The 60986-nt window shown below is 50.4% G+C and overlaps 1 protein-coding gene and 1 pseudogene across 1 annotated transcript; both read left to right on the top strand.

The window, feature by feature from the left end:
- The first annotated feature begins 261 nt into the window (after positions 1 to 261).
- LOC129694805 (tubulin alpha-8 chain-like) lies at positions 262 to 2491 on the top strand (annotated as a pseudogene).
- Positions 2492 to 3564: 1073 nt separating this feature from the next.
- On the top strand, positions 3565 to 17325 carry LOC129694804 (tubulin alpha-1 chain-like). The gene is made up of 2 exons (XM_055631562.1): positions 3565 to 3860; positions 13203 to 17325. The coding sequence occupies exons 1-2, from the start codon at positions 3654 to 3656 to the stop codon at positions 13923 to 13925; spliced, it is 930 nt and encodes a 309-aa protein (XP_055487537.1). The 5' UTR covers positions 3565 to 3653; the 3' UTR covers positions 13926 to 17325.
- Positions 17326 to 60986: the final 43661 nt, after the last annotated feature.

Here is a 60986-nt window from a genome sequence, read left to right as displayed (position 1 = left end):
ACTACGCCCGTAGCCACTGCTCCATCGGCAAGGAGATCGTGGACCTGGTCCTGGATCGCATCCGGAAGCTGGTAGGTTGCTCAGCGACTGCAAATTACCGACTGCCGCTCCGCGTGCATACAGTGCCAATGTATCCGGTTGCATCGGCCCATTCGCGAGTGCTGCGGCCACGGTGTTCCCAAATACTCATTGTCACCGCTCTATTTATCACTGAGATACTCACCGAACCATCTCGCTCTGCGCCGGCTGTAGAGAGCACCATGACCCTCTCGCGCCGCTCCTTCCCTTTAAACGTTGGCACAGAATTGAGCTTTTGTCCCTTCTCCACCCTCAGGCCGATTTCTGCACCGGACTGCAGGGATTCCTCATCTTCCACAGTTTCGGGGGCGGCACTGGCTCGGGCTTCACCTCCCTCCTCATGGAGAGACTCTCCGTCGACTACGGCAAGAAATCCAAGCTGGAGTTTTCCGTCTACCCGGCTCCGCAAATCTCCACCGCAGTGGTCGAGCCCTACAACGCGGTGCTGGTCACCCACTGCACCCTGGAGCACTCCGACTGCGCCTTCATGATGGACAACGAGGCCATTTACGACGTATGTCGGCGGAACCTGGACATCGAGCGCCCCACCTACACCAACCTCAACCGCCTGATGGCCCAGTTAGTGTCGTCTATCACTGCCTCGCTGCGCTTCGACGGCGCTCTTAACGTGGACCTGACTGAGTTCCAAACCAATCTGGTTCCCTACCCGCGCATCCACTTCCCGCTCATCACCTACGCTCCCATTATTTCTGCAGAGAAGGCTTACCATGAGGAACTGTCCGTCTCCCAATTGACCAACGCCTGCTTCGAGCCGGCCAACCAGTTGGTGAAGTGCGACCCTCGCCAGGGGAAGTACATGGCGTGCTGTATGCTGTAGCGCGGGGACGTGGTGCCCAAGGACGTCAACGCTTCCATCGCCACCATCAAGACAAAGCGCTCCATCCAGTTCGTGGACTGGTGCCCGACCGGGTTCAAGGTGAGTGTGACCAACGCTCGCGTTTCCTTGCGCACACATGCAGTCTAATTCATCTGCTGGAATAACAACATACATGCAATGACTTAGAATACATCCATGGCACTATTTGTACTCTGCAAATAAATCATATCAGCACCCGAAGGACACACACACCCCTTCTTCAAAGGTGTGAATATTTTGCAAAGGGTGCAGGAGGGTGTCATCCGGACAGTCCTTGGCCTTGGCCTTACAATTATGGGCGAGGTGAGATAGGCTGGGTTTTTTTTATTTGGTGCGTAGAAATCTGAGGGGCAGGACATATCCTGGTGTGCAAGATCACGAGTGACATGGATAATATGTGCTCTCATCTTAACATCTCAAAACTGGATGTCCTCTACGTGAGGCGAGAGATGAGATATTTAAGAAGGACATCCCGACCAATTAATCTATTCTGAGGGTAGTCTGCATCTGGAACGAGTTGCAGGTAAAGCTAAAAACCCTTACGTTTGCCACATTTAAAGCATAGATGGAAATTCCCAAAACATAGGCTGCACAGGAAGGATTTAAAAGGATAAAGGGAAGTCGTATGCAAATGAGACGAGCTCAATATGCCAACTGTGGGGCATGGACAAGGTGGTTGGAAGAGCACGCTTCCCAGCTGCACAGCATCATACCTTCATGGCTCTAACACACATGTATCGGAAATGGAATCGCTAAGCTATTAATCAATGATAATTTGTGCAATTTAAGGGCGCTGTACTAAACCGATAATGCAAGCATATTGTGCAAGTAGAATTAATTTAAAGATTTTCCTTTCCTGCCGCAGGTGGGTATCAACTACCAGCCCCCGACGGTGGTGCCGGGGGGCGACCTGGCCAAGGTGCAAGGTGCCCTCTGCATGCTGAGCAACACCACCGCCATCTCCATGGCCTGGAACGCCTCAACATCAAGTTCGACAAGATGTACGCCAAACGGGCCTTTGTCCACTGGTACGTGGGAGAGGGGCTGGAGGAAGGAGAGTTCCAGGACGCGCGGGAAGACATGGCGTCGCTGGAGAAGGACTACCACGAGGTGGCCGTGGATTCCGCCGACCTCGAGAGAAGGGGGGGAGAGGAAGAATAATATGTATTAATTTAGTAGTTGAAAGTTTAATTTAATACAGATTTAATAGATTATATTGATAGATATTATACATATGATGATAAAATTATTTTAAGGACCGATTGTTTTGTCGATTTATTTGAGAAGTCGGAGAATGGAAAATAACAACATTGTTAGGCAGAAAGTGGGGAGAGTAATTTGGGAGCAGCTGTTCGTATGTAAGTCCTCATCCCACCTGTAGCAGTCATTTATAGACGAGGTGATGGGAATTCAGTTCTGGCGTGCTCCACAGAACACGAAGGATGCGGTTGGCGGTTTTCCTGATGTTTGGATGGTAAATTCAGTCAATAAGAAAAGAGGAAACGACCTTGGCGGCGCAGCGGTACAGCTGGTGCTTTACAGCGGAGCTGGTGACCCAGAGACACGGGTTCGATTCTGACTACTGGTGCTTATCTGCACGGAGTTTGTATGTTTTCCCTGTCATCGCGTCGGATTTCCCTCAAAATGAAATACAAGTAACTTTTAGGATGTTGAGATGGGACAGAGTCCCGATGGAATATACAAAACGGAGCAAAGCACTTAGGTAAATCATCGGGAAGGTCAAATGTCTTTGGCCACTGGGAATATGAAACATCTCATGGGGTTTCAACTATATATGGATTTTACGAGGGGAGACGGGGAGAGGGAAGGACCATTAATAGGTAATGGAATTTAATACTGAGAAGTGTGAGGTGTTGCATTTTGGGACGTCGAACAAGGGAAAGAGCTACACAGTAAATGGCAATGCTCTGAGGAATATTGTGGGGCAGAGGGTTCTAGGCGTGCAGGTGCACGGTTCCTTAAAGGTCGAGTTTTAGTTAGATAAGGTAGTCAAACAGTCTAATGGCACATTGACCTTTATCCGTCACAGTGATGTATATGGAAGTTGGGAGGTCATGTTACAGTTGCATAAGGCGTTGGTTGGACCGCATTTAGAATATTGTGCCCTATGTTTGGGCACCATGTTATAGGAAATATATGTTCAAGCTTGAAAGGGTTTAGAAACGGTTTACGAGGATGTTGCCAGGACTAGAAGGTGTGAGCTATAAGAAAGGTTGCGTGGGTTGGGTCTCTATTCCTTGGGGCGCAGGAAGCTGAGAGGTGATCTTACAGAAGTGTACAAACTAATGAGAGGAATAGATCGGGTAGATGCACAATCTCTTGTCCAGAGCAGGCTAAATCGAGGACCAGACCACACAGGTTCAAGATGAACAGGGAAGTATTTAATAGGAATCCGAGGGGGCAACGCTTGCTGGGAGCTGTACTGCCTGGAGCACGGGATCCAGCCGAATGGACAGATGCCCAGCGACAAGACCATGGGGGGGGGGGGGGGGCGGGGGGGACGACTCCTTCAACACCTTCTTCAGCGACACGGGGTCGGGCAAGCACGTCCCCCGGGCCGTGTTCATTGATCTGTAGCCCACGGTAATCGGTAAGGTGAAACCAGGGAGAGTCCTAACATGTTGGGCCTTGTCTGAAACCTTCCCCGTGGCGTTTGCCGAGGGGCGTGTGATTCTTAATGAACCCGTTTCTTAATGAACTGGTTCATTCTCCGTTTTCTGTTTGCTCCCCTGTAGATGAAGTGCGGACCGGCACATACCGGCTGCTCTTCCACCCCGAACAGCTCATCACCGGCAAGGAGGACGCGGCCAACAACTACGCCCGGGGCCACTGCTCCATCGGCAAGGAGGTCGTCGAACTGGTCCTGGATCGCATCCGGAAGCTGGTAGGTTGTGGAACGGAATCCAACCGTGAACCAGCGCCCATTATTCAACGATCTGGTGATACTGGTTCGCCCGTGGCCCGCAGTTCATGAATGGTTCAGCGTTTATGATGTAGCTCAGCGATCGTCACCCGACTGGATCCCCGTTCACGTCTCCTCCCCGCGCCCACGGACTCATATAGCGATAGAGTTGTGCAGCGTGGAAACAGGCCATCGACCCACACCGGTGCATCTACTCTGGTCCCACCTGTCCGCGTTTGGTCCATATCCCTCCAAACCTATCATATCAATGTACATGCCAGTTTCACCAGACTGATTCCTGGGATGTCAGGACTTCCATATGAAGAAAGACTGGATAGACTCGGCTTGTACTCGCTAGAATTTAGAAGATTGAGGGGGGATCTCATAGAAAGCTATAAAATTCAAATCCTTTTGCTATGAATCGTTGGCTGATCTATCTTCCTCTCTTAAACCCATCTACCTGCTTTCTCCCCATAACCCTGACACATGACACATAGCAAAATGATTTGAGTATAGGAACAGGGAGGTTCTACTGCAGTTGTACAGGTATTGGTGAGACCTCACCTGTAGTATTGCGTACAGTTTTGGTCTCCTAATCTGAGGAAGGACATTCTTGCCATAGAGGGAGTACAGAGGAGGTTCACCAGACTGATTCCTGGGATGTCAGGACTTTCATATGAAGAAAGATTGGATAGACTCGGCTTGTACTCGCTGGAATTTAGAAGATTGAGGGGGGATCTCATAGAAACGTACAAGATTCTTAAGGGGGAGGACAGGCTAGATGCAGGAAAATTGTCCCGATGTTGTGGAGGTCCAGAACAAGGGGTCACAGTTTAAGGATAAAGGGGAAGTATTTTAGGACCGAGATGAGAAAATAATTTTTCACACAGAATTCTCTGCCACAGAAGGTGGTTGAGGCCAGTTAATTGGCTATATTTAAGAGATGTGGCCCTTGTGGCTAAAGGGATCAGGGGGTATGGAGAGAAGGCATGAACAGGATACTGAGTTGGATGATCAGCCATGATCATATTGAATGGCGGTGCAGGCTCGAAGGATCAAATGGCACCTATTTTCTATGTTTCTATGTAAACCTAGATCAGATTCTTGACACACGACCAACCAGCTACACAGCCGTGCTGACTACCCCTAATCCGGCTCTGTCCATCTACATGCATTCATAACCTGTCCCTCAGATCTTCCTACCACAATTGCTATACCTATTTCAGTCTATACCGGTATATATACCAAAATATTTTTTAAATAATGAGACTCGACTTCCGGTGGCGCTATGGAGACCTAAGTCCAGCGCCAACCAGCTCCGTACCGAGGAAAACAAAAAACGGGAGAAAAATCGGGACCTACCTGCAGCGATCGTAATCTGAAACGGCAGCCTGCGTGACGTCATCAGGCCTGCGACTTAAGGTATGTCGCTACAACACCCCCCCCCCCCCGTGGAGCAACAAAAAAATCGGGTAAAGGAAGACCCCAGATGGAAGAGGAAGGCCCTACAGAAGCCTCGGCCTCAGTTACAGCGATGGCCCAGGAAGATCCTCCAAAGAAGATTAAAGGGGGGAAAAAATGGGAAATGGAAGATCTTAAAATCTTTCTGGCTGCTGAAATGAAGACTTGTCTGGCTGCTGAAATGAAGACTTTTGGAGAGAAATTTCAAAAGGCACTAGACACCTTCAAGGTAGATTTTAGAGCAGAAATGCTCGTCACAGTTCAACAAATGCTTGAAAACTGGAAGAGGACGAGGGAGGAAGAGGTCAAAGACCAGATGGAAGTGATGGAAGCCAGACTCGTTTCGGTGGAAACAAAGGTTCAAACAGAGGTGGACCCCATTCGCCAAGAACTTGATCAACACAGAATAGCGATAACCGAGCTTGAGAAATGTGCGATGACAAGTGCAGAAACAGTAAATCAGCTCCTTACTGAAAACCAACGCCTCACAAACATGGTGAGCAAATTAAATGATAAATGTATCGATCTGGAGGGGCGTCAAAGATGAAAGAACCTAAGAATTGTAGGGGTGAAGGAAGGAAGCGAGAAGGAAATGGGCACTCGGGATTTTGTGGCAGACCTACTACATAAAGTCCTAAAATTGGATCACAAACCTCTACTCGGCCGAGCCCATAGAGCGCAGCGACGTCGTACACAAGATGATGTCCATCCAAGACAAATTATTGTAAAAGTCCTACAGGATCATGAATTTGATGAGATAATGAAGAAAAGTGTTCGGAGCGGTCAACTTTTTTTTGAAGGCGAGAGATTTAGCATCTACCGAGATTACTCGACAGAGGTCTTCAAGAAAAGAATGCTGTTCAACGAGACCAAAAGAATATTGAAGAGTGTACCGGATTTGAAATACAGCCTACTCTATCCCGCAAGGCTAAGAGTCACCTACAATGCCAATGTGTTCTTTTTTACAGAGCACGAAAAAGCACTCGAATACGCCAAGGTAGTCGGTAACGTGCCCACAGACTGAAGAACCTACATCACTCCTTAGGAGCCATGGACTAAGATGACCATCAGATCTAAAAGGACCTTTAAAATTCGTTCAAGAACTTTATAGACACTTGGAAATCGAAAATGATGGAGGACATTGGATAAAAACTGCGATTTTTCGAGGGTTTTTCCCTCCTTTTTTCTCTTTTTTGTTTTGGCTCTTTTTGGGTTACTAATCATTACTATTATATGTAAATTCATATTTAACTATACAGGTAACAACTAATACTTATTAAATATCCTTATTTCCACTAAAATTATTAACATTATCAATTCTTATAAAAGTTAATACGGTATAAGATGGATAACAATGATCAATAATTAATAGTCTTTGATAAATGAAGAAAGGAATTACATAATATAGTATATAGAAAGATATGTAAGAGGTAAATTAACCTATATCATAATTATGATTGACGGGTTTCCTTTTCTTTTTTCCGCTCTATCTTTCAATTTAAAATCATTTTGCTGGCTTGAACCTTTCTGCAGGGTTACGTGTTGATACTAGTATACATGTGGGTATGTATACATATATATATATATATATGCGTGTACGTAGGTAGGTGCATATATATTGTGTGGGTATAAGTATGACTAGGTAAATAAGTTTGATACTCCCAAAGAAGTTGATTGAATGTTAAATATAATTTCCCCCTTTTTTTTTTCTTTCCTCTTCCTCGGGCACGGAGCTGGGAATTTTTTCATTTTACAAAGGCTACGGAAGTCTTTAGAATTCTAGCCACGTTAGTGTGGCTATCACTAACTACACTAATTGTAGATGTAGTTCTTTTTTCTTCACCCTACACTAACCAACCCTATCACTTTTCTTTCTTTAAATATTTCTCTAACTCAAGGTTTGAATGGAAAAACAAGACCAAGGCAAGGAGATATGATCGGAAGAATGATGTATTCGAATTTAAATTCATCTATCTGAGGTTTGGGAGCAGGGTCAGGTTCTATGTGTTGTTCCTTCTGCCCGGTTATAGACCACCTCAAAAGCAATATGCAAGATGCTAACATGACAAGAAGGGGTCAGGGAATAACATTTTGTAGTTGGAATGTCAAGGGAATCAATGAACCAATTAAGAGAAGTAAAGTTTTGGCACACCTAAATCAAATCAAAACAGATATAATATTTCTTCAAGAGACACATCTTAAAAAGGAATCACAACATAGACTTAAAGCTAAGTGGATCGCTGAATCATATCATTCTTCTTTTTCCCACAAGTCAAGAGGAGTAGCAATAGTAATTCGTAAAGGAATTCCTTTTGCGACCTCCTCAATAATAGTGGATATGGATGGCAGATATATTATAGTGGTTGGAGAGTTAAACGGTGAAAAGGTGACCCTTCTAAATGTTTATGGGCCTAACTTCGATAACCCCACTTTTTTTAACAAAACATTTAATAAAATTCCTGAATTTGCACAATACAAATTAATAATTGGAGGAGACTTCAATTGTACATTAGACCCATACTTAGATAGATCATCAAGGCAAAAAAAAGCAACATCCAATTCAAGTGTTTTTTTAAATTCATTTATTAATACCACTAATATTAAGGATATCTGGAGAATAGAAAACCCAACCGGACGGGAATATTCATTTTATTCACCAGTACACAAAACATACTCAAGAATAGATTACTTTTTAGTTGACTCTACGTTTATTCCATTTACTTATAATTCAAAATATCATAACATTATAATCTCAGATCACGCACCGGTAACATTCATGATTAAATTAAATGGAATGTCCGAGAAACAAACATATTGGAGACTTAACCCACAAATCTTGAACGAAAGATCATGCCAGGAATATATTATTAAACAAATCCAAATATTTTTTGAGGTAAATGACAACCCTGACACACCTGCTTCTCTTATGTGGGAGACGTTCAAAGCGTATGTTCGAGGTACATTAATCTCTGCCCAAGCATTTTATAATAAAGAAAACAGGATTAAACAAAAAGCACTGGAAAGTGAAATTAAGCAACTAGATACAGAAAATGCGAGAACGCCATCTACGTTAAAACATAATAAAATTGCTGTACTGAAATATAAAATAAATAAAATGTACTCAGAACAAGTAATAAAACTTTATCAAAAAAACCAAACAATTACAGTTTGAATTTGGAGACAAACCACAAAAACTATTAGCACGCCAGCTGCGAAAAATGGAAGGGGAAAAAATAATTCATAAAATTAGAACAGAGACAGGAGAATTATTAAAAATGCCCAAGGATATAAATGATAGATTTCTACAATACTATCATAACCTTTATTCAACTAAAACTGTAGCACAATCAGAAGGAATAGCAGATTTTTTAATAAAATGTAATTTAAAAGGTTTAGATTCAAAGGATAGAGAATTATTAGAAAGGGAAATTACGATAAAGGATATTGAGGAGTCTATTGGCTCTCTAAAAAATGGTAAGGCAGTAGGGCCAGATGGTCTAGGTTCAGAATTTTACAAAAAATTTCATGATTTGCTGTGCCCACGCTTGCAAAGACTATATGATTATATCTACACCCAACAGAAACTCCCAGACACCTTAAATGAATCTATAATAACGCTTATTCCTAAAGCTGATAAAGATCCGGAAGATCCGGGAGCATACAGAGCAATTGCACTTCTGAATACAGACCAGAAAATACTAACTAAAATACTAGCACGTAGATTAAGTACAGTGATGAATAAATTAATACACCCTGACCAAACAGGCTTTATTCAGAAACGGTATTCATATTATAATCTAAGAAGATTATTTAATATTATATATACCAAGAGAATTATTAATGAAGATTTAGCAATAATCTCACTTGACGCTGAAAAAGCATTTGATCAGGTCGAATGGCCTTATTTATTTTCGGTGATGGAAAAGATGCAGCTAGGGGAGAAATTTTGCACATGGATAAAACTGCTATACACAAATCCTACGGCCAGAATACTTACCAACCAAAGACTGTCATCTAAATTCAGTCTATCTAGAGGGTGTAGACAAGGATGCCCGTTATCTCCATTACTATTTGCACTTGCAATTGAGCCACTTGCAGAAAGAATTAGGGGGCATCCGGAAATATATGGGTATAACAGTAAAGACACAGTGAATAAAATTTCTCTATATGCAGATGACGTATTAATTTACATCACAAAACCAGAAATTAGTATCCCAAACCTATTAAAACTAATAAACCAATTCGGTGCACTTTCAGGATACAGAATAAATTGGAATAAAAGTGAAATTATGCCAATAAGGGAACATAATAAACAGATAATACAACAATTCCCATTTAAAGTAGTAAATGAAAAATTTAAATATCTAGGTATCTATGTAACTAAGATATATACATCATTATTTAAAGCAAATTTCCCCCCATTATTGAATAAATTACATAAGAATATCCAATACTGGAAAACATTACCTATTTCAATGGTTGGTAAAATTAATGCCATAAAAATGATTTTTTTACCGCAAATATTATACCTTTTTCAGACGATTCCTATATACCTGGCAAAAAACTTCTTTAAAAAATTGGACTCTATTGTTAATGATTTTATCTGGGATTATAAGAATCATAGGATAAGCAAAAGACACTTGTGTAAATCAAAAAATAATGGAGGCTTGGTTTTACCTAACTTTTTGTTTTATTTCTGGGCAGTTAATATTAAAAATATGAACTTCTGGTTGGGAGAAACAGACCAGCAACCAGACTGGTTAAAAATGGAAAAGGAAGATTGTATGCCTTATGATATTGGTTCGATATTATTTGCTACGTCTAAATTAAACAAGAAAATTTATAGGGAAAACCCTATTATATTTAGTGCTATAAAAATTTGGAAACAATTAAAAAAGACATTAAAATTAGATAACTTATCTCTTTTTCTTCCAATTGTGAATAATTCATTGTTTAAGCCTTCATGTTTAGACGGGGGTTTTACACTATGGAAGAATTATGGAATTAAAAATATAGGACACCTTTACAAGGAAGGCTCGTTTTTGACATTTCAGGAATTGCAACAGATTTATGGACTTCGAGGAAATGATTATTTCAGATATCTTCAACTTAGAGATTATGTTAAATCGAATTCTAAAAATTTTCGAAATAGAAACCCAGAGATTCTTGATGAATGTTGGAATAAGCATCCTAATACAGAAAAATTAATATCTTATATATATAATATCTTATTAGATAGTGACATTCCTTTGACGGACTTATACAGACAAGCATGGGAAAAAGAATTAAATCAGGTAATAACGAAAGACACTTGGGAAGAAAGTCTACAACACATACATCAGTGTTCACTAAACGCGAGACATTCTCTAATACAATTTAAAGTAATACATAGGTTACATTACGCCAAAACAAAATTACATAAATTTTTTCAACATATCTCACCTATATGTGATAAATGTCAACATTTAGAAGCTACGTTATCGCACATGTTTACAAACTGTACAAAAATTAAAAAAATTTGGGTAAATATTTTTAGTATAATTTCCAAAGTAACCAACACACAACTGGAACCAAACTCAAAATTAATAATACTCGGAATATTAGAATTAAATCAAACACTTAGAATAACACAAAGAAACTTTATCGATTACAGTTTAATAACAGGAAAAAAATTAATCCTAAAATTTTGGAAAGGCCCTACGGCCCCCACAATCAAAATGTGGATTATAGAAATGACGGAGACCTTAAACATGGAAAGAATCAGATTTTCCCTGTTGGATAAACAGGAATTATTCGTTGGAACATGGTCTCCTTTTATTGATTACTTAAAGGGTCAGAATAATTCAGCACTGGAACCTGACTAGCACCCGGACTAAAGATTGGATGAAATGCTATACTTCGAAATGTACGAACATATCTCGAATGATGTTTTTAAACTCTAACAAATTTTTCCATTCTTCTTCAATTACCTCTTTCACTCCTCTTCCTTTTTTTTAATTTTAGTTTTCTTTTTCCTTCTTCCCTCTCTCTATTTCATCTATCCCTTTAGCTCTATCTAGTTATAAAAAAAAAACGAAGAAAAATGCAAAAAGTATTGGAGACAATGTAATAATAACTGACAATATTATCAATTTAAAAATGATGTAACAGTAATGATGTAATAGATCATGTACCTATCTCCAATAATAAAAAAATAAAAAAATAAAATAAAAAAATAAAAAAATAAAAAAAATAATGAGACTCTAACATTACAAATTATATTTGGGACTATAAATCACATAGAATCACAAAAAAACACTTATGTAAACCAAAAGAGGTCGGGGGACTTTCACGTCCGAATTTTATGTATTATTACTGGGCAGTGCATATTAAGAATATGATTGATTGGTTGGATAGTTCTACCCAACAAGCAGAATGCATAAAAATGGAGAAGGAGGATTGCCATCCTTGTAATATAGGAACGATCCTATTTTCCCCCAAAAAACTGAATAACACAATATATAAGAAGAACCCAATTATATATGGTACAATAAGAATTTGGAAACAAATAAAATTATCTTTAAAATTAAGAAATCTCTCACTGTTAATGCCAATAGCGAACAACCCTTTATTTAAACCATCTCTTATTGATAAGACATATGGGAAAGTCTCAGAATTAGAAGGATCGGGAATATGTACGAAATGGGAAACCTACTATCATACCAACAGCTACAATTAAAATTTAAATTGAAAAACAACCAATATTTTAAATATCTTCAGATTTGCGACTTTGTGAAAAAATATATACAAGGATATCAAAAAGTAACTCCTGACTTATTGGAAGAAGCAATGAATATTGAAGCTGACTCACAAAAATTAATATCCTATTTATATAATAGTATTCTAAATATAGACCTACCATCGACAGAGGTACTTAGAGAAGAGTGGGAACGGGAATTAATGATAAAAATTACGAAGGTTAAATGGGAAAAATACCTGATATATATTCACAAATGTTCAATTAATGTAAGACATAATCTAATTCAATTTAAAATTGTACATAGATTAATTTATTCAAAAACAAGATTGAACAAATGTTATCCAAATATATCCGCCACATGTGATAAATGTCTAGCCCAAAAGGCAACTATAACACACTCCTTAGTTTCCTGCATAAAACTTTATAGATTTTGGAATGATATTTTTGAAATATTTACAAAATTATTCAAGACAAGAATGGAACCTAATACTGAAATGATTATACTTGGTATAATGGAAGATGGGAATAAATTGAACACATCTCAAAATCTATTCCTTAACTATGGTTTAATAATAGCAAAAAAATGAATACTTAAATTTTGGAAGGGTACAACAATACCAATGCTTAAAATGTGGATTGCAAGTATGTTGGACACCGCTCATCTTGAGGAAATGCGATTCCTCCTAATGGATAAATCAGACCAATTCATAACGAGTTGGTCTCCATTCGTCGTTTTTTTGGAATCATATGGTGCAACACAATTGTAAAAAATAACCGTTTCAGGACTGGACGAGGGTTGGTCAAGATTATAAATAATGATCTCCTTTTCTTTTTTATTTTATTTTCTTTTCACTATTTTCTCCCTCAACTTTCTTCATTTACCCGTTTTCTTTCTTCACACACTATATATTTCACATCTTTCACAAATAAATAAATAAATAAATAAATAGATGAATAAAATAAAAAAATTTAAAAAAGATACTCGCTCGCATCTTTCCGACCACAAATGTTTAACTAAAACCACTAATGTTAGGCTCCATCCACCTCTCCAGAGGGTCAGTTTACCCCCTGTAACACCCACACCTTTCCCCCTTCTCAATGCTCTCCACTTTATTTGCCCACAGGCCGACCAGTGCACCGGACTGCAGGGGTTCCTCGTCTTCCACAGTTTCGGTGGTGGCACCGGCTCGGGTTTCACCTCCCTCCTCATGGAGAGACTCTCCGTCGATTACGGCAAGAAATCCAAGCTGGAGTTTTCCGTTTACCCGGCGCCGCAGATCTCCACCGCGGTGGTCGAGCCCTACAACGCGGTGCTGGTCACCCACTGCACCCTGGAGCACTCCGACTGCTCCTTCATGCTGGACAACGAGGCTATTTACGACGTCAGCCGGCGGAACCTGGACATCGAGCGCCCCACCTACACCAACCTCAACCGCCTGCTGGGACAGGTAGTGTCGTCCATCACCGCCTCGCTGCGCTTCGACAGCGCCCTCAACGTGGACCTGCTCGAGCTCCAGACCAATCTGGTCCCCTACCCGCGCATTCACTTCCCGCTGGTGACCTACGCGCCCCTGATCTCGGCCGAGAAGGCTTACAACGAGCAACTGTCGGTGTCGGAGATCACCAACGCCTGTTTCGAGCCGGCCAACCAGATGCTCAAGTGCGAACCCCGCCAGGGCAAATACATGGCGTGCTGCATGATGTACCGCGGGGACATGGTGCCCAAGGACGTCAACGCCTCCATCGCCACCATCAAGACCAAGCGCTCCATCCAGTTCGTGGACTGGTGTCCGACCGGGTTCAAGGTAGTTGGAGGTTGTGCAGGAATCCACGCGGCAGAAGCTTGACCCAAACACTGGTCTCGCACTGAGCTGTGAAATTTACCACAACCAGACCAGCCGCTCCACGATTGCAGAAACCAGGAGACGTTCTTTCCAAACCGAGGGCCTGGGTTCTTAACATCCAGGGAACCATTGACGGTTTCTGGGCGACTCCTGTCAAATGGCTCACGCCAGGATCTTGATAACTAGCAGGGGTTTCCCTCGTTTAAAGGTGCAAATCTTCATTTTTTAGACCACGATCAGTAACATTCGGCCTATGGGGTCCATGCTGACCCTCCCACACTGATCTGTTTTGTAGTAAATGCCTATTATGTTCTGTGTGCTGAAGCAAAGCAATAATTTCATTGTCCTATCAGGGACCCATGACAATAAACTCACTTGAACTTGAACTTGAACCAGTAATTCTATTCTCTCCTGTCACTAATGTCTCGCTAGAATTTAGAAGATTCAGTTGGGATCTTATAGAAACTTACAAAATTCTTAGGGGCTTGCCAGGCTACATGCAGGAAGATTGTTCCCGATGTTGGGGAAGTCCAGAACAAGGGGTCACAGTATAAGGATAAAGGGGAAATCTTTTAGGACTGCGATGAGAAAAACATTTTTCACACAGAGAGTGGTGAATCTGTGGAATTCTCTGCCACAGAATGCAGTTGAGGCCAGTTCATTGGCTATATTTAAGAGGGAGTTAGATGTGGCCCTTGTGGCTTAATAGATCAGGGGGTATGGAGAGAACGCAGGTACAGGATACTGAGTTGGATGATCAGCCATGTTCTTATTGAATGGCGGTGCAGGCTCGAAGTACCGAATGCCCTACTCCTGCACCTATTTTCCATGTTTCTATGTTTCTATGTAACGCTCGTTCAGTCCCATATTTTTGCATTACTCCTCCATGCGACTTGCCAGCAGCAGCATCTTTGCGGTGGGGGGAGTGGGAATGGGTAAGGCGGCGGATCGTCGGAGGTTGGGATCGATCCCGGGTCTACAGCGCTCTGGAACAGCTGCCTTCGTGGAACTCCAACCCTAGCGGGAACCATTTGCAATTTCCAGAACTCCATTGGTTGGCCCCGGTTTCTTCCAACCGAAGAACCAAACTGGTGTCCCTCGGCTAAATGAGAACCGTTTTGTCCTTCATCACTCACTTATATAACACTGCCTATTAATCCATCGCCGACATGTTGACGTGACAAAGCAATGGAGGTCGGCTTTTATTCGCTGCACCACTGCGGGGAAGCTCAGCAGGACCTGTGGGAGGGTCTACCGACTGTAGATAGGGAGGTGGCCGATCTTCTTGATGCCCCTTTATCTTTGGAGGAGTTGGCTCGTGCCTTGCATCAGCTCAGGAGGGGTAAGTCCCCCGGGTCTGGATGGGTTGACGGTAGAATTTATTATAGCTTTTTGGGATATCCTGAGGGGTGACTACATGTTGGTTCTGGGGGAGAGCCTGGCGACCGGGGAGATGCCCTTCTCGTGGCGTAGAGCAGTTGTTGTCTTGCTGCCCAAGAAGGGCGAACGGCGCTTGTTGAAGAACTGGCGCCCGGTCTCTCTCCTATGCACAGAGTATTAAGTTTTTACACAGGCGATGACAAATTGCCTGGGCTCCGTGCTGTCTCAACTGATTCATCCTGACCAGTCCTACACAGTCCCTGGCAAGTCCATTCAGGATAACATCCACCTGGTTAGGGACCTGATTCATCTAGCCCAGGGTACTGGCCAATCAGCTGTTTTTCTGTCTCGATCAGGAGAAGGCTTTTGATAGGGTCGAGCATGAATACCTCTTCGGGACGTTGTTACAGTTCAGATTTGGACCACATTCTGTGGCCCGAGTCCGCTTCTGTACTCTGCAGTGGAGTGGCTTGTGCAGGTTAATGGTGTGTTGTTGGCCCCCTGTCATTTTGGGAGGGGGTCCGTCAGGGGTGCCCCATGTTGTACTCGGTGTGTGTGGAACCGTTCCTGTGTCTTCTTCGGAGGAGGTTCACAGGCCTGGCCCTACCTGGCCAGGGGGTGGATGTGGTTATTTCGGCGTATGCCGATGATGTACTCCTTATGTTCACTGATCCTGGTGACTTGCGGAGGATGCGTGACTGCCAGGAGATTTTCTCAGCTTCATCTTCTGCCAGGATTAACTGGAGTAAGTGTTCTGGACTTTTGGTGGGTCAGACTCCCTGCCGGAGGGGATGATAATGTTTGCGTGGAGCACCACGCACCTCCTCTATTTGGGTGTGTATCTGAGCCCCACTGAGGATGCTTGTCCGGCAAACTGGCAGTAGTTGGAAGTGGTTGCCCGGCTGGGGCGCTGGTCAGGTCTGTTTGGAATTCTTTCCATTCAGGGGAGGTTGTTGGTCATAAAGCAGCTGGTGGCCTCCATGTTATGGTACCGGCTGGCTACTCTTGTCCCGCCTTCCATTTTTATAACTGCTTTACAGAAGATGCTGGTGGATTTCTTCTGGGGAAATAGGAAGCACTGGGTCTCCGCAGCTGTCCTGAGTCTCCCGTTAAAGGAGGGCGGCCAGTCCTTGGCATGCGTGCGTACCCAGGTGGCGGCTCTCCGTCTTAGGACTCTGTGGAGGTAAATGTATGTAGAGAACACCCCCCCCCCCCCAGATGGCACTCTCTGGCCACGTATTTTTTCCGACGGGGTCGTTGCCTAAGGGGGGGTCTCGCGGCTCCCGGTGGCGGGCATCAGTCGACCCGCCCTAAGGGGGTTGCCTGTTTCCTACCGGGATGTGCTAAGACCTGGGAATTTGGCTGTTTTCAGCCAGCGTGTTGCTCCACGAGGGGAGGGGAATGATGCGGTTGCGGGAGTGGTCGGTCCTCACGCTGTCATGGCGGGTGTCGAGGAGAGGCGTGCGCCTAGAGTGGTTCTGACTGAGCTTTCACCCGCTCCGTCAGATCTGCTCATCGGGCCTCGGCTCCGGGATATTTCTCGGGCTCCGGCTCCACACAACGTGAGCAGCCTTTCTGAGATGGCCAGCATGTCATTTCGTGATGCGAAGAGACGCGCACTGTATAGAATGCTCCTGCACATTCTGCACCTCCTTGCCTTCGTTTCTCATCCCAACACATCATGACGGACGGTGTTACCACCTGGAGGCGGGGAAGGCCCCCAGTGGGGGTCCCCCTACAAAGAAGTTGTCCCCCTTTACATTGGGGACCTGGGGTGGAGAGTGTTGCATGGAGCGGTGGCATGTAATGAACTTTTGATTCGGTTCACGGGCTCGTCTGCTGCCTGTATTTTCTGTGGCGAGGAAGAGTCCGTGTTCCACATTTATATGGAGTGCGAGAGGCTACTGCCCCTGTACCAATATCTGAAGAGGTTGTTCCTCAAGTTCTGGTTGCATTTTAGTCCTACGATTCTAGTGTTTGCACTGAAGGCAGGGTGTGGGGAGAGCCGGGGGGGGGGACTTACCTGTCGGTTTGCTCCTGGGCCTGGCCAAGATGGCCATTCGCGGGTCCACGTTGGCAGCGGGAGGTCGATGGTCCGGCTAGAGTCGGACGCCTGCCCCTCTTTCGGCCCTACGTCCGTGCACATGTGTCCATGGAGAGTGAACACGCGGTGACCACGGGGACTCTGGAGGCCTTCTGTGGGCGCTGGTCACCGCGTGAGGTTGAGAGTATTGTGAACAATTAATGCAATGATGTATTATAATGATACTTGATATAGTGTTATTTTTGTTTATGAATTGATGTGTTGTATCATATGATTGTGTCCAATAAAGTCTTAGAAAAAGAGAGAGAGGGAGTGTGTGTGAGAGGGACAGAGAGAGAGGATGTGGGAGAGGGATGCAGTAGACATGGGGAGGGGGGAAGCTATATATTTCTGTGTGGTAGAGGCACCAGAGGGAAAGGGTATCGACGGAGTGTGTGAGAGAGACAGGGAACAAGAGAGGGAGTGTGTGAGAGGAGAGGGGCACGGGAGGGTGGTGTGGAGAGAATTTGGGTACGAGTAGGGGGGAGGAGAGTAGAGGGAGATGGGAGAGTGTGGGGAGGGGGGAGCAGAGTGTGTGGAGGAGAGAGAGAGAGAGAGAGAGAGAGAGGGGAGAGAGAGAGAGAGAGAGAGAGGGGGAGCGTGTGAGAGAGAGAGGGAGCGGGAGAGGGTGGGCTGGGGAGAAATATGTGTACGAGTGGGGGAGGAGAGTGAGTGGCGGAAGAGGGGAGGGTGTTGGGAGGAGGCAGAGAGGGGAATGTATATGTGCAGCTTTAAGAGACATTAGTCATGTAGCATTTTGAGTATAGTATACCGTTCAGATCACTCCATTACAGGACTGATGTGGAGGCTTTGGGGAAGATGCAGAGATGGTTAACCAGAATGGTTTAAAAATGAGGCACTGCAGATGCTTGTTTACAAAAAAAGGACACAAAATGCTGGAGTAACTCAGTGGGACAGGCAGCATCTCTGGAGAGAAGGAATGGGTGATGGTACGAGTCCATGTTTCGGTCTCGACCCGAAACCTGACCCATTCCTTCCAGCATTTTGTTTCGACCTAAACAGCACCTATCCACGTCGCGGTATGCCTGCAGGCTGGAGAGGTGGGCAAAGGCGTTGTCACAGAGCGGGCAGGTGAAGGGGCGCTGGCTGGTATGGGCACGCCGGTGCTGCCACAGGCTGGAGGGGTGGGCAAAGGCATTGTCACAGAGCGGGCAGGTGAAGGGGCGCTGGCTGGTGTGGGCACGCCGGTGCTGCCACAGCCTAGACATGGCAGCGTAACCCTTGCCGCACTCAGCGCACTCAAAGGGTCTCCCTCTGGTGTGTATCCGCTGGTTCTCCCGCAGCCCCCGTGAGCTTTTGAAATGCTCACCGCAGTGGGAGCAGCTGCTCGCCGGCGTGCGCCCGCCGATGCTGCCGCAACCCCCTCGAGCTGCCAAACGCCTCACCGCAGTACGGCCACTGGTGTGCATGCGCTGGTGAGACAGGACATGGGAGAGCATGGCAAAGCGCTCTCCACACACGGGGCTGGGGAAGGGTCGGTCGCCGTCGTGCACCTGTTGGTGGGACAGCAGGTGGGTGGAGCGGGTAGAGCCCTTGTCGCACTGGGCACAGGTGAAGGGACGCTCCCCAGTGTGGGTATGCTGGTGCTTCAGCAGGTTGTTGGAGTGGGTGAAGCACTTGCCGCATTCGCTGCAGGTGTTGGGCCGCTCCCTGGTGTGCAGGTGCCTGTGCACCTTCAGGTTCTTGGACGACTTGAAGCCTTTGTCACAGTCAGAGCAGGTGAAGGGCCGCTCACCGCTGTGCACCCGCCGTTGCTGCCATAGTCCCGACAATCGGACAAAGCTCTTGCCGCAGGTGGAGCAGCCATCGGACTTCTCGCCCATGGGCACGCGCCGGTGCATCTTCAGGTCATCCGTTATCTTGAAGCTCTTGCCGCAGTTGCAGCAGGTGAAGGGCCTCTCGACGGATGCATGCGGTTGTGCCGCAGCAGGTTCTCGTAGCGGTTAAAGCTGTTGCCGCACTTCGAGCAGTCTCCTGCGTGAACCCGCCGGTGGGTCTCTCGATGGCTCGGGTGCTGCCAGGCTTTGCCACACGTCACACTCATAACGCTTCTCCTTGTTGTGCCCCGCCATGTGGTCGTCCACTGAAGCTCAGCCCCTCGAAGGTCAGCCCGCACACCGAGCAGATGGGGGGCTCACCGGTAACCTGGTCGCCCTCAATGGCCGCTCACACCCCTTCTCTCCGTCCACAGCAACGGCTCACAAACCCTGGAGGAAGAGAACACAGAGGGTCAACAAGCTGGCAAACTGGACATTACTAACGCGTGAACATTACTGATGCTTGAAGGGAGGGGAAGGGGTGATGGGAAGGGGAGGGGCGGGAAGGTGGAGGGTAGTGGAGGGGATGAGGGAGGGGGCGAGGAGGCGTGGAAGAAGGGGGGGCACGGGGTGAGAGGGCTGTGGGGGATGTGGAGGGGGGTGAGAGTGGGATGAGGGAGGTGCGCGGAGGGGTGTGATGGGGAAGGGCAGGGGGGGGTGAGAGTGTGAGAAAATGGAGGGGAGCGGGGGGATGAGGGAGGGGGCGAGGAGGGGGTGAGCGGGGAGTGAGGAGGCAAGTGGGAGCAGGGACGCCGCACCGACCTGCGACGCCAAGTGTCCGGGCGCCCCGTCAAGCCGCCTGCCCGCCTGCAGGTCCGCTGGCCAGCCGATCTGAGCCGTGACTTCTGCCGCACGCATGGCGCGCACGACCGGCGCCCTGACGTCTCCCCCAATCCAAGGGGGACTGCCGACATTGGTGCTGAGTCACGCGTGGGGTGGCATACAGCTTGGGAAGAAGGTCACGGAGTGCTAGATTAACTCAGCGGGTCAGGCAGCGTCTGTGGATAGGTGACGTTTCACAGAAACATAGACAATATGTGCATGAGTAGGCCATTCGGCCCTTCGACCCAGCACCACCATTCAATATGCTCATGGCTGATCATCCACAATCGGTCCCCGTTCCTGCTTTCTCCCCATATCTCCTGATTCCGTTAGACCAAAGAGCTAAATCTAACTTTCTCATGAAAACTCCACTGCCTTCTGTGGCAGAGAATTCCACTGATTCACAACTCTTTGGATGAAAACGTTTTTTTCTTCATCTCAGTCCTAAGTGGCCGACCCCTTATTCTTAAACTATGACTGCTGGTTCTGGGCTACCCCAACATCGGGAACAAGTAGCCAAATGCCCCGAAATCTGAATTGTTGCAGATGTTTTTCCCCAGCACTTTGTGCCTGCAGATGCTGGTTCATACTCAAAAAGACAGAGAGTGCTGGAGTAACATAGCAGGTCAGGCAGCATCTCTGGTCAACGTGGACAGACGACGTTTCAGGTCTGCAGAAGGGTCGTGACCAAAAACAAATGTCCCCTATCCGTGTTCTCCACAGGCGCTGCCCGACCCGCAGAGTGACTCCAGTACTGTGACCTTCCCATGATGCATACCGCCACCTACGTCAGGGTGCCATGCGTGCGGATGTCACGGCACAAAGCAGCTCACGTGCGGGCGGGAGGCTCAGCGCGGTGCCCGAATGCTCAGCGCCCCAGGTTGGTGTGGGGCCCCATCACCCCTTCAGCCCACCCCCCAACACATCCCCTCCCCCTCACAAATCCCTCCCCCCACACACCTCCTCTCCTCCCTACACATCCCCTCCCCCCCCACACATCCCCTCCCCCTCACACACACCCCCTCTCCTCCCTACACATCCCCTCCCCCACACACACATCCCCTCCCACACACATATCCTCCCCCACACATCCCTTCCCCCTTTACCACTGCCTTCTGTGGTAGAGAATTCCACAGATTCACAACTCCCTGTGTAAAAATTTTTTTTCTCATCTCAGTCTTAAATGGTCTACCCTTATTCTTAAACCAAAACTGCACACAATACTCCAGGTGTGGTCTCACCAGGGCCCTGCACAACTGCAGTAAGACCTCCTTGCTCCTAAACTCAAATCCTCTCGCAATGAAGGCCAACGTGCCATTAACTGTCTTTACTGCCTGCTGTACCTGCATGTTTACCTTCAGTGACTGATGTACAGGGACGCCCAGGCCTCGTTGCATCTCCCCTTCTCCTAATATTGGTTCATTATCGTTCCGTGTACCGAAACACCGGTGTCAGGGATTATGGTGAGAAGGAAGGAGAATGGGGTGAGGAGGGTTAGATAGATCAACAATGATTGAATGGCGAAGTAGACTTGATGGGCCGAATGGCTTAATTCTACTCCTATCACGTTTGACCTTATACAGGGAGAAACCTTGTCTCCGCACTGGAGTCACACAAGTCTTACCCTCAATTTTATTCTCTTTCTCCCATATCTCCCGCCCAAAGATCCTCCGCTACAGGTTCTTTGCTCCCGTCGGCTGACCAGAGACACTGCGCCGCGGCCTCCCGCCGCCAGGTCGGCGCTGCAGACGGAGGACCAGAGGGCTCCCAGACCCCCCTTTCCCTTCCTAACTGACTCACACATCCCCCCCATACCCCCCGCTCCTCACCGCCGGGAGTGACGCAACGGCCCTTGTGACGCACCGCATCACGTAAATAGCGACCAGACCCGCCGCTTCACTGACGGGCAGCTCCAAAGGCCAATGGCAGGACCCGCCCCCCACTGACGGGCAGCGCCAAAGGCCAATGATAGTAGGTCCCGCCTCTCGACGTCACAAAGGACGTTACCAGGTTAATGTCAGGGAGGGCGGGAGTGTCACGTGTTGACAGGTTGGAGCAGCTGCGCTTCTACACTCAGGAGTTTAGAAAGATGAGAGGGGATCTTATTGAAACATATAAGATTATTATGGATTTGGACACGCTAGAGGCAGGAAACATATTCCCGATGTTCGGGGAGTCCAGAACCAGGGGCCACAGTTTAAGAATATGGGGTAAGCCATTTAGAACGGGGATGAGGAAACACTTTTTCACACAGAGAGTTGTGAGTCGGTGGAATTCTCTGCCTCAGAGGGTGGTGGAGGCAGGTTCTCTGGATACTTTCAAGTGAGAGCTAGATAGGGCTGTTAAAGATAGCGGAGACAGGAATTATGGGGAGAAAGCAGGAACGGGGTACTGATTGTGGATGATCAGCCACGATCACATTGAACGGCGGTGCTGGCTCGAAGGGCCGAATGGCCTACTCCTGCACCTATTGTTGATTGAGGTTCCCTGTGGGAGGAGGGGGAGCATTAGGACCCAGCGCAGTCAAACCACGTGGTGTGAGAGTCTGCAGCTGGGAGACTCCAGGCCTGGTGCCGAGCCTAGGACACTGGTAAGGCGACGGCTGCGTCCCAATGGTGAACGGTGGCGTGGCCAGGGCCAGCAGAGTCGCAGGTTGAAGCCCGCTGGGAGTGGAGTGGCAACGCGGGCGAAGGATCGGAAGTGCCGGTCAGCGGATGAATGGGAAGGCAGCGAGGATTGCGCGGCTCCGGCAAACCAGCGAGGGTTCAGCGGTTCCAGCGAGGATCGGCGTCATTGGTGAGACACCGGGGGTCGGCGGCTCCATTGAGGCAGCGAGGATCGGCGGTTCCATTGAGGCAGCGAGGATCGGCGGTTCCATTGAGGCAGCGAGGATCGGCGGTTCCATTGAGGCAGCGAGGATCGGCGGCTCCATTGAGGCAGCGAGGGTCGGCGGCTCCATTGAGGCAGCGAGGGTCGGCGGCTCCATTGAGGCAGTGAGGGTCGGCGGCTCCATTGAGGCAGCGAGGGTCGGCGGCTCCATTGAGGCAGCGAGGGTCGGCGGTTCCATTGAGGCAGCGAGGGTCGGCGGCTCCATTGAGGCAGCGAGGGTCGGCGGCTCCATCGAGGCAGCGAGGGTCGGTGGCTCCATTGAGGCAGCGAGGGTCGGCGGCTCCATTGAGGCGGCGAGGGTCGGCGGCAGCGAGGGTCGGCGATGTAGGTGGAGGTCGGCGACAATGGTCGCGGTTGGCCGCGCGGGGGGGGGGGGGGGGGGGGGTGTCGACGCCAGCGACATCCTAATTGGTCCAGGGCCGAGATTGGTCAGTAAGGCGGTGGTGTTGGTGCTGCTCCTCGTGGCAGCAATGGCGTCGTGGGGCTTGGCCTGGTGATGTCCGGGCAGGTGGAGCGGGCCAGACGTGGGGCCCCAGGCCTGCGGGCAGACGTGCCGCGGATGGTCGGTTCCTCCTGTCCCTTATTTTCCCAAGCTGACTACATGCCATTTATTATTCCGCCAAGCTGACTACCTCCCATCACTTACTCCCCCAAGCTGTCTACCTCCAAACCATTCCCCCAGACTGCCTAACGCCCATTCGCCTTACTCCCCAAAGCTGGGTACCACACATTCCCCTTACTTCCCCAAGCTGGCAACCTCCCTTCCCTTGCTCCACCAAGCTGGCTGCCTCCCATCCCTCTTACTCACCCAAGCAGTCTGCCTCCCATTAATCCATCCCTTACACCCCCAAGCTGGCTACCACCCATTCTCTTTACTCCCTCAAGTTGGCTAACTCCCACCCCTTATTCCCCCTTGCTGGACACTTCCCATTCCCGTTACTCCCCCAAGCAGTCCACCTCCCCTTCCCCAAACTCAACCAAGCTCGACTCCTCCCATTCTCTATTCTCCCCCAAGCTGCCTACGTCCCGTCCCTTACTTTCCCAAGCTGGCTAAGTATGATCCTTTACTCACCAAAGCTGGCTGCATTCCATCACTTACTCCCCAATGTGGCTACTTCCCTTTCCCCTTAATGCCCCAATCTGGCTACCTCACACATATTACTCCCCCAAGCTGGCTACCTCCCAACCGTTACACTAAAAGCTGGCCCAAGCAGGCTGTCTCCCATAACTCTTACCCCCCCCCCCCCCCCCCCAAGCCGGCTCCTCCCATTCATTCCGCCCACTCCCCCAAACTGGCTAAATCTCATCCCCCAAGTTGGCTGGCTCCCATCCTTTATTCCCCAAGCTGGCTATCTCCTATTCAAATTACTACGCCAAGTTGGCTACCTCCCATCCCTTACTCTCCCAAGCTGGCTAGCTCCAATTTCCCTTACAGCCCCAGGCTTACTAACTCCCATTCCCCTTCCTCCCCAAGCTGGCTACCTTTCATCCCTTCACCAATCTGGCTACCTCCGATTATTTTCTCCTCCAAACTGGCTTCATCCCATCCCTTACCCCCAAGCTGGCTACCTCCAAATTCCTGTACCTCCCAAGCTTCCTTCGTCCGATCCCTTACCCCCCCCTCCCCAAGCTGAGTACCCCCTCATTCCCCCTACTCCCCAAGCAATCTACCTCCCCTTCCCCTTAATCCCCAATCTACCTACCTCCCATCCCTTTATCCCCCAAGTTAGGTGCCTCCCATCCCTTGACTGTCCACAAGTGTCGTTTCCCCATCCCTTATTTAACGAAGCTGACTTCCTCCCATTCCTCTTACACCCCCAAGCTAGGTAACTCTCAATCCCCTTTCTAACCCAAGCTTTCTACCTCCGATCGTTTCCTCCCTCTAGCTGGCTGCAACCCATTCCTTACTCCCCAAGCTGGCTACTTGCCTTTCCCCTTATTCCCCCAAGCTGGCTACCTTCCTTTCCCTGTACTCCCCCAAGCTGTCCACCTCCCAGCCGTTACCCACCTAGCTGGCTACCTCCCACCCCTTAACCCCCCCCCCCCCCCCCCCACCACCACCACCAAGCTGACTATCACCCACCCGTAAATCCCCTAAACACGCCATCCCCCATTCTCCTTACTGCCTCAAGCTTGCTATCATCCATCCCTTACGCCCTAATCCCTACGCTGTCTTTCTTGCATCCTTTATTCTCCCAAACCTCTGATCCTTTACTCTCCAAAGCTGGCTGCATCCCACCCATTACTCCCCAAGCTGGCTTCTTCCCTTTCCCATTACTCCCCAAGCTGGCTTCTTCCCTTTCCCCTTACTTCCCCAAGCTGACTATCTCACACCCATTACTCCATCAAGCTGGCCCAATCAGGCTATCTTCCATTCCTCTTACCTCCTCCAAACAGGTTACCTCCCACTCATTTTCCTTACTCCCCCAAGCTAGCAAAATCTCATTGCCCATACTCTTCGAAGTTGGCTGCCTCCCATCCCTTACTCCGTCCCCACGCTGGCAACCTCCAATTTGCCTTACTCCCCCAAGCTTTTCTACCTCCCATTCCCCTTTCTCCCCAAAGCTGGCTACCTCCCATCCCTTCCCCAATTTGGTTACCTCCGATTCTTTTTTTCCTCAAACTGGCTGCATCCCGTCCCTTACTATCCCAACCTGGCTAACTGCCATCCCTTACTCCTCCTTGGCGACCTCCCATTTCCTTTACTTCCCCAAGCTGCCTTTGTCCCATCTCCTAGCCCCTCCCCTACCTCCGTACTTCACTGATTACCTCCCATCCCTTACACAAGCTGACTTACTCCGATCTACATTCTCCCCCAATCTGGCTACCTCCCATTCCTTACTTCCCCAAACTTGATACCTCAGATACCTCCTCCATGCTGGCTGCATCCCATCCCTTACTACCCAAGCTCACTTACTCCACCCCCCCCCCCCCCCCAAGCTGAAATTCTCCCATCCCTTACACTACCAAACTGGATACCTCTCATTCCCCTTCGGCAACCTCCCATTCCTTACTTTCCCAAGCTGGATACCTCAGATCATTTTCTCCCCCAAGCTGGCTGCATCCATCCCACCCCATCCCTTATTCCCCCAAGCTGGCTACCTCTATCACTTACCACCCTAAGCTGGATTCCTCCCATCCCGTACTGCCCCAATATGGCTTCCTCCCACCCCCCTTACTCCCCCAAGCTCACTTTCCCCCATCGTTTACTCCCCCAAGCTCGCTTCCTCCCATTCTTTACTCACCCCAAGCAGGATTCCACCAATCACTTACTCCGCCAAGCTGGCTACCTCGTATTCCCCTTAAGCATCCAAGCGAGGTAACTCCCAATCCCCTTTCACCCGCAAGCTGGCTTCGATCTATCTTCGATCTATCTTTACTCCCCCAAGCTTCTACCTCCCAACCTTTACTCACGCAAGCTGACTTACTAATTTCCCCTTACTCCCCCAAGCTGACTACCTACCTCCCCCTTACGCTCCGATGCTGGTACCTCCCATCCCTTACTCCCCCAAGCTCTCTTCCTTCCACCACTCACTCACCCAAGCTGGTTACGTTCCGTTCCCCTTACTTCCTACCCACAGGTTGGCTATCTACCATTCACTTTACTCCCCCAAGCTGCGTTATCCCATTCTTTACTCACCCAAGCCGACTTACTCTCATTCCCCTTACTCCCCCCAAGCTGGCTACCTCCCATCCCTTACTCCCCAAGCTTGCTACCTCCGATCCTTTTCTACCCCGAGCTGGCTGCATCCGATTTCTTACTCCCCAAGCTGGCAACCTCCCATCCCTTTCTCCAACAAGCTCGCAACCTCTCATTCCTCTTACTCAACGAAGCTGTATATATCCCATCCCTTAGTTCCCCAAGCTGGCTTCCTCCCATCCTTTAGTTCCCCAAGATGGCTCCTTCGATCCGTTACTACCCCAACCTGTCTACCTCCCATCCCTTAACCCCCCAAGCAGGCTATCTCCCATCCATCATTCCCCAGATTGGCTACCTCCAATCCTTTACTCCACTAAGCTAGCTTCCATCCTTTGTTCCCTCAAGCAGGCTTCCTTCCATCCGTTAGCACCCAAGCTCGCCCCTCCCATCCCTTAATCCCCGAAGCTTTCGTCCTCCGATTCCCCTTCCTTCCCCACGCTGGCTGCCTCCCCCCCCCCCTCCCAGATGGCTAAGCTCCCTTCCCTTACCCTCTAAGATGACTATCTCCCATCCGTTAATCCCATAGACTCACCATCTCCCATTGTCCTTAATGCTAACTCGCATTCCCTTTACTCCCGAAAGCAGGCTACCTCCCACACCTTACTCCGCAAATAGGCTACCCACCATCCCTTACCTTATTCCATCCGCCAGCTGCCTTCCTCCGATTCCAATTGCTCCCCCAACCTGGTTACCTCCAATCCTTTACTCCCCCAAGCTGACTTCCTCCGATCCCCCTTACGCCCCCAAGCTGACTTCCTCCGATCCCCCTTACGCCCCCAAGCTAGGTATCGCCCAATCCCTTTTCTCCCCCAAACTGGTTACCTCCTATCCCTTTCCCAATCTGGCTACCTCCTATATTCATCCCCAAGCTGGCTGTATCACAACACTTTCTCGCCCAAGCAGGCTTACGTACCATTTCCCTTACCCCCTCAAGCCGGATACCTCCCATTCACCTTAAGGCCCCAAACTGGCTATCTCCCACCCTTACTTAAACAAGCTGGTTACCTCGCATCCCTTACACAAGCTGACATCCCCCGATTCCACTTTCTCCCACAATCTGGATTCCTCCCATTCCTTACTTCACAAACTGGATACCTCACTCAGATCCTTTCTCTCCTCCATGCTGGCTGCATCCCATCCCTTACTACCCAAGCCGACTTTCCCATTACTACCCGCCCCCCCCCCCAAGCTGCATTCCTTCGACCCCTTCCACCCCCAAGCTGGTTACCACTCATTCTCCTTAATGCCCCAAGCAGTCCACCTCCTCTTCCCCTTACACCCCCAAGCTGGCTACCACCCCATCCCTCACACCCCCAAAGCAGGCTTCCTGTCGTCCCATAATCCCCAAGCTGGCAACCTCCCATTCCCCTTACTCCCCCAAGCGACGTATCTCCCAAGCCCCTTTCTCCCACAAGCTGGATTCCTCCCATCCATTATGTACCCAAGCTGGCTACCTACAATATGTTATTACCCCAAGATGGCTGCAGCCCATCCCTTACTCCCCCAAGCTGGTTAACTCCCATTCCCTTTACTCGCCCAAGCTGGTACCTCCCATTGTCCTTACTCCCCCAAGCTGGCTGCCTCCCGTCCCTTACTCCCCTAAGCTTGCAACCTCCCACCCTTTCTTCCACAAGCTGGCTACCTCCCGTTTCTCTTACTCACCGAAGCTGACTACATCCCACCCTTACTCACCCAAGCTGGCTTCTTTTCATTCTCCTTACTCCCCCAAGCTAGGTACCTCCCATCCCTTATTCCCCAAACAGGCTCTCTCCCATCATTCATCCCCCCAGATTGGATCCCTCCCATCCTTTACTTCACCAAGCTATCTTTCATCCTCTATTCCCTCAAGCTGGCTTCCTCCCATCCGTTACCACCCAAGCTCGCTCCGCCCATCCCCTACTCCTCGAAGCTGGATTCCTCCGATTCCCCTTACTTCCCCAAGCTGGCGGCCTCCCATCCGTTACCCTCCCCAGCTGGCTACCTCAATTGCCTTACCCTCTAAGCTGACTATCTCCCATCCGTTAATCCCTAAGGTCGCCATCTCAAATTCGGCTTAAAGCCCCAAGCTGTGTACCTCGCATTCCCTTCACTCCTGCCAGCCGGCCACCTCCCACACCTTACTCCCCCAAATTGGCTACCCACCATCCCTTACTCCCCCAAGTTGGCTTCCTCAGATTCCCATTGCTCTCCCAAACTGGTTACGTCCCATCCCTTACTCCCCAAGCTGGCTGCCTCGCATCCATTATCCCCCAAGCTGGCTTCTTCCGATTCCCCTTACTCCTCCAAGCTTGGTATCTCCCTTTCCTTGTCTCCCGCAAGCTGTCTATCTCTTATCCCTTCCCCAAGCTATCTACCTCCCATCTCTTACACCCCCAAGCTGGCTCCTCACATCCCCCTATAGCACCCACACTGGCTCCCACCCTTTACTCCCCCAGGCTGCTTCCTTCCCATCCCTTAACCCCCCACCCCTTCAAGCTGGCTTCCTCTCATTGCTTACACACACCCCCTGCTCAAGCTGGCTTCCTCTCATTCCCCTTACTGCCATTAACTGGTTTCCTCCCTTTCCCTTACTCCCCAAGCTGGCTACCTCCCATTCCCCCTACTTCCCCAAGCTGGAAACCTCCTGTTCCTTGCTCCCCCAAGCTTCTACCTCCCATCCTTTATTCCCCCAAACTGTCTGCAACCCATTCCTTAATCCCCAAGCTGGATACCTCCTATTCCCTTTACTCTCCCAAACTGGTAACCTCCCATCCATTACTCCACACGCTGGCTACCTCCCATCCCTTACTCCCCCAAGCTGACTATCTCACATCCGGTAATCCCCTAAAATCGCCATCTCCCATTCACCTTAATTGCCCATGCTGGCTACCTCGCATTCCCTTTCACCCCCCAAGCCGGCTACCTGTCAACCGTTAATCCCCCAAATTGGCTAACTCCCATTTGTTTTACTTCCCCAAGCTTTCATCTTCCCATTCCTTACCCCTCCTCCCCAATTTGGCTACCTCCCATTCCCCTTCCTCCCCCAAGCTGGCCACCTCCCATCCCTTCCCCAATTTGGTTACCTCCGATCCTTTTCTTCCCCAAACTGGCTGCATCCCATCCCTTACTCCCATTAGCTGGCTGCATTCCATTCCTTACTACCCCAAGCTGGCTACTTCCATTCCGCTTACGCCCCCAAGCTGTCTACCAAGCATTCCATTCCCCTTGCTCCCTCAAGCAGGCAACCTCCTAATCCTTAATTTCCCAAGCTGGATACCACAAATCCTTTTCTCCTCCAAGCTGGCTGCATCCACCCCATCCCTTATTCCCCAAGCTGGCTGCCCCATCACTTACCACCCAAGCTACATTCCACCCACCCCTTACACCCCCATGCTGGCTACCTCTCATTCCCTTTACTCCCCAAGCAGGCTTCATGCCATCACTTACTACCCCAAGCTGGCTACCTCCCATTCCCCTTAATCCCCAAGCGAGTTATCTCCCATTCCCCTTTCTCCCCTAAGCTGGCTTCGCCCCATCTATTACTTACCCAAGCTGGCTACCTCCAATCCTTTATTACACAAGATGGCTTCATCCCACCCTTTTCTACCCCAAGCTTTCATCCTCGGATGCCCCTTTCTACCCCAAGATGGAAACCGCCCAACCGTTAATGCCCTAAACTCACCATATCCCATTCTCCTTACTACCGGCCCCAATCTGGCTAGCTCGCATTTCATTTACTCCCCAAGGCTGGCTTCCACCCAACCTGGTTACCTCCGTCTCTTACACACCCAAGCTGGCTCCTCGCATCCGTTAACCCCCAAGCTGGCTACCCCCCCATTCCCCTTACTCCTCCAAGCTAGCTACCTCCCATTTCCTGTACTCCCCCAAGCTGTCTTCTGCCCATCCCCTACCCTCTCCCCAAGCTGGCTACCCCGATACCTTACTACCTACCCCAAGCTGACTTCCTCGGATTTCCCTTACACCCACCCCCAAGCTAGGTATCTCCCATTGTCTTTTGTTCCGGAAGATGGCCACCTCCAATCCCTTCCCCAATCTGGATACCTCCTATCATTTTTTTGCCAAGCTGGCTGCATCACAACCATTTCTCACCCAAGCAGGCCACCTCCCATTCCTCTTACTCCCTCAAGCTGGCTACCTCCCATTCACCTTACGCCCTCAAGCTGCCACCTCCCATCCTTTACTCCCCATGCTGCATTTGTTCCATCTCTTACCACAACGCCCCCCCCCCCCAAGTTTGCTGCCTCCCACCCATTACACCCCCAAATTGGCTACCTCCCATCGGTTACACCGCTAACTGTCTACATCCCATCCCTTACTGCACCAAGCTGGCTTCCTCCGATTCCCCTTACTACCCCAAGATAGCCACTTCCTATCAGTTAGCCCCCAAGCTGGCTACCTACCATCCGTTAATCCCCTAAATTCGCCATCTCCCATTCTCCTTACTGCCTTAACCAATCTGTATACATCGCATTCCGATTACACCCCCAAGCCGGTTATCTCCCATCCCTTACTCCCCAAGCCGGCTACCTCCCACACCTTACTCCCCCAAACTGGCTTCCTCCAATTCCCCTTGCTCCCCCAACCTGGTTACCTCCCGTCCCATACTCCCCCAAGCTGGTAGCCTTGCAGCCTTTAACCGCCAAGCTGGCTTCCTCCCAGCCTATACTCCCTCAAGCTGGATGCCTCCCATCCCTTACTCCCCCAAGCTGCCTTCTAACCACCCTCTACCCCCCTCCCCAACCTGATTACCCCCCGTACCTTATTTCCCCAAGCTGGCTCCCTCGCATCCGTTAACCCCCAAGCTGGCTACCGCCCATTCCGCTTACTTCGCCCAAGCTGGCTAACTTCCATTCCCCTTATTCCCCCAAGCTGGCTAACCCCCATTCCCCTAACTTCCATTCCCTTTTCTCCCCCAAGCTGGCTACCTCAGATCGCTTCGCTAATCTGGCTAACTCCTATCATCCTTCCCTCATGCTGGCTGCATCCCAACACGTTCTCACCCAAGCAGGCTACCTACCATTCCCCTTACTGCCTCAAGCTGTCTACCTCCCATTCAACTTACTCCTCCCCATGGCTGTCTACTTCCCATCCCAAATTAACCAAACTGGATACCTCCCATCCCTTACACGTTGAATTCCTCCGACGCCCCTTTCGCCCCCAATCTGGCCTCCTCCCATTCCTTATTTCCCCAAGCTGGATACCTCAGATCCTTTTCTCCATCATGCTGGCTGCATCCCATCCTATACTACCCAAGCTGACCACCCCCATCACTTACCCCACCCCCTAAGCAGCATTCCTCCCATCCATTACACCCCCAAGCTGGTTAACTCTCATTCCCCGTACTGCCCCAAGCAGTCTCCCTCCCCTTCCCCAAGATGGCTACCACCCATCCTTCACACCCCCAAGCAGGCGTCCTAACATCCCTTACTCCCTAAGCTGGCTTCATCCCACCCTCTTACTTCCCCAACCTCGCTTCCTCCCACCCTTTACTCCCCAAACTCGCTTCCTCCCATCCTTTACTCCCCCCAAGCAGGCATCCTGCCATCCATTACATGTCCAAGCTGGCTATCTCCCATTCCCTATACTCCCCCAAGCGAGGTCTGTCCCATACCCCTTTCTCACACAAGCAAGATATCTACCTCCAATCTTTTATTTCCCCAAGCTGGCTACCTCCCATCCGTTACTCCCCAATCTGGCTACCTCCCATCCGTTACTCCCCAAGCTGGCTACCTCCCATCCGTTACTCCCCAATCTGGCTATCTCCTATTCCCATTACTCCCCAAAGCTGGATGCCTCCCATCCCTTACTCCTCCAGGCCGTCTGCCACCCATTCGCTTTACTTCCCCAAGCTGCCTTCTTCCCATTCCTTACCACCCTCGCAAAGCTGGGAGCCATCAATCCCTTACTCCCCCAAGCTGACTTCCATCGATTCCCATTACTCCCCCAAGATATGTATCTCCCATTCCCCTTTCTCCCCAAAGTTGTCTACCTCCTGTCCTTTCCACAATCTGGCTACCTCCGATCATAGGTTTTCCCCAAACTGGCTGCATGACAACCCTTTCTCGTCCAAGCAGGCTATCTACCATTCCTCTCAAGCTTGCTACATCCCATTCACCTTACACCCACCCCAAGCTGTCTACGTCCCATCCCTACTCAACCAAGCTGGCTACCCCCTGCCAATCTCCGAATTCCCTTTCTCCCGCAAGCTGGTTACCTCCCATTCCTTACTTCCCCAAGCTGGATCCTCAGATTGTTTTCTCCTCCATGCTGCCTGGATCCCATCTCTTACTCCCCAAGCTGACTTGCCCCCATAACCAACATCTACCAAGCTGCATTCCTCCCATCCCTTACACCCCAAGCTGGCTGCCTCTCATTCCCCGTACTCTCTCAAGCAGACTACCTCCCCTCCTCCTTACTCCCCCAAGCTGGATAACAACCATCCATTCACCCCCCGGCCCCAAGCAGGTTCCCTGCCAACCCTTACTCCCCCAAGCTGGCAACTTGCTGTAGATCAGTGCATGTTCCTTTAACATAGTGACCTCACCACTACTAACCACTCCCCATTGTCTCTCGTATAATTGTAGTGTCCCCACCTCCAGCTCACTCCCTAGCTCCAGTGATGACCACGGACAGCTATTGCATAGTGTGTGTTAGTGCTTATAATAAACTATCAGTAAAAGACTCTGTGTAGCAATCGAGTCATTTTACATGGTGTCACAGCGGTAGACTCGCGTCTCCTGTTTATCGGTTTTCTTTTTATTCTTTGCTTTCTCCCAGTTGTTCCCTTATCCCCCCGTTTTCATTATGTCCAACTCCTGTCGTCGCCCCAACACTTTGGTCTTTGAAACGGACATTGTCCATCGCTGGACTGTGTTCCAGCGCGAATTTGAACATTACATAGCCATCGTCATCCTGATGCCACTCATGCTGTGCAGGCTCACCTGCTGCTCAACCTCGCTGGCCCGGAGGCCTTGGATCACTATGCTTCATTCGACTTCGCCCCTGATGAAGACCGTCGGGACCCGGTATGTCTCATGGCTAAATTCACTGCCCTCTGTGATATCCCTACCAATAACATTATTGAGCGCTTTAAATTCTCCCAGAGGCGGCAGATTCCCGGGGAGCATATTCACGTGTTTATTGCCTCTTTGCGTCACATGGCTCGGCGCTGTCGCCTTGAAACGATCTCCACGGACGAATTGATCAGGGATGTCCTGGTCAACGGTCTCCTGAACGCTAAGCTGCGTGACGAGCTCCTAATGAAACCCGACGACATTAAGGGATGCTATGCATGCCGCTCGTATGGCCTCTGCTGTTGGCTCCGTGTCTCAACCGGTGTCCCAGGACATTAACTTTACCGGTGCTGCTGGCCGCCACTGGAACGCTGGCCCGCCACGACGGAACACCGCTGCTACGCCCGCTAAGGTCACCCCTCGCCGTTGCCCCAATTGTAATTTTTCTTCCCACCAATTCAACGTTTGCCCCGCGCAGGTTAAGACTTGTAATTCCTGTGTCAAGCTGAACCATTTTTCGGCGGCTTGTCGGTCCCGTGGGAAGCCGGTCCCTGCTCCAAGGAGGAATTTAAACAACCTTGCAGACTCTGATAGCGCGCTTGGTTCCCAGTACCAGTCGGATGAGCTCCCAGACTCTGATAGGAGCTCCTCCCATGGTGATTCAACGGTGTTTTCGCTTTTGGGTGCACCTGCTACGATAACGGATCCCTCTGTGCATGTTACTGTAAATGGCCATTCATTTTCTGCGAAGATCGATACTGGTGCCTTTGCCAATGTTATGTCTGTCAGCCTCTTCAAGCAGATAAGATCTGGTGAGAGAGTTACTCCCGGCGACACCCGCCTTCATAGAAACATAGAAACATAGAAATTAGGTGCAGGAGTAGGCCATTCGGCCCTTCGAGCCTGCACCGCCATTCAATATGATCATGGCTGATCATCCAACTCAGTATCCCGTACCTGCCTTCTCTCCATACCCCCTGATTCCCTTAGCCACAAGGGCCACATCTAACTCCCTCTTAAATATAGCCAATGAACTGGCCTCAACTACCCTCTGTGGCAGAGAGTTCCAGAGATTCACCACTCTCTGTGTGAAAAAAGTTCTTCTCATCTCGGTTTTAAAGGATTCCCCCCTTATCCTTAAGCTGTGACCCCTTGTCCTGGACTTCCCCAACATCGGGAACAATCTTCCTGTATCTAGCCTGTCCAACCCTTTAAGAATTGTGTTAGTTCCTATAAGATCCCCCCGTCAATCTTCTAAATTCTAGCGAGTACAAGCCGAGTCTATCCAGTCTTTCTTCATAAGACAGTCCTGCCATCCCAGGGATCAGTCTGGTGAACCTTCTCTGCACTAGTGGGAGAGTCTAGGAGAGTTCTATGGCAATAATTTCCATCCTCAGATTTGGAGACAAAAACTGTACGCAATACTCCAGGTGTGGTCTCACCAAGACCCTGTACAACCGCAGTAGAACCTCCCTGCTCCTATACTCTAATCCTTTTGCAATGAAAGCTAACAGACCATTCGCTTTCTTTACTGCCTGCTGCACCTGCATGCCTACCTTCAATGACTGGTGTACCATGACACCCAGGTCTCGCTGCATCTCCCCCTTTCCCAATCGGCCACCATTTAGATAATAGTCTGCTTTCCCGTTTTTGCCACCAAAGTGGATAACCTCACATTTATCCACATTATACTGCATCTGCCAAACATTTGCCCACTCACCCAGCCTATCCAAGTCACCTTACAGTCTCCTAGCATCCTCCTCACAGCTAACACTGCCCCCCAGCTTAGTGTCATCCGCAAACTTGGAGATATTGCCTTCAATTCCCTCATCCAGATCATTAATATATATTGTAAATAGCTGGGGTCCCAGCACTGAGCCTTGCGGTACCCCACTAGTCACTGCCTGCCATTGTGAAAAGGATCCGTTTACTCCTACTCTTTGCTTCCTGTTTGCCAGCCAGTTCTCTATCCACATCAATACTGAACCCCCAATGCCTTTGGCTTTAAATTTGTATACTAATCTCTTATGTGGGTCCTTGTCGAAAGCCTTCTGGAAGTCCAGATACACCACATCCACTGGTTCTCCCCTATCCACGCTACTAGTTACATCCTCGAAAAATTATATAAGATTCGTCAGAAATGATTTACCTTTCGTAAATCCATGCTGACTTTGTCCAATGATTTCACCACTTTCCAAATGTGCTGCTATCCCATCTTTAATATGACTCTAGCAGTTTCCCCACTACCGAAGTTAGACTAACTGGTCTGTAATTCCCCATTTTCTCTCTCCCTCCCTTCTCAAAAAGTGGGGTTACGTTTGCTACCCACCAATCTTCAGGAACTACTCCAGAATCTAAAGAGTTTTGAAAGATTATTACTAATGCATCCACTATTTCTGGAGCTACTTCCTTAAGTACTCTGGGTTGCAGCCTATCTGGCCCTGGGGATTTATCGGCCTTTAATCAATTCAATTTACCCAACACCACTTCCCGGCTAACCTGGATTTCACTCAATTCCTCCAACTCCTTTGACCCGCGGTCCCCTGCTATTTCCGGAAAATTATTTATGTCTTCCTTAGTGAAGACGGAACCAAAGTAGTTATTCAATTGGTCCGCCATATCCTTGTTCCCCATGATCAACTCATCTGTTTCTGACTGCAAGGGACCTACATTTGTTTTAACTAATCTCTTTCTTTTCACATATCTATAAAAACTTTTGCAGTCAGTTTTTATGTACCCTGCCAGTTTTCTTTCATAATCTACTTTCCCTGTCCTAATAAAGCCCCTTGTCCTCCTCTGCTGGACTTTGAATTTCTCCCAGTCCTCCGGTATGCTGCTTTTTCTGGCTAATTTGTACGCATCATCCTTCGCTTTGATACTATCCCTGATTTCCCTTGTTATCCATGGATGTACTACCTTCCCTGATTTATTATTTTGCCAAACTGGTATGAACAATTTTTGTAATTCATCCATGCAGCCTTTAAATGTCTTCCATTGCATATAACCATATAACCATATAACCATATAACAATTACAGCACGGAAACAGGCCATCTCGGCCCTACAAGTCCATGCCGAACAAATTTTTTTCCCCTTAGTCCCACCTGCCTGCACTCGTACCATAACCCTCCATTCCCTTCTCATCCATATGCCTATCCAATTTATTTTTAAATGATACCAATGAACCTGCCTCCACCACTTCCACTGGGAGCTCATTCCACACCGCCACCACTCTCTGCGTAAAGAAGTCCCCCCTCATATTACCCCTAAACTTCTGTCCCTTAATTCTGAAGTCATGTCCTCTTGTTTGAATCTTCCCTATTCTCAAAGGGAAAAGCTTGTCCACATCAACTCTGTCTATCCCTCTCATCATTTTAAAGACCTCTATCAGGTCCCCCCTTAACCTTCTGCGCTCCAAAGAATAAAGCCCTAACTTGTTCAACCTTTCTCTGTAACTTAGTTGCTGAAACCCAGGCAACATTCTAGTAAATCTCCTCTGTACTCTCTCTATTTTGTTGACATCCTTCCTATAATTTGGCGACCAAAATTGTACACCATACTCCAGATTTGGCCTCACCAATGCCTTGTACAATTTTAACATTACATCCCAGCTTCTATACTCAATGCTCTGATTTATAAAGGCTAGCATACCAAAAGCTTTCTTTACCACCCTATCTATATGAGATTCCACCTTCAAGGAACTATGCACGGTTATACCCAGATCCCTCTGTTCAACTGTATTCTTCAATTCCCTACCATTTACCATGTACGTCCTATTTTGATTTGTCCTGCCAAGGTGTAGCACCTCACATTTATCAGCATTAAACTCCATCTGCCATCTTTCAGCCCATTTTTTCCAAATGGCCTAAATCACTCTGTAGACTTTGGAAATCCTCTTCATTATCCACAACACCCCCTATCTTGGTATCATCTGCATACTTACTAATCCAATTTACCACACCTTCATCCAGATCATTGATGTACATGACAAACAACAAAGGACCCAACACAGATCCCTGAGGCACCCCACTAGTCACCTGCCTCCAACCCGATAAACAGCCATCCACCATTACCCTCTGGCTTCTCCCATTCAGCCACTGTTGAATCCATCTTGCTATTCCTGCATTTATACCCAACAGTTGAACCTTCTTAACCAACCTTCCATGAGGAACCTTGTCAAAGGCCTTACTAAAGTCCATATAGACAACATCCACTGCTTTACCCTCGTCAATTTCCCTAGTAACCTCTTCAAAAAATTCAAGAAGATTAGTCAAACATGACTTTCCAGGCACAAATCCATGTTGACTGTTCCTAATCAGACCCTGTTTATCTAGATGCTTATATATATTGTCTCTAAGTATCTTTTCCATTAATTTGCCCACCACTGAAGTCAAACTAACAGGTCTATAATTGCTAGGTTTACTCTTAGAACCCTTTTTAAACAATGGAACAACATGCGCAGTACGCCAATTCTCGGGGACTATTCCCGTTTCTAATGACATTTGAAATATTTCTGTCATAACCCCGGCTATTTCTACACTAACTTCCCTCAATGTCCTAGGGAATATCCTGTCAGGACCTGGAAACTTATCCACTTTTATAGTTTTCAAAAGAGTCAGTACTTCTTTTACTTTGAACCTCATAGTATCCATAGCTACTCTACTAGTTTCCCTTACCTCACATAATTCAATATCCTTCTCCTTGGTGAATACCGAAGAAAAAAAATTGTTCAATATCTCCCCCATCTCTTTTGGCTCTGCAGATAGCTGTCCACTCTGTCTCTCCAATGGACCAATTTTATCCCTCCTTATCCTTTTGCTATTAATATAGCTGTAGAAACCCTTTGGATTGACTTTCACCTTACTTGCCAAAGCAACCTCATATCTTCTTTTAGCTTTTCTAATTTCTTTCTTAAGATTCTTTTTACATTCCTTATACTCCTCAAGCACCTCATTTACTTCATGCTGCCTATAATTATTGTAGATCTCCCTCTTTTTCCGAACAAGATGTCCAATTTCCCTTGAAAACCAGGGCTCTTTCCAATTTTTACTTTTTCCTTTCAACCGAACAGGAACATAAAGCTTCTGTACTCTTAAAATGTCCCCTTTAAATGTCCTCCATTTCTCTTCTACATCTTTCCCATAAAACAAAATGTCCCAGTTCACTCCTTTTAAATCATCTCGCATCGCATCAAAGTTAGCCTTTCTCCAATCAAAAATCTCAACCCTAGGTCCAGTTCTGACCCTCTCCATAGTTATATTGAAACTAATGGTATTGTGATCACTGGACCCGAAGTGCTCCCCACCGTCAACCCTTTTAGAATTAATTTCCAGTCAATCTTGGCCAATTCACGTCTCATACCCTCAACGTTACCTTTCTTTAAGTTCAGAACCATTGTTTCTGAATTAACAATGTCACTCTCCATCCTAATGAAGAACTCAACCATATTATGTTCACTCTTGCCCAAGGGGGCACGTACAACAAGATTGCTAACTAACCCTTCCTCATTACTCAATACCAAGTCTAAAATAGCCTGCTCTCTCGTTGGTTCCTCTACATGTTGATTTAGATAACTATCCCGCATACATTCCAAGAAATCCTCTTCCTCAGCACCCCTGCCAATTTGATTCATCCAATCTATATGTAGATTGAAGTCACCCATTATAACTGTTTTGCCTTTGTCGCACGCATTTCTAATTTCCTGTTTGATACCATCTCCAACTTCACTACTACTGTTAGGTGGCCTGTACACAACACCCACCAGCGTGTTCTGCCCTTTAGTGTTTCGCAGCTCTACCCATACCGATTCCGCATCCTCCAAACTAATGTCCTTCCTTTCCATTGCATTAATCCCCACTCTAATCAGTAACGCTACCCCACCTCCTTTTCCTTTCTGTCTATCCCTCCTGAATATTGAATATCCCTGGATGTTCAGCTCCCAGCCTTGGTCACCCTGGAGCCATGTCTCCGTGATCCCAACTATATCATAGTCATTAATAGCTATCTGCACATTCAACTCATCCACCTTATTACGAATGCTCCTTGCATTGAGACACAAAGCCTTCAGGCTTGTTTTTACAACACTCTTACCCCTTATACAATTATGTTGAAAAGTGGCCCTTTTTGATTTTTGCCCTGGTTTTGTCTGCCTGCCACTTTTACTTTTCACCTTGCTACCTATTTCTTCTACCCTCATTTTACACCCCTCGGTCTCTACGCTCACACATTTAAGAAACCCTTTCCCTTTAACTCCATCCTCCACCATCCCATTCAACACCCCACCCCCCTTATTCAGTTTAAAGCCACCCGTGTAGCAGTGGCAAACCTGCCTGCCACAATGCTGGTCCCACACCTGTTAAGATGCAATCCGTCCCTTTTGTACAGTTCCCCCTTACCCCAAAACAGATCCCAGTGATCTAAGAATCTAAATCCCTGCCCCGTGCACCAGTTCCTCAGCCACACGTTCAGGTCCCGTATCTCCCTGTTCCTGCTCTCGCCAGCACGGGGAACTGGAAGAAAACCGGAGATAACAACCCTGGAGGTCCTGCTTTTCAACATTTTTCCGAGCTCTCTAAAGTCACGCTGCAGAATATTCATCCCCTTTTTTCCGACATCGTTTGTGCCGACATGCACTACCACTTCCGGATGTTCACCTTCGCCCTTGAGGATTTTCTGCACTCTGTCCGTGACATCCTGGATCCTGGCACCGGGAAGGCAGCACACCATCCTCGCATCCCGTCTGTTGCCGCAGAAACCCCTGTCCGTATCTCTCACGATGGAGTCTCCCACTACAATGGCCTTGCCTGCCTTAGGCCTTTTTGGTTTTGGCTCAACAGCCCTATTCGCATCGCAAGCCAGTCCGCCGCTCACGTCTTCTGTCCCAACAGCTTCTAAGCGGATGAACCTGTTTACAAGCGGTACATCACCCGGGGACATTGGCATTCCATGCTTCCCTCCCTTTCTCACTGTCTCCCACCTTCTCTCTTCCAGTACCTTAGGTGTAACAATCGTACTGTAGGACTTGTCGAGGAACGACTCCGTTTCGCGGACGGACCGGAGGTCATCCACTTTCTTCTCCAGTTTCCCAACACGGCCCTTCAGGAGCTCCACCTGGATGCACTTCTCACATTTGTAGCAGCCAGAGGCACCAGCGGTGTCCTTGACCTCCCACATACTGCAAGCATCGCACTGAATCAGCTTGCCTGACATCTCCTTCTTTCGTCTCTCCCTCTCAAGCGTATTGCGTGCTCTCCTCTCCTCAGCCTCCTCGCCGAAGACTCTCGAGCCAAAGACTCACACTTTACTCACAGGGCACTTCCCTCACTAGGCCGCTCACTCACTCACTGCCGCTCGCTAAGAGCTGTCCTGCTTAAATTGACTGATAGATTTCCTGATTTACCAATTTACAAAGCAAATTCCTCAGTTTTCAACTGTTTTCACCCCTCTGACTCACTTCTCTCCTCCCACTTGGGCTAGAGCCAATCAGTCGTATCTCTTGTTAATCTGCTGCTGCTGTTGTTCCTCCCAAATTTACAGCAGTTCAGAACAAAGACTGTGCGTCCTTGGCCTTTAACTGTTTTCAACCCTCTCCTCCCACTTGGGCTAGAGCCAATCAGTCGTATCTCTTGTTAATCTGCTGCTGCTGTTGTTCCTCCCAAATCTACAGCAGTTCTGAACAAAGACTGTGCGTCCTTGGCCTTTAACTGTTTTCACCCCTCTCCTCCCACTTGGGCTAGAGCCAATCAGTCGTATCTCTTGTTAATCTGCTGCTGCTGTTGTTCCTCCCAAATCTACAGCAGTTCATGCCTATGGGGGAGGTGTTCTGGTTCCAGTGGGGAAGGCCACGCTTATCTGCACAGTCCTTGAGACCTCTCGGCCCCTCACCTTCCACCTGCTGGATTCTGACACCGTCACCCTGTTGGGCGCCCGTGCGTGCCAGGACCTTGGTTTGGTTTCTTTCCACCGCGAGATTCACCTGGTGCAGGCGCCCATTGACCCCCTGGGTAAATACCCCGACCGTTTTGATGACATTTTGGGGAATTGCTCTGTGACTATAAAATCGTTGTCGACCCGAGTGTCGACCCGGTGATTCGACCGGCCCACCGCGTCTCCTTTGCAATGAAGACTCGCGTGGAGTCTACTCTGCGTGATATGGTGACCATGGGCATCCTCAAGGAAGTGAGCGCTCCCACCAGGTGGGTCTCCACCATGGTCGTCGCTGCTAAAACGGATAAGAGCGAGATCCGGATCTGCATTAACCCAAAGGACCTGAACCTTACCATCAAGCGCCTGCACTACCTTATGCGGACGGTGGAGGACGTCGCTGCACAGGTCGGTCCTGCCACTGTCTTCTCGGTCTTGGACGCCAAGAGCTCCTTTTGGCAGATCCCTCTGGATGAACATTCCTCCTTACTGACCACCTTCAGCACACCCTTCGGCAGGTTCTGCTTCCTCCGCATGCCGTTTGGGATCAACTCGGCTAGTGAGGTTTTCCAGCGCACCATGGAGCAGCTGTTTGCTGGGTTGCCGTGCGCCATCATCGTGGATGACATCCTAGTGTACGGGAGGGACGTCGCTGAGCACGACCTGCACCTCCGCAAAGTCCTGGACAGGGCTCGTGAGATTAATCTCAAGCTCAACCCAAAGAAGTGTCAGTTCCAGCTCCCGGAAGTCACTTACGTTGGTCACGTTTTCACGGCGGGGGGTTTAAAGCCTGACCCCCAGAAAACGGCAGCTGTCACCGAGATGCCCGCTCCTACTGACGTTCCAGGCCTGCAGCGCTTCCTGGGCATGGTCAATTACCTGGGGATGTTTATACCTGACCTCAGCGAACTGAGTGCTCCCCTGAGGGAGCTGATCAAGAAGGATATGCAGTATAATGTGGATAAATGTGAGGTTATCCATTTTGGTGGCAAAAACAGGAAAGCAGACTATTATCTAAATGGTGGCCGACTAGGAAAAGGGGTGATGCAGCGAGACCTGGGTGTCATGGTACACCAGTCATTGAAAGTAGGAATGCAGGTGCAGCAGGCAGTGAAGAAAGCGAATGGTATGTTAGCTTTCATAGCAAAAGGATTTGAGTATAGGAGCAGGGAGGTTCTACTGCAATTGTACAGGGTCTTGGTGAGACCACACCTGGAGTATTGCGTACAGTTTTGGTCACCAAATCTGAGGAAGGGCATTATTGCCATAGATGGAGCGCAGAGAAGGTTCACCAGACTGATTCCTGTGATGTCAGGACTGTCTTATGAAGAAAGACTGGATAGACTTGGTTTATACTCTCTAGAATGTAGGAGATTGAGAGGGGATCTTATAGAAACTTACAGCATTCTTAAGGGGTTGGACAGGCTAGATGCAGGAAGATTGTTCCCGATGTTGGGGAAGTCCAGGACAAGGGGTCACAGCTTAAGGATAAGGGGGAAATCCTTTAAAACCGAGATGAGAAGAACGTTTTTCACACAGAGAGTGGTGAATCTCTGGAACTCTCTGCCGCAGAGGGTAGTCGAGGCCAGTTAATTGGCTATATTTAAGAAGGAGTTAGATGTGGCCCTTGTCGCTAAGGGGATCAGAGGGTATGGAGAGAAGGCAGGTACGGGTTACTGAGTTGGCTGATCAGCCATGATCATATTGAATGGCGGTGCAGACTCGAAGGGCCGAATGGCCTACTACTGCACCTAATTTCTATGTTTCTATGTTTCTATGACTCCGCATGGGTCTGACTCCCGCATCACCAGTCGGCGTTCGTGGCTCTGAAGTCCAAGCTCGCACACGCACCGACTCTCAAGTTCTTCGATTTGCACAGACCAATTGTCCTCACTTGTGATGCCTCTAAGTTCGGTCTCGGTGCCGCTTGTCTGCAACTTTAGGATGGCCTGCAGCTGCCTGTCTCCTACGCTTCTCGCACCATGACCCCTGCCGAGCAACGTTATGCTCAGATCGAGAAGGAGCTACTTGCCGTGGTGTTCGCCTTCTCCAAGTTCAAGGACTACATGCTGGGCAACACTTTCACCATTGAGACTGACCACCAGCCGCTGGTCACTATTTTGAACAAGCCTATCCATGTCGCCTCTTCCCGTTTGCAGCGGATGATGCTAAAACTCCAGCGTTTCACGTTCCAGATTGTGTACCGCAAGGGCAAATTCGATATGTTTGTGGCTGACACATTATCCCGTGCGCCACTCCCTTCCGTTGCCCGTCACCCATACGAATCGTCTGACCTGATGGTACTAAACGTTAACATTGTTCCTTCCCAGCAGATGCAGTCCCTGATCAAACACACTGCTGATGATCCTGCCCTGCAACAACTTGCGGACGTTATCCGCCGTGGTTGGCCTGACTGACGCTCTTCCCTGCCGGCTGGTGCCGTGCCCTACTTCCTGGTTCGGGATGAACTGGTGCTATATGACGGCGTGGTGGTGAAGGGTCAGAAGGTCGTGGTGCCGGCCGCTCTGCGTGATCACTATTTTCAATCTGCACACAACGGCCACCCCGGGGTGGAGGCCACTTTGTCCCAGGCCCAGAGCCAATTTTACTGGCCGGGTATGGCTCAAGCCATCCGGGACAGAGTCTCCGCTTGCGCTGCCTGCAACAGTCTCCTGCCTCATCAGCAGCGCCAGCCTTTCCTGCAGCAGCCGGCCCCCGAGCTACCGTGGATGTCTGTTCGAATGTCGTGGCAAACACTTCCTGGTCTTGGTGGACTCATAGTCCAGTTGGTTTGAGGTGGATCAGCTACCTTCTATCACCTCTGCCGCCGTCATCGGGAAGCTTCGCCGCCACTTTTCGACCTTCGGATCCCCGGTGACCCTCCAATCGGACAACGGCAGCCAGTTCTCCAGCGCCCAGTTCCGTGCCTTTGCTGCCCGTTGGAACTTTCGCCACCGCACTAGCAGCCCTGAATATCCGCAGAGCAACGGCCTTGTTGAACGCGCCGTACGCAGCGCCAAGGAGCTGCTGGGACACTGCCGCCTTTCCCATTCCGACTTCTACCTTGCCCACCTCAACCTCCGCAACATTTCCCGCGACCCCGCGCTCGGTTCACCTGCCCAGCGCCTCATGTCCCGCACCACTAGACCACCTCTCCCTGTCTCACAACAGTCCCTCAAACCCTCGGTCCAGACCCCTGCCACTATCACGGAGCGCATCATCGAGAAGCAAGCCATCCAGAAACGCTCCTTTGACAAGTCGGCCCGGCCGCTTCGCCTGTTCCCGGGCCAAGGGGTTCAGATGCAGTCCCCCTCCGGGCACTACAGGCTGGCCGTTGTAGTTGGTAATGCCGGCTCTCCCCGGTCATACCTCGTCGACTATGAGGGCACCGTCTACCGTCGGTCACGTCAGCACCTCCTGCTCGTCAATGAGCCTCCTCCGCCTCCCGCGGACCCGTTTCAGCCACCTATCCCTTCCACTTTGCCCGAAGCTCCGCCAGCCCCTGTCACTCCGCGCATGCTGCGGAAACTGGGCAGTTGGTCAAGCCACCTGCCCGTTACGGGGAGCTCGCTTAGCTGTATTATGATACGTTTAACTATTCCCGGTGCGGTTTGTAATCCTGGCGTATGAGCTGTGGTCGCTCTGTGTATTCCCATGCCTTTTGTTTCCAAGAGGAGGGATGTAGATCAGTGCATGTTCCTTTAACATAGTGACCTCACCACTACTAACCACTGCCCATTGTCTCTCGTATAATTGTAGTGTTCCCACCTCCAGTCCGCTCTCTAGCTCCAGTGATGACCACGGACAGCTATTGCATAGTGTGTGTTAGTGCTTATAATAAACTATCAGTAAAATACTCTGTGTAGCAATCGAGTCATTTTACACCTGCCATTATCCTTACTCCCCCAAACAGTCTATCTCCCCTTCCCCTTACTCCCCCAAGCCGGTTACCACCCAGCCTTCACCACCCCCCCCCCCCCCCCCCCCCCAGTCATGTACCTTGCCATCCCTTACACCCCCCCAAGCAGTCTACCTCTCATTCTCTTTACTCCCCCAAGCAGCCTACCTCCCCTTCCCCTTACGCCCCCAGGCTGGACACCACCCATCCTTCACCTCCCAAGCAGGTTCCCTGCCATCCCTTACTCCCCCAAGCTGGCAACATCCCCTTCCCCTTACACCCCCAAGTAGTCTACCTCCCGTTCTCTTTACACTCCCAAGCAGGCTACCTCCTCTTCCCCTCCAAGCTGGATATCACCCATATTTCACCCCTCAGCATGTTCCCTGCCATCCCTTACTCCCGCAAGCTGGCTACCTCCCATGCCCCTTACTCCCCCAAGCAGGCTATCTCCCACCCATCATTCCCCCAGATTGGCTCCCTCCCAACCTTTACTCCACCAAGCTAGCTTCAATCCTTTATTCCCTCCAGCTGACTTCCTCCCATCCGTTACCGCCCAAGCTCGCTCCTCCCATGTCTTACTCCCCGAAGCTGGCTTCCTCCGATTCCCCTTACTTCCCCAAGATGGCGGCCATCCAACCGTTACTCACCCAAGCTGGCCGCCTCCCATTCATTAGCCCTCTCCCAGCTTCCCACCTCCCTTCCCCTACCCTCTAAGCTGACTATCGACCATCCGTTAATCCCCTAAAATCGTATCTCCCATTCTCCTTAATGTTCCAAGCTGGCTACATCGCATTCCCTTCACTCCCGCAAGCCGACTATCCCCCACACCTTACTACCCAAATTGGCCACCCCCATCCCTAACTTCCGAAGCTGGCTGCCTCGCATCCGTTAACCCTCAAGCTGGCTACTTCCTATTCCTTTTCTCCCTCCCCAAGTTGGCAAACTCGCATTACACTTACTCCCCCAAGCGTACCTCCCATCCAATACTCCCTCAAGCTGGCTTCCCCATCCCTTACTTCTCCAAGCTGGTCACCACCCATTTCCTTTACTTCCCCAAGCTGCCTTCTTCCCATCCCTTATCTCCCTCCCAAAGCTGTTTACCTCCCATCCCTTACTCCCCTAAGCTGACTTCCTCCGATTCCCCTTATTCCCCCAAGCTAGGTATCTGACATTCCTTAATCCACCCCATCTCCCAAAGCTGGCTACCTCCTATCCCTTCCACGATCAGGCTACCACCGATCATTTTTCCACCAAGCTGGCTGCATCACAACCATTTCGCACCCAAGCAGGCTACCTGCCATTCCCCTTACTCCCTCAATCTGGCTTCCTCCCATTCACCCTAATCCCCCAAGCTGACTGTCTCCCATCCATTTCTCCCCCAAGATGACTGTCTCCCATCCCTTCCTCTCCAAAGATGGCTTCTTCTTGTTTTCCTTAAACCCACAAGCTGGCTACCTCCCAGCCCTTACACCCCAAGCTGGCTACCTCCGATCCGTTACAACCCCAAGCTCTCTACGTTCCATCCCTTACTTCCTCAAGCTGGCTACCTCCCATTAACCTTACTCCCCCAAGCTGGCAACCTCCCCTTCCACTTTACACCTCAAGCTGGATAGCACCCACCCTTCACCACCCCCCCCTAAGCAGGTTCCCTGCCATCAATACACCACAAGCAGTCTACCTCCCCTTCCCCTTACTCCCCCAAGCTGGGTATCACCCAGCCTTACCCCCCCCCCCCCACCCAGCAGTTTCCCTGCCATCACTTACGCCCTCAAGCTGGCTACCTCCCCTTCCCCTTACTCCCCCAAGCGAGGTATCTCACAATCCCCTATCTCCCACAAGCTGGCTTCCGCCCATTCATTACCTACCCAAGCTGGCTACCCTCCACCCCTTACTCACCCAAGCTAGCTTCATCCCATCCCCCTTAATCCGCCAAGCTCACTTCCTCCCATCCTTTACTCCCCAAACTCGCCTTCTCACATCCTTTAACCCCCCCCCCCCCCCCAAAGCAGGCATCATCCAATCCCTTACACACCCAAGCTGGTTACCTCCCATACCCCATACACTCCCAAGCGAGGTATCTCCCATACCTCTTTATCACATAAGCTGGCTTCGTCCCATCCATTACGTACCCAAGCTATCTACCTCCAATATTTTATTACCCCAAGATGGTTGCATCGCATCCCTTACTCCCCCAAGCTGGCTACCTGCCACACCCCTTACCCCTCCAAGCTGGTACCTCCCATTCACCTTACTCCCAAATCTGGCTACCTCCCATTCCCTTTACTGGCCCAAGCTCGCTGCCTACCATTCTCTTTACTCCCCCAATCTGGCTGCCCCCCAACCCTTACTCCCCTAAGCTTGAAACTTCCCACCCCTTTTTTCCACAAGCTGGCTACCTCCAATTTCTCTCACTCACCGAAGCTGACTATATCCGATCCCTTACTCACCCAAGCTGGCTTCTTGTCACTCCCCTTACTCCTCCAAGCAGGCTATCTCCCATACATCATACCCCCAGATTGGCTCCCTCACAACTTTACTCCACAAAGCTAGCTTCCATCCTTTATTCCCTCCAGCTGGTTTCTTCCCATCCGTTACCATCCAAGCTCGCTCCTCCCATCCCTTACTCCCCCGAAGCTGGATTCCTCCGATTCCCCTTACTTCCCCAAGGTGGCTAACTCCCTTACTTTACCCTCTAAGCTGACAATCTCCGATCCGTTAATCCCCTAGAATCGCGATCTCCCATGTTGTTTAATGGCCCAAGATGGCTACCTCGCATTCCCTTCACTCCCGCAAGCCGGCTACCAACCATCCCTTATTCCCACAAGCTGACTTCCTCCGATTCCCCTTACTCCCCTAAGCTAGGTATCTCCCTCTCACTTGTCTCCCCCATGCTGGCCACCCTTCCTCAAACTCTCTACCTCCGATCGTTTGCTTCCCCAATCTGGCTGCATCCCATTCCCCTTTCTCCCTCAAGCTGTCTACCTCCTATCCCTTCCCCAACCCGGCTACATCCGATCCTTTTCTTCCCAAAGCCGTCTGCATCCCAACCCTTAACCCCAAGCTGGCTACTTGCCTTAACCCTTAATCACCCGAGCTGGCTACCTCCCAGTCCCCTTACCCTCCCAAGCTGCCTACCAAGCATTCTCCATTCTCACCAAGCAGTCTTCCTACCATTCCCCTTACTCCCCCAAGCTAACTACCTCCCATCCCTACTCAACCAAGCTGCTACCTTCCGTCCCTTACTCCCCCAAGCTGACATCCTCCGTGTCCCATTTCGCCCCCAAGCTGGTGACCACCCATCCCTTACTACACACCAAGCTGGCTGCCTCACATTCCCCTAAATCACCCACACTGGATCCCATCCTTTACTCCCCCAGGCTGCCTTCTTCACATCCTTTACCCCCTCCCTCTTCAAGCTGGCTTGCTCCCATTGCTTATCCCCCCCTCCCCCCACAAGCTGGCTTCCTCTCATTCCCCTTACTGTCCCAAACTTGTTACCTCCCATTCCCCTTACACCCCCAATCTAGCTACCTCCCATTACCCTTACTTCCCCAAGCTGGCAAACTCCTCGCACTCCCAAACTGCCACCTCCCATCCCTTACTCCCGCAAGATGGGTATCGCCCATTCCTTACTCCCCGAAACTGGCAACCTCCCATCCCTTACTCCCTCAAGCTCGCTATCTCCCATTACCCTTACTCCCCCAAGCTGGCAATCTCCGATCCCTTACTCCCTCAAGCTCGCTATCTCCCATCCCACAATCCCCCAAGCTAGCTGTCACCCATCCCTTACTTCTCCAAGCTGGCTTCCTCGTATCTTTTACTCCACCAAGGTGGTTTCCTCCCATTCATCTTACACCCCAAGCCTGCTACCAACATTCCATTCATCCCCCGAGCTGGCTTCCTCCGATCCGTTACTACCCCCAAGCTGTATAACTCCCATCCCTTACTCCTCCAAACTGTCCACCTCCCATCCATCATTCCCCCAGATTGGCTCCCTCCCATCGCTTACTCCACCAAGCAGGCTTCCTCCCATCCTTTATTCCCTCAAGCTGGTTTCCTCCCATTCGTTACCATCCAAGCTCTCACCTCCAATCCCTTACTCCCTGAAGCTGGCTTACTCCGTTCCCCTTACTTCCCCAAGCTGGCGGCCTCCCATTCCTTACTCCCTGAAGCTGGCTTCCTCCGATTCCCCTTACTTCCCCAAGCTCTCACCTCCCATCCCTTACTGCCGCAAACCGGATGCCTCCTATCCTCGAAGGTGTCTACCTCCCAACCGTTACTCCCTCCCAAGATGACTATCTCCCATCCGTTAATCCCCTAATCTCCCATTCTCCTTAATTGCCCGAGATGGCTATCTCGCATTCCGTTTTACTCCCGAAGCCGGCTACCTGTCACCCCTTACTCCCCCAAGTTGGCTACCTCCCATTTCTTATACTTCCGCAAGCTGCCATCTTCCCATTCTTTACCACGCCCTCCCCTCCCCAAGCTGGCTACCTCCAATTCCTCTTTCTCCCCCAAGATGGCTACCTCCCATCCCTTCCCCAATTTGGTTACCTCCGATCCTTTTCTTCCCCAAGCTGGCTGCATGCCATCCCTTCCTCCCCGAAGATGGCTAGTTCCCTTTCCCCAAGATGTCTACCAAGCATTCCCCTTTTTCTCTACCAAAAATTCCCCTTTCCCACCCAAGCTGGCTACCTACCTACCATTCCCCTTGCTCCCTCAAGCAGGTAACCTCTTATTCCTTACTTTCCCAAGCTGGATACCACAGATCATTTTCTCCTCCAAGCTGGTTGCATCCATCCCATCCCTTATTCCCCAAGCTGCATGCCCCATCACATACCACCCCAAGCTGGCTTCCTCCCGTCCTTTACTCACCCAAGCAGGCTTCCTGCCATCCCTTACACCCCCAAGATGGCTACCTCCCATTCCCCTTTTCCCCAACCGAGGTATCTCCCATTCCCCTTTCTCCCCAAGCTGGCTTCGCCCCCATCTAATACTTATCCAAGCTGACTACCTCCAATCCTTTATTACCCAAGATGGCTTCATCCCATCCCTTGCTTCCCCAAGCTGGCTCCCTCCCGTTCCCTTTACTCCCCCAAGCCGGCTGCGTCCCATCCCGTACACCCCCAACCACGCTTCCTCCCAACACTTACTCCCAAGCTGGCCACGTCTTCTTCCCCTTACTCGTCACAGGCTTGCTACCTACCATTCAATTTACTCCCACAAGCTGCTACCTCCCATCCTTTACACATACAAGCTCCCTTCCCCTTACTTTCTCCAAGGTGGCTACCTCCCAACCCTACTTTCTCCAAGGTGGCTACCTCCCAACCCTTACTCCCCAACGCTGGCTACCTCCCATCCCTTACTCCCCAAGCTGGCTTCCTCCGATTCCCATTGCACCTCCAACCTGGATACCTCCAGACTACCTTCCCAAGCTGGCTTCGTCCCATCCCTTACTCCTCCAAGCTGTCCACCTCCAATTTCCTTTACTTCCACAACCTGCATTCTCCCCATCCCCTACCCCCCTCCCCAAGCTGACTTCCTCCGATTCCCCTTACTCCCCCCCAAGATAGGTATCTCCCATTCCCTTTTCTCCCCCATGCAGGCCACCTCCTATCATTTTTCCCCAAGCGGGCTGCATCCCTACACTTTCTCACCCAAACAGGCTTACGTACCATTCCCCTTACTCCCTCAAGCTGGCTAACTCCCATTCATTCACCTTACTCCCCCAAGCTGGATACCTCAAATCTTTTTCTCCTCCATGTAGGCTGCAGCCCATCCCTCACTACCCAAGCTGACTTCCCCATCATTGAATAGCCTACCACCCCCGTCCAGGCTGCATGACACCCATCCCATACACCCCCAAGCTGGAAAACTCATTCCCCTTACACCCCCAAGCAGTCTACCTCCCACCTTTCACTCCCCCAAGCCGGGTGCCTACCACCCCTTCCTTCCCCAAGTTCGCTCATCTCGTCACTTATTACCCGAAGCTTGCTTCCACCTATTCTCCTTACTCCCCCAAGCTAAGTATCTCCCATTCCCTTTTCTCACCAAAGATTGCTACCTCATATACCTTCCCCAATCTGGGCTACCTCCGATCATTTTTATCCCCAAGCTGGCTGCATCAACACCCATTCTCACCCAAGCAGGCTTCCTCCCATTCCCCTTACTTCCTCAAGCTTCTACCCCCTCATCCTTTACTCCCCAAGATGCCTTCGTCCGACCCCTTACCACACCTGCCTCAAAGCTGGATCCCTCCCACCCATTCCAACCCCAAACTGGCTACCTCCCATCTGTTACCCCGCTAGCTGGCTACCGCCCATCCCTTTCTCCACCAAGCTGGCTTCCTCCGATTCCCCTTACCCCCCATGCTGAATTCCTCGTCTCCCTTACTCCCTCCCCCAAGCTGACTTCCTCCTATCACTTACTCCCCCAAGCTGGCGGCCTCCCATCCCTTACCATCATCCCTCCCATCCCCTTACCATCATTCCCGCAGATTGTCTCCCTCCCATCCTTTATTCCCTCAAGCTGGCTTCCTTCCATCCGTTCCCACCCAAGCTCGCTCATCTCGTCCCTCACTACCGAAGCTTTCTTCCTCCGATTCCCCTTACTCCCCCATGCTGAATTCCTCGTCTCCCTTACTCCCTCCCCCAAGCTGACTTCCTCCTATCACTTACTCCCCCAAGCTGGCGGCCTCCCATCCCTTAATCCCTCAAGCTGGCTCCCTCCGATTCTCCTTACTCCCCAAGGCTAAGTATCTCCCATGCCCTGTTCTCCCCCAAGATGGCTACCTCATATACCTTCCCCAATCTGGGCTACCTCCGAACATGTTTATCCCCAAGCTGGCTACATCAACACCCTTTCTCACCCAAGCAGGCGTCCTCCCATTCGTCTTACTTTCTCAAGCTATCTACCTCACAACCCTTACTCCCCCAAGCTGCTGCCTTCCATCCTTTGCTCCCCAAGCTGCCTTCTTCCCATCCCTTACAACACCGTCCCCCAAGCTAGCTACCTCCCATCCCTTACTCCACCAAGCTGGCTTCGTCCGATTCCCCTTACTACCCAAGATGGCCACCTCCTATCCGTTAGCCCCCAAGCTGGCTACATCTCATTCGTTAATCCCCTAAACTCGCCATCTCCCATTCTCCTTACTGCCTTCCCCAATCTGTCTACATCGCATTCTCTTTACACCCCAAGCTGGCTACCTCCCATCCCATACTCCGCTAAGCTGGCTTCCTCTCATCCCTTACTACTCCAGGCTGGCTTCCTCCCATTTCCATTACTTTCCCCCAGCTGCCTTCTACCCACCTCCTACCCCCACCCCAAGCTAACTACCACTCGTCCCTTACACCCACAATCTGGCTGCCTCGCATACGTTAGGCCCCAAACTTGGTAGCGCCCATTCCCATTACTACATCCAAGCTGGCAAACTGTCATTTCCCTTACTCCCCAAGCTGGTTACCCCCCATCCCTTTACTCTCCACCACAAGTTGTCTGCCTCACATCCCTTACTCCCCTAAGCTGGCCACCTCCCATCCGTTGCCCCCCAGGCTGGCTATCTCCCATTCCCCATACTCCGCCAAGCTGGCCGCCTCGCAGCCCATACTCCCCCAAGCTGACTGCCTCCCATCCCTTACTACCCCAATCTGCTTCCTCTGATTCGCCCTACTCCCCCAAGATAGGTATCTCCCATCCCCCTTTGTTCCCCAAGCTGGCCACTTCCTAACCCTTCCCCAATCTGGCTACCTCCTATCATTTTTGCCAAGCTGGCTGCATCCCAACACTTTCTCACCCAAGCAGGCTATGTGCCATACCCCAAGCTGGCTACCTCCCATCCCTTACACGTTGACTTCCTCCGATTCGCCTTACTCCACCAAGATAGGTATCTACCTCCGATCATGTTTTCCCCAAACTGGCTGCATGACAACCCTTTCTCATGCAAGCAGGCTATCTACCATTCATCTCAAGCTTGGTACATCCCATTCACCTTACACCTTTTCAGATCACCTTTTCCCCAAGCTGTCTACCTCCCATCCCTACTCAACCAAGCTTTCTACCCCCCTGGCTATCTCCGAATCCCCTTTCTCCCGCAAGCTGGCTACCTCCCATTCCTTACTTCCCCAAGCTGGATACCTCAGATTTATTGCTCCTCCATGCTGCCTGCTTCCCATCGCTTACTTCCCAAGGTGGCTTCCCCCCATCACCAACCTCTCCCAAGCTGCAATCCTCCCATACCTTACACCCCCAAGCTGGCTACCTCTCATTTCCCTTACTCCCCCAAGCAGTCAACCTCCCCTTCCCCTTACACCCCCAATCTGGATTCCACCCATCCTGCACCCCCCGCCCCCCATGCATTTTTGCCTGCCATCCCTTACACCTCCAAGCAGTCAATCTCTCATTCTCTTTACTCACCCAAGCAGTCTGCCCCCCCTCCCCCTAATCCCCCCCCCCAAGCTGACACACCACCCATCCTTCAACCCCCAAGCAGATTCCCTGCCATCCCTTACACCCCCAAGCTGTCAACATCCCCTTCCCCTTACACTCCCAAGCAGTCTACCTCTCATTCTCTTTACTACCCCCAAGAAGGCTACCTCCCCTTTCTCTTACTCCCCCAAGCTGGATACCACCCATCCTTCACCCCCAAGCAGGTTCCCTGCCATCCCTTACACCCCCAAGCAGTCTACCTATCATTCTCTTTACTCGCCCAAGCAGTCTTCCTCCCCTTCCCTTTACTCCCCCAAGCTGGATATCAACCACACTTCACCCCCCAGCAGGTTCCCTGCCATCCCGTACGCCCCCACGCTGGCTATCTCCAATTCCCCTTACTCCCCCAAGCAGGCTATCTCCCAACCATCATTCCCCCAGATTGGCTCCCTCCCAACCTTTATTCCACCAAACTACCTCTCACCCTTTATCCCCTCAAGCTGGCTTCCTCCCATCCGTTACCGCACAAGCTCGCTCCTCCTATGCCTTACTCCCCGAAACTGGCTTCCTCCGATTCCCCTTACTTCCCCAAGCTGGCGGCCATCCAGCTATTACTCACCCAAGCTGGCCGCCTCCCATTCGTTACCCCTCCCCCAGCTTCCCACCTCCCTTCCCTTACCCTCTAAGATGACTATCGCCCATCCGTTAATCCCCTAAAATCGTATCTACCATTCTCCTTAATGTTCCGAGATGGCTACATCGCATTCCCTTCACTCCCGCAAGCCGGCTGCCACCCACACCTTACTACCCAAATTGGCCACCCCCATTCCTTACTTCCCAAGCTGGCTGCCTCGCATCCGTTAACCCCCAAGTTGGCTACTTCCCATTCCTTAACTCCCTCCCCAAGCTGGCAAACTCCCATTACACTTACTCCCCCAAGCGTACCTCCCATCCAATACTCCATCAAGCTGGCTTCACTCCATCCCTAACTTCTAGCAAGCTGGTTATCACCCATTTCCTTTACTTACCCAAGCTGCATTCTTCCCATCCCTTACCTCCCTCCCAATGCTGTCTACCGCCCATCCCTTACTCGCCCCCTAAGCTGATTTCCTCTGATTCCACTTACTACCCCAGTGTGGTATCTCCCATACCTCTTTATCACATAAGCTGGCTTCGTCCCATCTATTACGTACCCAAGCTATCTACCTCCAATATTTTATTGCCCCGAGATTGCTGCATCCCATCCCTTACTCCCCCAAGCTGGCTACCTGCCTTCCCCTTACTCTACTAAGCTGGTACCTCCCATTCCCCTTACTCCCAAATCTGACTACCTCCCATTCCCTTTACTCGCCCAAGCTCGCTGCCTACCATTCTCTTTACTCCCCCAAGCGGTCTGTCCCCCAACCCTTAGTTTGAAACCTCCCAACCCTTTTTCCACAAGCTGGCTACCTCCAATTTCTCTCACTCACCGCAGCTGACTATATCCGATCCCTTACTCACCTAAGCTGGCTTCTTGTCACTCCCCTTACTCCCCCAAGCTAGGTATATCCCAACCCTTACTCCCTCAAGCAGGCCATCTCCCAGCCATCATACCCCCAGATTGGCTCCCAACTTTACTCCACCAAGGTAGCTTCCATCCTTGCTTCCATCCTTTATTCCCTCCAGCTGGCTTCCTCCCATCTGCTACCACCCAAGCTCGCTCCTCCCATCCCTTACTCCCCGAAGCTGGATTCCTCCGATTCCTCTTACTTCCCCAAGTTGGCTAACTCCCTTCCCTTACCCTCTAAGCTGACTATCTCCGATCCGTTAATCCCCTAAAATCGCGATCTCCCATTCTGCTTAATGACCCAAGATGGCTACCTCGCATTCCCTTCACTCCCGCAAGCCGGCTACCCTCTCTCCCTTATTCCCCCAAGATGACTTCCTCCGATTCTCCTTACTCCCCTAAGCTAGGAATCTCCCTTTCCCTTTTCTCCCCCAAGCTGGCCACCCTTCCCCAATCGTTTGCTTTCCCAATCTGGCTGCATCCCATTCCCCTTTCTCCCTCAAGATGTCTACCTCCTATCCCTTCCCCAACCCGGCTACATCCGATCCTTTTCTTCCCAAAGCCGTCTGCATCCCAACCCTTAACCCCAAGCTGGCTACTCGCCTTAACCCTTAATCACCCGAGCTGGCTACCTCCCAGTCCCCTTACCCTCCCAAGCTGCCTACCAAGCATTCTCCATTCTCACCAAGCAGTCTTCCTACCATTCCCCTTACTCCCCCAAGCTAACTACCTCCCATCCCTACTCAACCAAGCTGCTACCTTCCGTCCCTTACTCCCCCAAGCTGACATCCTCCGTGTCCCATTTCGCCCCCAAGCTGGTGACCACCCATCCCTTACTACACACCAAGCTGGCTGCCTCACGTTCCCCTAAATCACCCACACTGGATCCCATCCTTTACTCCCCCAGGCTGCCTTCTTCACATCCCTTACCCTCTCTCTCTCAAGCTGGCTTGCTCCCATTGCTTACTCCCCCCACCCTCCCCCCACAAGCTGGCTTCCTCTCATTCCCCTTACTGTCCCAAACGTGTTACCTCCCATTCCCATTACCACCCCAATCTAGTTACCTCCCATTCCCCTCACTCCCCAAGCTGGCAACCTCCCATCCCTTACTCCCTCAAGCTCGCTATCTCCCATCCCACAATCCCCCAAGCTAGCTGTCACCCATCCCTTACTTCTCCAAGCTGGCTTCCTTGTATCTTTTACTCCACCAAGGTGGTTTCCTCCCATTCATCTTACACCCCAAGCCTGCTACCTACCATCCCTTCATCCCCCGAGCTGGCTTCCTCCGATCCGTTACTACCCCCAAGCTGTCTAACTCCCATCCCTTACTCATCCAAACTGTCTACCTCCCATCCATCATTCCCCCAGATTGGCTCCCTCCCATCGCTTACTCCACCAAGCAGGCTTCCTCCCATCCATTATTCCATCAAGCTGGTTTCCTCCCATTCGTTACCATCCAAGCTCTCACCTCCCATCCCTTACTCCCTGAAGCTGGCTTCCTCCGATACCCCTTACTCCCCCAAGCTGGCGGCCTCCCATCCCTTACTGCCGCAAACCGGCTGCCTCCTATCCCTTGTCCTCGAAGATGTCTACCTCCCAACCCTTACTCCCTCGCAAACTGACTATCTCCCAACCGTTAATCCCCTTATCTCCCATTCTCCTTATTTGTCCAAGTTGGCTACCTGTCACCCCTTACTCCCCCAAATTGGCTACCTCCCATTTCTTATACTTCCGCAAGCTGCCATCTTCCCATAGATTACCACCCCCTCCCTCCCCTCCCCAAGCTGGCTACCTCCAATTTCTCCTTATCCCCCAAGTTGGCTACCTCCCATCCCTTCCCCAATTTGGTTACCTCCGATCGTTTTCTTCCCCAAGCTGGCTGCATTCCATCCCTTCCTCCCCGAAGCAGGCTAGTTCCCTTTCCCCAAGCTGTCTACCAAGCATTCCCCTTTCTCTACCAAATATTCCCCGTTCCCACCCAAGATGGCTACCTGCCTACCATCCCCTTGCTCCCTCAAGCAGGTAACCTCTTATTCCTTACTTTCCCAAGCTGGATACCACAGATCATTTTCTCCTCCAAGCTGGTTGCATCCATCCCATCCCTTATTCCCCAAGTTGTATGCCCCATCACATACCATCCCAAGCTGCATTCCTCCCACCCCTTACACCCCAAGCTGCATTCCTCCCACCCCTTACACCTCAAGCTGTCTACCTCCCATCCTTTACTCACCCAAGCTGGCTACCTCCCGTCCTTTATTCACCCAAGCAGGCTTCCTGCCATCCTTTACTCACCCAAGCTGGCTACTTCCCGTCCTTTACTCACCCAAGCAGGCTTCCTGCCATCCCTTACACCCCCAAGATGGCTACCTCCCATTCCCCTTTTCCCCAACCGAGGTATCTCCCATTCCCCTTTCTCCCCAAGCTGGCTTCGCCCCCATCTATTACTTATCCAAGCTGTCCACCTCCAATCCTTTATTACCCAAGATGGCTTCATTCCATCCCTTGCTTCCCCAAGCTGGCTACCTCCCGTTCCCACCCAAGATGGCTACCTGCCTACCATCCCCTTGCTCCCCCAAAGCGGCTGCCTCCCATCCCGTACACCCCCAAACACGCTACCTCCCATCACTTACTCCCAAGCTGGCCACGTCTTATTCCCATTACTCGCCACAGGCTGGCTACCTACCATTCCCTTTACTCCCTCCCCCAAACTGCTACCTCCCATCCTTTACACCTACAAGCTCCCTTCCCCTTCATTTCTCCAAGCTGGCTACCTCCCAACCTTTACTCCCCAACGCTGGCTACCTCCAACCCCTTACTCCCCAAGCTGGCTTCCTCCGATTCCCATAGCACCCCCAATCTGGATACCTCCCGACTACCTTCCCAAGCTGGCTTCGTCACATCCCTTACTCCATCAAGCTGTCCACTTCCCATTTCCTTTACTTCCACAATCTGCCTTCTTCCCATCCCCTCCCCCCCTCCCCAAGCTGACATCCTCCGATTCCCCTTACTCCCTCAAGGTAATTAACTCCCATTCACCTTACGCCCCCAAGCTGGATACCTCAAATCCTTTTCTCCTCCATGTTTGCTGCAGCCCATCCCTCACTACCCAAGCTGACTTCCCCATCACTGAACCGTCCCACCCCGTCCAAGTTACATGACTCCCATCCCATACACCACCAAGCTGGAAAACTCTCATTCCCCTTACAATCCCAAGCAGTCTACCTCCCATCCCTCACTCCCCCAAGCCGGCTGCCTCCAACCCCTTACCTCCCCAAGCTGGCAGACCAGAGGAGGCAGTCATACCGCCATCCATATCAACGGGACTGAGGTGGAGCGCGTCTCCAGCTATAAATTCCTCGGAGTGCATATCTCGGAGGACTTGTCCTGGTCCCTCAACACCTCCAAGCTGATCAAAAAGGCACAGCAGCGCCTTTACGTCCTTAGGAGGCTCAAGAAAGCCCACCTGTCCCCCCAGATCCTGACCAACTTTTACCGCTGTACCATAGAGAGTATCCTGACCACCTGCTTCACGGTATGGTACAGCAGCTGCACTGCTGCGGACAGGAAAGCACTACAACGGGTGGTGAAAACCGCGCAGCACATCATCGGTGCCCCGCTCCCTGCCATGGATGCCCTCCACCGAAAACGGTGTCTGAGACGGGCTGGGAAGATCATCAAAGACCCCTCACACCCCAACCATGGACTGTTTGCCCTCCTCCCATCAGGGAGGCGGTACAGGAGCCTCAGGTCACGTACCAGCAGGATGAGGAAAAGCTTCTATAACAACACAATCACACTGCTGAACTCAGAGTCCCGACGATAGACTTCTCTGGTCCCTCCGTCCCCCTTTTGTTTAATCATTCTGTATTTCCTGATTATTCTGTATCTTCTCTCTTTCTATTTTTTTTCTTGTCTTTTTCTCTTTACGTACAACTACTACGGTCTGACGCAAAACTGCATTTCGTTGTACTGATACTTGTATTTGTGCGATGACATTAAAGTTGAATTGAATTGAATTGAAAAAGCTCGCTCCTCTCGTCACTTATTACCCGAAGCTTGATTCCACATATTCCCCTTACTTCCCCAAGCTGACGGCCTCCCATCCCTTACTCCCCCAAGCTGACTTCCTCCGGTTCTCCTTACTCCCCCAAGCTAAGTGTCTCCCATTCCCCTTTCTCCCCAAAGATGGTTACCTCATATACCTTCCCCAATCTGGGCTACCTCCGATCATTTTTATCCCCATGCTGGCTGCATCAACACCCATTCTCACCAAAGCAGGCTTCCTCCCATCCCCTTACTTCCTCAAGCTTCTACCCCCCCCCCCCCATCCTTTACTCCCGAAGTTGCCTTCGTCCGACCCCTTACCACACCCGCCCCAAAGCTGGATAACTCCCACCCATTCCAACCCCCAAACTGGCTACCTCCCATCGGTTACCCCGCTAGCTGGCTATCGCCCAACCCTTTCTCCACCAAGCTGGCTTCCTCCGATTCCCCCTTACTACCCCAAGATGGCTAACTCCTCCTATCCGTTATCCCACAAGCTGGCTACCTCCCATCCGTTAATGCCCTAAACTCGCCATCTCCCACTATCCTTACTGCCTACCCCAATCTGTCTACCTCGCATTCCCCTTACACCCCCAAACCGGCTACACCCCATCCCCCTTACTCACCTAAGCTCGCTTCCTCCCATCCTTTACTCCCCCAAGCTGGCTACGTTTCATTCCCCTTACTACCTCTAGGCTGGCTATCTACCATTCCCTTTACTCCCCCAAGCTGATATCTCCCATCCTTTACTCCCAAAGCTGGCTACCTCCCGTCCATTACTCCCCCAAGCTGGCTGCCTTCGTTTCCTCTTACTCCCCCATGCTGGCTTCTTCGTCTCCCTTACTCCCCCAAGCTGGCTACCTCCTATCCCTTACTGCCCCAAGCTGGTTTCCACCCATTCACATTACACACCAAGCGACTGCCTCCCATCCCTTACTCACCCAAGCTGGCTTCCTCCCATCCCTTACTCCCCAAGCTGGCTTCTTCTCATTCTCCTTAAATCCCCAAGCTGGCTACCTTCCATCCCTTACTCCCCGAAGATGGCTCCTCCGATCGGTTACTACCTCAAGCTGTCTACCTCCCATCCATTTACTCCACCAAGCTACCTCACATCCATCATTCCCGCAGATTGGCTCCCTCCCATCCTTTTCTCCCTCAAGCTGGCTTCCTTCCATCCGTTACCACCCAAGCTCGCTCCTCTCGTCCCTCAGTACCGAAACTTGCTTCCTCCGATTCCCATTACTCCCCCATGCTAGATTCCTCGTCTCCCTTACTCCCCCAAGCAGAGTTCGTCCTATCCTTACTCCCCCAAGCTGGCGGCCTCCCATCCCTTACTCCCTCAAGCTGGCTTCCTCCGATTCTCCTTACTCCCCAAGGCTAACTACCTCCCATGCAATGTTCTCCCCCAAGATGGCTACCTCATATACCTTCCCCAATCTTGCCTACCTCCGAACATTTTTATCCCCAAGCTGGCTGCATCAACAACCTTTCTCACCCAAGCAGGC

Source organism: Leucoraja erinacea, unplaced genomic scaffold, assembly GCF_028641065.1.
Source record: "Leucoraja erinacea ecotype New England unplaced genomic scaffold, Leri_hhj_1 Leri_804S, whole genome shotgun sequence".
Taxonomy (NCBI): domain Eukaryota; kingdom Metazoa; phylum Chordata; class Chondrichthyes; order Rajiformes; family Rajidae; genus Leucoraja; species Leucoraja erinaceus.
This window is presented reverse-complemented; position numbering and strand designations above follow the sequence as displayed.

Bases quoted from the DNA above. Each gene is read 5' to 3' on its own strand.
- LOC129694804 (XM_055631562.1), top strand. From the start codon at position 3,654: ATGAACCCGTTTCTTAATGAACTGGTTCATTCTCCGTTTTCTGTTTGC. The intron at 3,861-13,202 runs GTAGGTTGTGGA...ATTTGCCCACAG, and splicing joins TGGATCGCATCCGGAAGCTG to GCCGACCAGTGCACCGGACT.